The sequence below is a fragment of the Microcaecilia unicolor genome, chromosome 1 (assembly GCF_901765095.1).
Source record: "Microcaecilia unicolor chromosome 1, aMicUni1.1, whole genome shotgun sequence".
In the NCBI taxonomy this organism is placed as follows: domain Eukaryota; kingdom Metazoa; phylum Chordata; class Amphibia; order Gymnophiona; family Siphonopidae; genus Microcaecilia; species Microcaecilia unicolor.
The window spans coordinates 480,125,590-480,197,678 of record NC_044031.1 but is presented as its reverse complement, the minus strand read 5'-3'; the positions used below and the strand labels follow the sequence as shown (position 1 = coordinate 480,197,678).

The 72,089-nt window shown below is 43.1% G+C and overlaps 1 protein-coding gene across 3 annotated transcripts; it reads right to left on the bottom strand.

Annotated features, from left to right (window-relative positions):
- Positions 1–21,399: 21,399 nt before the first annotated feature.
- Positions 21,400–64,686, bottom strand: LOC115477197 (E3 ubiquitin-protein ligase RNF138-like). 3 transcript variants are annotated; one of them, XM_030213894.1, is made up of 7 exons: positions 64,601–64,686; positions 50,112–50,298; positions 41,313–41,478; positions 35,927–36,042; positions 33,009–33,114; positions 24,727–24,831; positions 21,400–22,183 (listed from the first exon to the last, which is right to left on the bottom strand). In XM_030213894.1, the coding sequence occupies exons 2-7, from the start codon at positions 50,219–50,221 to the stop codon at positions 22,115–22,117; spliced, it is 672 nt and encodes a 223-aa protein (XP_030069754.1). In that variant the 5' UTR covers positions 50,222–50,298; positions 64,601–64,686; the 3' UTR covers positions 21,400–22,114. The 3 variants fall into 3 exon arrangements, with proteins under 3 accessions (XP_030069754.1, XP_030069764.1, XP_030069747.1); XM_030213904.1 differs by lacking the exon at positions 64,601–64,686 and adding an exon at positions 63,851–63,878; XM_030213887.1 differs by lacking the exon at positions 64,601–64,686 and adding an exon at positions 50,381–50,474.
- Between the last annotated feature and the right edge of the window lie 7,403 nt (positions 64,687–72,089).

The window sequence follows — 72,089 nt, the reverse complement described above, 5'->3', positions numbered from 1 at the left end:
ATATATATGTAAAGTGACTAATTGACAAGGAATGATATGCACTTCTACTAGATAAAGACATATACATTATGCATAATAAAAATGATAAAACCTACATAATGAAGTCCAAAATTGTAAATTTACTGCAAGGAGCAATACACATGAAGTCCACACTCACTATTCCAGAAATACACCAATACATTCTTTTCCGAACTCTCATCCCCCGTAATCTCGTCACACTTAAACCTTCACTCACAGAAAATGTTATACCGAATGTTCTTTTGCTAAGGTTTTATCACCCTACCAATTTCCCGTTGTCTCTTTCCATTGTTCCATTGTTCTTTTCCTTGACCTATTCCCTAACGACACCTTGACTTTGTCTCGCTTAACTTCTCACAATGGAATCCATAACTGATTGTAACAAACTGCATTTCCATTATTTACAATGTATTGTAAGCCACACTGAGCCCGCAAATAGGTGAGAAAATGTGGGATACAAATGCAATAAAATAAAATAAATAAATAAATAAATAAATAACATGCATATAAGTGTTAGAAATATCTACAACAGTGTGCAAGATTGTATCATAAATAAAATCTGCCTGTTTTATTTTGAGTAGGTACTCTCAAAAGACACACAAATGCATCATAATGTAGACAATAATGCTGAAAACAGTATAGAAAGAAGGAGATAAAAAAAGATGGATTAAAAAATACAAAATGAAAAATATATGTCCAAGCCTTAAAATATGACTATCAGGCTTCGTTTCAAAAGAGAAGGGCGCCCATCTTTTGACACAAATTGCAAGATGGGCGTCCTTCTCACAGGGTCGCCCAAATCGGCATAATCAAAAGCCGATTTTGGGCGTCCTCAACTGCTTTCCGTCGCGGGGACGACCAAAGTTCACGGAGGCATGTCGGAGGCGTAGTGAAGGCGGGACTGGGGTGTGCCTAACACATGGGCATCCTCGACCGATAATGGAAAAAATAAGGGCGTCCCTGACAAACACTTGGACAACTTTACCTGGTCCTTTTTTTCTTACGTCCAAGTCACAAAAATGTGCCCTAAATGACCAGATGACCACCGGAGGGAATCGGGGATGACCTCCCATTACTCCCCCAGTGGTGACTAACCCCCTCCCACCCTCAAAACAATTTTTAAAAAATATTTTGTGCCAGCCTCAAATATCATACCCAGCTCCATGACAGCAGTATGCAGGTCCCTGGAGCAGTTTTAGTGGGTGCAGTTCACTTCAGGCAGGCGGACCCAGGCCCATCCCCCCTACCTGCTACACTTGTGGTGTTAAATGTGAGCCCTTCAAAACCCACCACAAACCCACTGTACTCACATGTAGGTGCCCCCCTTCATCCTCAAGGGCTATGGTAGTGGTGTACAGTTGTGGGTAGTGGATTGGGGGGGGGGGGGTTGGGGGCTCAGCACACAAGGTAAGGGAGCTATGTACCTGGGAGCAATTTGTGAAGTCCACTGCAGTGCCCCCTAGGGTGCCTGGTTGGTGTCTTGGTATGTCAGGGGTACCAGTGCACTACGAATGCTGGCTCCTCCCACGACCAAAGGGCTTGGATTTGGTCGTTTCTGAGATGGGCGTCCTCGGTTTCCATTATCGGCGAAAATCGGGGACGACCATCTCTAAGGTTGACCTAAATTTCGCGACCGTATTATCGAAACAAAAGATGGACGCCCATCTTGTTTCGATAATACGGGTTTCCCCGCATCTTCGCCGAGTCGTCCTGCGAGGACGTCCTCAGGAAAACTTGGGCACCCCTTTTGATTATGCCCCTCTTTGTTATCCATCCATTACTGTATGTGTTCTACCAAAATATGAGTACCCAAGCGATTGGCATATGAACCATCTGATACTATTAAATAGAAACAGATGGTACTCATAGTTAAAACACAAAAGTGCACATGAACACTTTCCGGAACCTGGTTCAATCCACAGTCATCACTCAGGTTGATTATTGCAACAGTGTTTTCCTTGGATGTAAATCCCAAGTCCTGAAAAGTCTCCAGACTGCCCAGAACACGGCAGCCAGACTTATATTTGGAAAGTCAAGATTTGAAAGCGCCTCACCCCTTCGAGAAAGGCTTCACTGGCTCCCCATCAAAGAGAGAATATACTTCAAGGTCCATACAATTATCCATAAGATCATATCAGGAGAATCCCCCAGTTATATGAACAACCTGATTGACCTCCCAATTAGAAACAGAACAATGTCATCGCGAACATACCTCAATCTACACCTCCCAAACTGCAAAAGTGTCAAGTACAAAACATACTATGCATCCAGTTTCTCCTTTCTGGGTAGTCAACTTTGGAATGCTCTCCCAAGATCCATCCGAGCTATTAATAAATATCTACCTTTCAGGAAAATGTTAAAGTCCCATTTTTTCAAGCAAGTTTACCCTAATGGACCAGCTTAATTCCACCAGATCACCTACGATACTCCTGCTAAGACGTCGACGCTTACTCTGACCCCAATGTTATACTCAATCCCTCATCTTCTTCCCTCCATCCTTTACCATTTCCCTCCAATTCTCCTTCCTTTTCACCTATCATATCCTTGTCTACCTTCCCTATTCTAGTTCATTACGTTCTTTTCACATGTCCTTTGTAATGCCTTTCATAATGTAAGTAGTTATGATCATCACAATTTATAATACTGTTCCTACATTTCCTTGTTTTTACTGTATTCTTTACCATGTAAGATGCTTTCTTTTACTATATAAGCCGCACTGGACTTGCTGTATGTGGGAAAGAGCGGGGTACAAATTTAATAAATAAATAAAATAAATAAATGTGCGTTAAGAACAAGGCAGACCAAACAGAGTCAAAAGAGTAACATCTGATTGCACCGCAGTGCCTATGCTGCATTAATCTGCTCGGATGTGGGAAATCAATCCAACTGAGAAAAGATACAACACGTCTTCTTTTAAACGGTATAACCTGAAGGATGAATATAAATACTGCATGCAAATCTCTCTCATGAATATTCATTGTGGATATCCCAAATACCTGACTGGCTGGGTTGCCTCCAGGATCAGGTTTGGGAACTACTGCTTTAGTCCCTTAACATTAGATTAGTAGTTATGGTCTTAATTCTGAAACTGTGTGCGTAATTTACCGCACACATTTTTCACCTGCTGTTATACAGGTGAACATTCTGTGATGACTCTCATACTGGTACAGGTGGCCAGGTTGTTTTTCAAAATTATCTTGCAGGCCTGCTGGTACAAGGGAACTGCATTCCTGCAAGTCCCCTGTGAGGTCTGAAAATGTCTCCCATAAATATTTTTAAGGTAATGGAACTAGAAAGCCACGTGCCTGCAGTGGCGTACCAAGGGGGGGCGGTCCGCCCCGGGTGCACGCCGCTGGGGGGGTGCCGCACGCCTGTTGGCCGAGTCCGCTCGTTCCCTCCCTGCTGCTCCCTCTGCGCGGAACAGGTTACTTCCTGTTCCGAGGCAGAGGAAGCAGCAGGGAACGAGCGGACTCGGAGCCGACAGGCGCCCGGCATCCCCCCAGCAGGTAAAAATGCACCCGGGGGGGGGGGGGGTCGCGCTGCACCCAGGGGTTGTGTATTTTCACCAGGGGGTGTCACGCTGCACCCAGGGGGGTGTAATTTCGCTGTGGGGGGGGGGGCACATCGGCGATCCGCCCCAGGTGTCAGCCAGCCTAGGAATGCCACTGCATACCTGTGTATTGTCTGTCAGAGTATTTCTGTCCCTGTGCGAACAGCAGTTTTCACACTGCCCGCAAAGTTTGCAGGTAGCTTTTGCCCACAGATGTTGTTCCAGTTATGAAAGGATAAGTATGTGGCTACTTTCACTTTGAAAATTGCCTAAGGAAAAAGTACCCACACATACTAGCAACTCCTTTTGATTAGCACTTTTCAAATAACTCATTTCTGCTGGTAAACACTATTCTGCCTGTGGGAATGATTTTCTAAAATTGTCCTCACGTTTTCTGTTGTAGCAACTGCATATGCAGCAGAAAATCTGCTGTGTTAAAATATAATCATAATCACTTCACAAACAAGATCAGGCCTCATACGCTGAAATATGTTGCTCAACAGCAAAACTTGGAGCTGCATGTATCAGAGGGGAAGCTACATGTAGCAGGCACAGCCCGCCCTCTGGTGTACATAACATGTACAGCAACAGCAAGCTGGAGCAAGGTTTGTATGCTGTGGTAATAAATGATTTTTTTAAATGTTTTTGTATTTATTTATTTATGTGAAGAAAAACCTCAAATAAAGCACTAATATTGACCATAAGAACATAAGAGTAGCCATACTGGGTCAGACCAATGGTCCGTCTAGCCCAGTATCCTGTTTTCCAAACAGTGGCCAAGCCAGGTCTCAAGTACCTGGCAGAAACCCAAATCTTGGCAACACTCCATACTACAAATCCCAGGACAGGCAATTGCTTACCATGTCTGTCTCAATAGCAGACTATGGACTTTTCCTCCAGGAATTTGTCCAAACCTTCTTTAAACCCAGATGCACTAACCATTTTTACCACATCTTCCGGCAAAGAGTTCCAGAGCTTAACTATTCTTTGAGTGAAAAACAATTTCCTCCTATTTGTTTTAAAAGTATTTCCATGTAACTTCCTCGAGTATCCCCAAGTTTTTGTACTTTTGGAATAAGTAAAAAATCAATTTACCTCTACTTGTTCTACACCACTCAGAATTTTGTAGACCTCAATCATATCTCCCCTCATCCATCTCTTTTCCAAGTTGAAGAGCCCTAAACTCTTTAGCCTTTTCTCAAACAAGAGGTGTTTCATCCCCTTTATCATTTTGGTCGCTTTTCTTTGAACCTTTTCTAATTACGCTATATCTTTTTTGAGATACGGCGACCAGAGCTGAACACAATACTCAAGGTGCGGACACACCATGGAGTGATACAAAGGCATTATAGTGTTTTTGGTCTTATTCACTATCCCTTTCCTAATAATTCCTAGCATCCTGTTTGCTTTTTTGGCCACCACCGCACATTGAGCAGAAGATTTCAGCATATTTTCTACAATGACACCCAGATCTTTTTCTTAAGCTCTGACCCCCATGGTGGACCCTAGCATCAGGTAACTATGATTTGGATTATTCTTTCCAATGTGCATCACCATTCAGTTCAATGTAAATGCAAGACCAAAACCAAATTGAAGTAGAGCCAGGGTCCAAGAGTTCAGACTGCCTGACTTTAAGACAATGAATGATTATAGAGATTATTGTAATGGTTCCCAAACCTGGTCCCACAACGAATATTCGGGAGAGAGATTTGCATGCACTGCCTCTACTGCATGCAAATCTACATCATGAATATTCATTGTGGATATCCTGAAAACCTGACTGGCTGTGGAGCCTCCAGGACCAGGTTTGGGAACTACTGGATTATCGAGTTAAGTGAAATTATTTTATGAATATTGTTATATAGTGTTTGCTATTATTTTATTTGGTTTGATGTAACTTTTACATCATTTATTTTATTTAAATTAGGGGTGGCATAATTTTGGGAGTATTTGGTTTTCATTTTAATACATTAACCAAACAGAGGAGAGGGATTCAATAGTGCAACACAAGCAGCATAGCAAGAGAAAAGCACGTATGTCTCTAGAATTTGTGTGAAGAAACAGCCTTTATTGTGCTTTTCTCACACTATGCATTTTAATATATTATCATGATTGTTTTGCTCATGAGAACATAGTAACATAGTAGATGATGGCAGAAAAAGACCTGCACGGTCCATCCAGTCTGCCCAACAAGATGAACTCACATGTGCTACTTTTTGTGTATACCTTACCTTGATTTGTACCTGTCTTTTCAGGGCACAGACCGTATAAGTCTGCCCAGCACTATCCCTGCCTCCCAACCACCAGTCCCGCCTCTGGCTCTGCCACCCAATCTCGGCTAAGCTCCTTAGGATCCATTCCTTCTGCACAGGATTCCTTTATGTTTATCCCACGCATATTTGAATTCCGTTACCGTTTTCATTTCCACCACCTCCCGCGGGAGGGCATTCACTACTCTCTCTGTGAAAAAATACTTCAATCAATAAATAAAAGTTAAAGAGGGACTATTAACAGCAATTAAAGGGAGCATTGAATGTTAGAATCAGCATTAGCAAGGGGAAAACAATAAAGAGACTGTTGTGTTTCATCATAGGAATCAAACAAAAAATAAAATAAAATCAAGCAGTGAAAAAATACAGACACACAGGTGCAGGTCTGGCAACATTTTTCCAGAGTGAGTATTTAAACAAATAGGCTCAGATTTGAGAGTACACTAATGACCATAGTATTCCGTAATTCTGCAGTAAAAACCTATCTTGAGAAATTGCGCAGTTCCTGGTCCTAGATATCTCCCCCTCCCACCCCATCATCTGTCTTCCATCCTCAACCCCTCTTCTGTCTCCATTTACTACTCAGTCCCCAATCCTTCCTCTTCTCCCCACCTCTTCAGTCCTTTTCTCAATCTTCCCCTTCCTTAGACTACAGTATGGTCCTTCACTTCTTTGTCTTTCCCTCACATCTTGTATCCTCTTCTTCAACCCCCCTCCCTCAGGCTTCCAGAGTGCTGACTTAAGCCCTTTCTTTTCCATTATAAATAGCCTGCCCAGCCGCAGGAGCCTTTGACAGAGAACTATAAAGTATCACTGGAAGACTTGGTTGCAGGCAGTGAAGTGGGTCCCTTGAGCTGCCAGAGACGCTACACTTAAGCCCCTTCTTTTCCATCACAAACAGGCTACGGAATATGGCTGTGGGCATGTGCTCGAAGGAGAGTGTCCTAAGGGGCAGGTCCTGCCCCTTTGAAGCCCCACCGGAGCACCTTAGGAACAAGGAGCAAGTCTTGCTGTTTCAATGGGGAAGCGCAAAGGGGTAACGAAGTTAGTCTCAGAGGCAACGGTTGTGAATGGATTTTCATCTACAGACGCCAAAGGTGGCGTCTTTGCCTCCAGTTGTGGACTCTTTTCCATCTCTAAGTGCTTTTCTTTCATCTGGGAGCCCTACCCCACCCTCACAGCCCACTTTGAGGAAAGAACAAGACGGCTCTCCATTAGAAGGTGATGTAGCCCCGCAGTTGGTGTTCATCCCTGGGAATACTGCAGATACTAATTCTGATCTTGATTTGGGACCACCCCCGCCCCCCTGGGAAGATACTTTAAAGTATTTCCTTTTCCTACAGTATTGCTAGCACTCCTATAAAGACTGGTGATATTTCTCTGAAAGATGTCTATGAACTGATTGTTAGTATGGACAAATTGTTAAAAGACAATTAGGGGCATAATCGAAAGGGGCGCCCAAGTTTTCCTGAGGATGTCCTCGCAGGACGTCCTGGCGAAGGGGTGGGGAAACCCGTATTATCAAAGCAAGATGGGTGGCCATCTTTTGTTTCAATAATACGGTCGGGGACACCCAAATCCTGACATTTAGGTCGTCCTTAGAGATGGTTGTACCTAGACTTGGTCGTTTCTGATTTTCGGCGATATTGGAAACCAAGGACGCCCATCTCAGAAACAACCAAATGCAAGCCCTTTGGTCATGGGAGGAGCCAGCATTCATAGTGCACTGGTCCCCCTCACATGCCAGGACACCAACCGGGCACCCTAGGGGGCACTGCAGTGGACTTCACAAATTGCTCCCAGGTGCATAGCTCCTTTACCTTGTGTGCTGAGCCCCTCAGCCCCACCCAAAACCTACTACCCACAACTGTACACCACTACCATAGCCCTTACGGATGAAGGGGGGCTCCTACATGTGGGTACAGTGGGTTTGTGGTGGGTTTTGGAGGGCTTACATTTAACACCACAAGTATAATAGGTAGGGGGGATGGGCCTGGGTCCGCCTGCCTGAAGTGCACTGCACACAATAAAACTGCTCCAGGGACCTGCATACTGCTGCGATGGACCTGAGTATAAAATTTGAGGCTGGCATAGAGACTGGCACAAAATATTTTTAAAGTTCTTTTTTGAGGGTGGGAGGGGGTTAGTGACCACTGGGGGAGTAAGGGGAGGTCATCCTCGATTCCCTCCGGTGGTCATCTGGTCATTTTTTACTGATGATGTAATATTTTAGTTGTATCATATTGTATTTACAGTTTGATGTAACCTGCTTTGAACTTGATGGTTACGTAGGATATAAATATGGATATTAAAATAAATTAAATTAGCATATAGATGTAAAATTTATGCTGGTTTCCTATAAGTAGTCTTATAGGATAGGCTCATGGCCGTAAAAAGCCTTTTTTTTTTCAATAGGCGTCCTTAATGGTCATGTGCTAATTTCACAATTAGCGTGCGGCCATTACTGGCTGATCCCTTACCTCCACCTATTGGTGGTAAGGGCTCACATGCAAATCTGGCAGTAATCAGGCAGCACACATCAATGACCAACGAAATGGTGTGCAGCAAGTGCAAAAATTTTGCAGGAGGGTAAATTCATGGGGCACCACAGACAGGGATGTGAAGACCTGTTTTGATGCATGCTATCTGCGCTGTAGCCCTACCACCCTTTAGTAAAAGGACCCCTAAGTGTGGTAAGTGCTAGAGCATGTTTAATGCATCTTAAAAGGGTTTACAGTGGGACACGCTCAGGCGTTCTGCGGTAATTTCCTGATCTGAGTACACAACATGTGCTCTAAAAAAATCTTTTTTATTTCATCACAGATGGGATGTGTCTGGGGCAGAGAGTGGGCGATATTGTGCTAATCAGTTAGCACACCTTCATTATTATTAGTCTTTATCACTTACAAAATAAGGGCCCCTTTTACTAAGCTGTGTAGGTGCCTACGTGCACCCAATGTGCGCCAAATTAGAGTTACCGCATGGCCCTTGTGGCAGGGGCTTAGCCAGACTGGCAGGAGGGGGGTTCAGAGCCTGAGGTGGGGGGGCACATTTTAGCCCCCCCCCCCAGTGCTGCCGACCCCCCCATCCTGCCATTGCCGGCTTTGCCCCCCTCCCGCCGCCAACCCTCTCGACTCCCCCTCCCGCCACCAACCCGCTGTCGCCTACCTTTGTTGGCGGGGGACCCCAACCCCCGCCAGCTGAGGTTCTCTTCTTCTTGTAAAAGGCTTCCTTCTATTTCTGATGTCCTGCACGTTGTACGTGCAGGACGTCAGACTCACAGAGCGAAGCCTTGCAGGACGTCAGAGACAGAAGGAAGCCTTTTGCAAGAAGAAGAGGACCTCAGCTGGTGGGGGTTGGGGTCCCCCGCCAGCAAAGGTAGGCGACAGCGGGTTGGTGGCGGGAGGGGGGTCATTGGCAGGGGGGTCCAGGGCCAAATCTACAGGGGCCCAGGCCCCACATAGCTATGCCACTGCCTTGCAGTAATTTCAATTTTGGCACGTGTCCGCTATGCGCATCTGAAAAATATTTTTTATTTTGTGGCACGTGTAACGGACACCTGCCAAGTGGCATCTGACGTGTGTAGGTCATTGCCGCCCAAATTCTTTACCGCTAGGTCTATGGCTGGCGGTAAGGTCTCAGACCCAAAATGGAAGTGCAGCAATTTTGATTTTGCTGCACGTCCATTTTCTGCATAAAAAAAAAGAGGCCTGTTTTACAGGAGCACTAAGAAATGGATCAGCGCGCACCCAAAACCCACGCCTACACTACCGCAAGCCATTTTTCAATGCGTCTTTGTAAAAGGACCCCTAAGTGTTGGTAAGTTCTCATGCACTAAGATTTTTTAATGGCTGCCCACTAATGGCAACATTATCACACGACCATTAATAGGAAAAATAAAAAACAAAATTGCCCATTTTACCACTGCGGTAAAAATGGTCTTAGCATGTGGGAAAAACCCATGTAAGGGCACGTTAAGATCACTATTTACCCCAGCTTAGTAAAAGGACCCCTAGTTTGCTGTGATGCAGAAAATAACAATTTCGTCAAAAGAAAAGTAATGTTAAGTTATGTCCAATAAAAAAGGTATCATCTTATTTTCTTTTCCATGTTTTATTTTGTTTGCTTTCTATTGATAGTCAAAAGTAAATAAACCAGTACTGTTAAGAGTAAAATGCATCCTGCTTTAAATTTATGAGATAACCTTGAACAACAGAAAAGCTCTCCAAGTCTTTCCAGTAGCCTCTTTTGCAACCTGACAATAACTTCCAGTTCATAAAATTTACATTTTAAATATTTAATGAGCTGTGATTAGACAAAAAAAAATTACCACAAGAGTGTCATCAATCTACGTGTTCATCACACTGCTGAGGCTTAGTAAATAATGCAACATCAGTTCCTTCATAGTTTGAGTGGCTGTTACTGTACATAAACAACACAGTTATAATTAAAGCCCACGCTACATCAAATATGGCACAGTGCCACAAAATGCTATAGGATATTAAAAAAATAAATTATTTCTCCAACAAACAGTAATATCTGTCTCTTTATGTGTAGTATAGTGCTGAAATGACAATTCCATTACAAAATTAAATTTATGTCAAAAGGCAACTACAAAGCCAAAATGGAGCTAATGCACTGCAAACAGAATGAGGTCAACATTCAAAAACACTTAAGTACAGCACTAGTTGCATAAGTGCATTTTTTTTTTAATTTTCCCAAACGGAAGGATGGTCAAAAACAAATTATACATAAGACACGTCAGGTTCAAAAATGGGCCAGATAGGACCAGGGATTCCAGAGACACAGCCGCCTCAAAAATGGCTGAATTTATTTTATGGGAGAAAGAGGTCCAGCCTCTGCAATACAGAAATACTGATACATGGAAACAGCAGTTAGGGAATTACTCCTCGTACACTGCCTCTCCTCTCATCTCTTCTCTACTCTCCTCATCACACAGTTTTACAGTCCAGGTATATAACCCAGTCGGGGTCTGTGTTCCTCCAAACTCCTTATTGTGAAACACAAACAAAATCCCTGGGTAAAAGGGTTCCTTTGAAACTATATACATGATCTCCAATTGGTATTAAATCCCAACATGGCTTTTTACCCAGTCAAGGTTTTAGTTCCCCAAGTGTTCAGGAAGTAACAACCCTAGAATACTCCCTTAAGGCCTTGTAGCTATCTCCTCATGCTCCTTTAAAGTAAGGCTTCAAATTAAAGTCCATATCATATACAAGGTCATCCTTCTGGCTGTGAGAGCATAGACAAACATATACATATGCACAAATACAGACTCAAGAGTAATCTGAAATAATTGATTGCATCCTTTCCTCAATATAGCTCCCCCTACTGTTACACACCTTTCGCTGCTGGGCTACCTCTTAGTGATTTAGATGTGTTTTCCATTTTCTTTGGTGGAAATTCTACTGTGAAACCTAGTGACTGGACTACACAGCATATGGAAAAAATGGGACCCCTTACATAGTTTCAAAATACTTTGCAATTGTTTAGACATTTTATTTGACCTTTGAAAATACATTAGTATAATGGGGGGGGGGAGGGGCTCTTAGTTAATTCATACTTTTGTATTCGAAGTATTCTCCTTCAACCTTTACACGTTCACAAAGTCTTCAATGCCATTGAGCTGTTGGATCAATGAATTCTGGGGTTTCATTAATCAGTGCTCAGCCGTTTTGTGAGCTCAATGCACTGGAGCTCCATCCTGTTGAAAAATAAAGTACTCAGAAAGGTCATGAATTTCAGGCAGCAGCTTCTGCTGCAGTAGGACATTTTTGGGTTATTTGGAAAAATGTTGGGGTCCCGTTTTTTTCCAGGTTGCTTTGTATGGTGACAGCTTCTGACTGCTACATAGGTGGAGAAACATGGGAATATATGCTGTGAAACCAAAAAGTCCAAAAGGGAGTAGGGAAATGGGATGGCTCTTCAGAAACAAACCAAAAGAAAAAAGCAACACTGGGCCTTCAAGAACAGGACAACAGGAGTACTTTAATAGCCAAAGACCCGACACGGGCCGTGTTTCGGCGCCAAAAAGGCGTCTGCCTCAGGGGTCAAATTGTAGATATAGCGATCGTACAGAGTTCAAGTTGTAAATGCCTTGCGCTGTTTTTGCTGATAACCAAAAAAAAAAAAAAAAAGGCGGCTGAAGGGCCCAGCTCTCAGCTGCAACATGCCATATGTTAACGGCAGAAGCAAAAAGCAGCACTAAGCAAAACAGCAAAACAGGCAAAGTGCACGGTGAGGTTTTAGTACGGGTTTATAATGAATGCCACCATTTTTTTTTTTGGTTATCAGCAAAAAAAGCGCAAGGCATTTACAACTTGAATTCTGTACGATCGCTATATCTACAATTTGACCCCTGAGGCAGGCGCCTTTTTGGCGCCGAAACAAGGCCCGTGTCGGGTCTTTGGCTAATAAAGTACTCCTGTTGTCCTATTCTTGAAGGCCCAGTGTTGCTTTTTTCTTTTGGTTTCTCTGATTGTATACTGTATTACCCTCTCTGTCTGTACTCTTCAGAAACAAACCAATGATCACAATTGTGTTATGTGTGGATTTTCTCTTCGTGCTCCCGCACATTATCACAATTGCAATCTGTTTTGTTGGCATAGCATCTTTTTAAAGACTGTTCAACTTTGATTGTCCGTTATACTTTATTCAAAGCTCTGCGACTATAAAGACTCCTGAAACAGGCATTTTTGCCGAAACACGGAACCGTGTCAAGTCTTCAAAATGCATGAATGTTCCAACAATCAATAAATATTATAATTAACTTTCGTCCTGTGCTTTGCTTCTGAAGAGCCATCCCGTTTCCCTACTTCCTTTTGGACATTTTGATTTTGCTCTCGTAGGGACTTCTGTGTTCCTCCACCTTCTGGTGGTTTTCTGTGTAATATCTGTTGTGACGCCAACAGTGGTCCCTTGTGGTTGAACTGCAAAATTCATTGATGGAAATCTGGCAGCTGTGGCATAGCCAGCAGGGCCTTTGGAGCTCAGGCCCCCTCCAAAATTGTGGCAGCCAATACACGGCTAGCAGGGGTACTCAAGCCCCACCAGCCGAAGAGTTTTGTCACTGGAGCTGCCTGAGTAGCAGAAGTCAACAGGGTGCTCTAGCTGCCAACACCGGTACTCCCAAGCATACTCAGTTCATATGTTTGAATTGTGCATGCCTGCAAGTCCTAGCATCAGAAGCTGGAGCAGCCTGTGGGAACTGAGAGGCAATGCTTGATCCCCTGTTCATCCCAAGCCCCCCCCCCCCCCCCATCAACTTCTGGCTACACCCATGAGTAACAGTGACATCTAATACTTTCATTTCATTATTCTTTCCAAAATAATGGAACATTTGGGTATCACTTCATAGAGACTGGGCAAAAACACAAAGCTAATGGAACATTTTTTATGCAAGCCTAGCCAGACTATGGGGTATATTTACTAAAGGGTGTTAAGTACTACCGTGAACTTAATGCAGGAAGGATTCCCACAAAACATGTTAAATTGATTTGCAGTCATTTCCTTGTCAGCATGCACCAATTGTGCATTTTTTTCTTTTGTAGTTTTTTCAGGAAAGGGTATGTCTTGGGCAGGGAATGGGAGTAGAAGCATAATCCAGGTGATGTGCTCACATTAGAGTGGGCTGACTGGATAAGGCAGACTTAACACAGGAGCACTTACCACTTCCTAGATTTAACCCAATGTTTTAGGTGTGTACATTGTGTTCAGTTTTACTTTTACCTATATATTTTTTTAAATTGTATTCTGTCAAGAACTAATTATACTTGGACTGGCTTATTATAAATTATTTTTTTTAAGTAAATACTACTACTACTACTACTTAGCATTTCTATAGCGCTGCCAGGGTTACGCAGCGCTGTACAAGTTTAAACATGGGGAAGGACAGTCCCTGCTCAAGAGAGCTTACAATCTAAAGGTAAAAACTATGTAGTCAGTGTAGGTATCAGGAATGGGAAGGTGGTTAGGCACCAAAAGCAAGGGAGAAGAGATGGGCCTTGAGTAAGGACTTGAAAATGGGCAGGGAGGGCGCATGGCGTATGGGCTCAGGAAATCTGTTCCAGGCATAAGGTGATGCGAGGAAGAAGGGGCGGAGGCTGGAGTTAGCGGTGGTGGAGAAGGGTACCGAAAGGAGTGATTTGTCCTGAGAGCGGAGGTTACGGGTGGGAACATATGGGGAGAGGAGGGTAGAGAGGTAATGGGGGGCTGCAGATTGAGTGCACTTGAAAGTCAACAGGAGAAGCTTGAACTGTATACGGTAGCGGATCGGGAGCCAGTGAAACGACTTGAGGAGAGGGGTGATATGAGAGTATCGGTTCACACGGTATATAAGACGTGCGGCGGAATTTTGGACAGATTGAATGGGGGATAGGTGGCTAAGCGGGAGGCCAGCGAGGAGAAGGTTGCAATAGTCAAGACAAGAGGTAACGAGCGAGTGGACGAGGGTTCGGGTGGTCTGTTCAGAGAGGAATGGGCGAATTTTGCTAATATTATAGAGGAAGAAGCAACAGGTCTTAGCTGTCTGCTGGATATGGGCAGAGAAGAAGAGGGAGGAGTCAAAAATGACTCCGAGATTGCGGGCTGAAGAGACGGGGAGGATGAGGGCATTGTCAACAGAGACAGAAAGTGGGGGAAGAGGAGAAGAGGGTTTGGGTGGAAAGACAAGGAGCTCAGTCTTTGCCATGTTCAGTTTCAGATGCCGGTTGGACATCCAGGCAGCGATGTCTAAAAGGCAGGCCGAAACTTTGACCTGGGTTTCAACTGTGATGTCGGGAGTGGAGAGGTAAAGCTGGGTATCATCAGCATAGAGATGGTACTGGATTGCTAAGGGATTTCAACCTTTTTTGGCATTTACAGTGAGTCTACCAGTACCAACACCTCTCACATCAATGCCAGGAGTCATTCAGTATTCCAATGACATCTGATGAAGGGATTCCCATTGCTCCTGTTAAATATTTTAGGTCTTTTTACCACCTCTCCAAATCTTCATATACCAGTTACCCACAATTTGTAGAGATAAAAGACCTAAGCTTCCGCTTATGAGAAAAGTAATTTATTTACTTACCAAGTATCGATACAATTAATATTTTCTCATGGGAGGATAGAACTACTGCATTCATATGCTTTCTGTATCTATCACTCCAACATACTGAACTGAAACAGCTATTTTTATACACTTGTATTTAACAATGATTTACAAGGCTTCAGCAAGTTATCTTACTCAGGATCATCTGGTCTTTTTCAAAACTATCTGGTTTCTCTCACCTGCTAAACCACATTCTCATGTTTGTTTATGCTTCCTCCTTTCCCAGGCCTGTTTGCCCATAAGGATATCATATCAGATCATAAGTTCCTGGGCCTCACGATTTATGGCCTTTGCCCTTTGACTCTACTCCAGGGTACATAACTGTGTTTATTATCTACACTCCACTAACCACTCCAGCCCAGATAGATAGAATTCCACCTGGTGCCTACATCCTGAATGAACTGGTTTATTAGAATTTTATGCTGTTTTATTTGTGTATACAAGTCAAGGTGGTGATCAAGTTAAAACAATATAGTTTGAAAGGACATCCATTAAAAACAGGAAAGAGAGCATGAGTTGTGGGGGCATGGCAAAATGGCGACATGGTCTTTGACAGTATGAGCTTGAACTCTGTCTGAACCGCGACTCTGCTGCTTTACCTTGACTTTGTCTTATAACTCTCAATGCCCCATACCTCGGACCTCCTCGCTGATTCAGCAGCGTATTGAGTGGTATGCCGTTGCTAACCCTGTGAGCACGTCAGGAGGCCCTGCTGCATTGGACGATGTGGGAGAGTCTTCCATTCTGGGGTGAAGATTTCTCTCTCCCCCTCCTAACGCCAAGTGTCCCCCGTGCCCAGCAACTGCTTCTGCCGAGCCTGTGGGGCTCAGAAGATGGAAGGCGTTTCTGTGAACCTCAATACAGTGGGAGCCGGTTTGGAGAGGAAATCGTCTGTAAGTTCCATTGAAGGGTTAGGTGATTTTCCAATGCCCTCCATGGGGGTAACCTGGGAGCAGATCTGGAAAGGCCTTTAATTATTAAGCAACACTGTGGCTGAATCAACTAAGGAGGTAAAATCTTTATTAAAATACAAGATTTTGCATCTGCTATGGATGTTAATAAATTGGATTGTGCAAACCAGTTAACAATTAGAAGAAATAAAAGATTCACAAGGTGTTAAAACAACAATAGCAAAAAGGTAAATTATTTCTTCATAAGAAGATAGAGCAAGATGAAAATTACAATAGAAGGTTAAATCTTCATCTTCTGAACTTTCCTAAGCCAACTGGAATGCTTCCTGGAGATTTATTCAGGAAACATTTAATCAAAGTTCTTCATTTTACCCCTGAAACTATATCTCTTTGGAATAAAGTTTACTTCATTTCTACTACCCCCCAAAAACCAGGAGATGGTGTACCAGAGGCTGTTCAAGTTAAAGACGGGGTCTAGGCTTAAATCATTTGTCGGCTGTACTAGAGGAATCGATATCAGATATAGTAGAGAGAGCCACTTTGATTATATCTTTTGTATCCACGCAAAATCTTAACAACATGATGAGATTCTATTTTCCAAACGCTAAGACTTTTTTTTTTTTGGCCAAAAAGCATTGCTGTATCCTGATGTTACTAAAACCACCAGACAAGTGACTAGAGAGATTGAAGCATGCAAGTGCTTAATTATAGTGGATTTTGATTTGTATTTTTTAGTCCAGAACAATTGCAGTCTTTTCTGGATGGGAAGCAAGCTCCGGGACAGAAGATTCAGGTTCAAGTTGGACAATGAAATAGATGCAGGGTTTATGAATCTATGTTAAGCCTTTACCTTTTCTATTTCCTCTAAGGATCTCTCTTTGCATTTGAAGTTCACTTCTCCCAAGTTTGTGGTCTAAGAAGGCTTATTTTCTTTTCCTTTGATTTTTTTCTTATACTATGATAACTCTCATTAGATAATTGTTTCTTTTTCTCTTTTTAGAGAAATTTTATACTCCATAACTTTTGTAAGCTGTTTTGCATGAACAAGTGGTTACCTGTTTAATGTATTCATTGAAAAGTTATAAACTAATAATAATAAAAAAAGAGAAAGCGCAAGCACACAAGGTTTACAAATCAAATCACATAAAATTCATAAATCTGCTTTGACCCAGCATAGAGAGCTAAGATTGCATGTCCAGCTGTCACCAGTGGATTTTCAGGGATAGCTAGGTATGTGCAGCATTCTGACCGGTCCAGATGTTGCTGGTGAAATGCACTCTCTCTCCCTACAACCAAACACAGCACTGATTGTATAATAGGTTTCATATGTTCACTCATTGAGGGCCACAAACAAGTTAGGTTTTCAAGATATTACTAATAAATATAAATCAGATAGATCTACATGCATGCCACCTCCATTGTGCACCTCTGTTGAATAGGCTGAGGATCACCCATTTATTAAAAGTTGTCCTGGCGGGGCACTGGTAATTGGTAACTAAGACATACAGCAGCTACTTAAAGCTAATGTTCAACAAGGGATGGTTCTCAATGGCAATCATTTCCCCAACACATTCTACCACCTCATACAATACTACCTCCTTCTTGATCTGGGACAGTGATGCCAAAAAAACACTCCATAATACCTTGCATAGAGGAGTGTCAGGGATGCTCACCTGCTACCTCAGTGGTCGAAGAGGCTAGGGGCTCCACTTGGGAGACAGGTTTCTTCTTTGAGGATAGATGCCCCAGAATAGCACCAATATCCTCCCCAAAAACAGGTCTAGTGGGTGCTGCATTTACACTTAATACAGCATGGCACTGTTGGAAAGATGACCCAGTAGCTTTCCTCTGTTGATGGCCTTCTGCTGTTGAAAGCATTCTACAAAAACCTAATCCTCAAGAACTATGAAATTTCCCTGTACCTCTCTCTCTGCCTACTTCAGGGTTGCTTCTACTAGGCCTAGAACTGAAGGAAAATAAGAAGATGAAAAGACAAGGGCTCCTTCATACTTTCTACTACCTGCTCTTCCTGAAGGTGCTATTGATGCTGCTGCAGCATCACTTCCTATCTCCTGCAGCAACTCGTTGCCAATCATATTAGGAACTAGCTTATCTAAATTCTCCTCACTGCAAACTTTCAATCAGGACATTCTTCACTTAATGATATAGCTCATTCATTATCTGCCCAAATCTACTCTATAAGTGTCTCAGGAGGAAACAGAGTTCATCTACTACTATAATCTGTTGGTTTTTAGTGATGGTCCCATACCCCTCAAGCCTATTGTTGCTGCTTCTGCCACCCTCTAATGCCTCTGTCTTCATTTGCCCTTATGTGAAGATGGGAGCAGAAAACTGCTGCTTCAGCGTTTCACTGGAACCTGTATTATTGACTGGTACTCTCCTTTTTATCATGTCTTGGTCGGTGGACTACAGAGATCTTGAGATCCAATCTCTGGTCATCACTTTTAGCAATGCTGCTAGCCCAAGGCTGCTCTAGATAAGCTCCCTTTTCTCTTTTGCTTCTCCAATTCCCATGCCTACCTCTTGCAAGCACAGACATAACAATGACAGAGAAATCAGTTTCTTACATTGTATAATATGTAGCAGTATTACTTTTAACGTACAACATGACGGTTCAAATGACTATTGCTTCCTCCTTGTCACTGCCAAATCCATCTCCACTCTGTCTGTACAAATAAGTGTTTTTTTTTCTACACCCATAAAATATCATGGTACTAAAATGAATGGAAACCAATAATCTTTAGGGGCATTCAGGCTGTATGTCTATTCACGTCCTTCACAAGAGAAGTAAACTGAACATGGACTCAGTTGGCACATTTTTCCATTCATTTCAAAATTAATGCAGATTGCTGGCTAATGTCAGGCCTGTGTGCAAAGATATAATATGGTGACATGGCTTATTTACTGGAAACTGTGCAGTATAAACACTAAGGAGGTCTTTTTACTAAGGTGAGCTAAAAATTCAGCTGGTGCCAAACACTGAGGTACCCACTATACTCCAATGGGTGTCTCAGCATTTAGCAGGAGAGAGACCACACCAAGTGTGGAGGTGCACTTGATCCCCACGAAAAAAGTCCAGTGCAAAGTAGAGAAGGAGTGGGGAAGGTAAGCTCTTTCCAAACAGAGAAAGATGTATGATTAAAAAAAGTTTATTGGTAACAACAAAAAAAGTATGACAACACAGCCGTGTTTCAGCACCGGAGCGCCTTCTTCAGGAATCTTATGATGTTGAATTCCAAACTAAACATATGGTACGATGGGACCACAGTCCTCACTATCGAGATCAAACAACTTCATTCTCTCTGTTTCTGTGACCTTGGTACGACAGTGAGGAATAAACTTTCCTTCCTCCATTTTCTTTTCTTTATATAATTAGTCTGATTATTACTAGAGCTACTGCTGTTAGATTTTGTAAGTTTGCTATTATTTTTCCACAACTTGCTACTGATATCTGATCCTGTGCTGGTGAGTAATAAGACTTTTTTCTCTAATTCCTATCCAATTTTTTGTGTTCAGAGAATAGCACCAAATGCAGCCTAGTACAGTTAATAAAGTGAGAATTAAAGATTCAGTACTATGGATTCTTCTGAAGCCGAACTGAGAAATGTCCATATACTGAGAGAGCTGTAACCCCATCAGAGATTCCATCAATTTAGAAAGAAGAGGAATTAGCAAAAAATAGGTCTAAAAATTGAAGGTAATGCAAGATCTGATCCATCAGACTTGGGAATTGGAGATAAAATAAGGTCCATATTTTCTGGGAAAACTCCAGTGGAGAAGATGGAATTGATTAGTATGGCTATTCAATAGAAAAACAACAGAGGGAGCACTCTTTAAATAAGAGGTAGAGCAACTATCAAGAGGAGACAATGATTTTGTTAATTCAAGCTTCAGAAAAATAAACCCTTTGTAAATGCTGCAGAATTTTGCCAAAGAGTTAAAATAACCTGACACTTTATTCCTTTATAATATTTGAATAATTACAAGGAGCCCAACACATTTGGGGAAACCACTTTATTAATACAAATTTAAAACATGCAAGACAATAAGATAAGCAAAATACATTTTTAAAACATGTCATTCTATTATGTCTCTTGGTCAGTTCTTGCCTGATAGTCTTACAACTACACTTTGCTACTACACTTTGCTGCAAGTTACATACCATATTTTGCACGCTTTAGTGCAAATGCACTAGAGTTTTGACAACTGGTCACCACACACAGATCTTCTTGTTTACTATAAATCATAAAATTCAACTTTGCAATAAAGTGCCCTTCCTTTCTACCAAATATTGCAATAAGGTGTTTTATAAAGGGAACCACTGCAGTTTAGATAGGCTGACATATGCAAACCAAGCAGTCCATGGGTTAATCAACTATTACAAAGTGGAAAATTTAGCTGGTGTCCACCAGCCTTTTTAAAAAATGCTTTCATAGCTATGTTGTTATTTCACATGCCCCACTTCAAGTTAATAAAGTGCCACTTTTAACTTTTAAAAAGAACAGTTAATACCCTCCTCACTTCTCTAGCTGCAGTTCCATTTCTGTACCCAAACTAAAGATGTAGATCTTCAGTTAATCCTATAAAGAGATTTTAAAGAACATCAGAGGGAATTCAATATTAATTTAGTAATTTGTGTAACCAATATCTTGTGATCCAAGTCGTCATCGGTCCATTGTTACAATTCTTTTAGCAGTATCTCTCTGAAACATTATGGAAGTCTTTCAATTACTATATTTAAATCAAGCAGAACTATCTTTGGCTAGGCCTGTCACCTGACTATATAATGAAGTAAATGTTGAAGCCATCATTAATTGAACGAGGAAGCTTTGTGAGAGCTGAGACATTGGTGTGTGACCAGGGAGATGTTTATCAATTTGATACTCTTGAAAGATTAAGCATTTATCTTATGTATTTTAGGAGACTTTCCCGATGCAGTTTTCAAAACTATGCGCCTTGTCAGCAGTTATCTGTCTCCTGTTTTCAAGTTTGAGAAGAATGTGTGCTTTAATCTAAAGAATTAAAATGAATAATGCTCAAAAGACTGAGAAGGACTTAGACCCCCCCCCCCCCCCCCCCCAAAAAAAAAAAAAAAAAAAAAAATTTTATAACAATGTTTTGGAAAGAACACAAAGAATTATAAAAATTGGATGACAACTTGGGTTGCAAGATATCAGTTACACAAATTACTAAACCAATATTGATTCCCTGTGATGGTCCATTAAAATCTCTTTATAGGATTAACTGAGGACCTGGATCTTTAGTTTGGGTTCCATTTCTGTAAGCATAAAAGTAGTCATTCTGCTAAGTTGAGGACTACTGTGTTGATGCTGACATTACTCGCATCAGTAAGAATGGTATCATGGCTAGAAAGAAATCCTCACCCTGTAGTCCAAAAGAAGAAAAGCAACCTGCAGATTTGCAGCTGGTTGGTAAACTAAAAACCTGTATCATGGGGGTATTTTTGTATTATTTTGGCAAATTTTACATATGGTCCTCCTTTTCTACTCACATTACTGTAAGGATTTTTCCCCACTGACAAAAAAAAAAAAAAAAAAATGAGGGGGAACACTCATGTATCTGACCATCTGTTTTACAAGAACTAAACCACACTAGGGAAAATAAATGGTAAAATGGATTTGGGAATGGGTTCTATGCCATCCCAACGCACTATTCCTCACCCAATCCCTCAGAGAAAGGGAACCAAAGCATTTCATCCCAAAATGGAAGCCTTGCAGTGTCAAGCCTTTGGAACCACACATCTGAATTTACAGTTGCTTGGCAGTCTAAGTAGGAAACACTTTTCCATTCTCAAAAAGTTAGTTAAACTCGCCTCATATCCTGTATACTTTGCAAAATAAGACCTCACAAGCGTACTAGAAAAGCAGTTCCACAGAGAATACATTGTCCCATTCCTGGCCTCTTATCAGATATTGAGGACTGACCACCATATCAATTATTTGGTTTACTAAGAATGGCAAGAGTCATTTTTTACTCAGTTTTCTAAATACTATAGCTTAAATGTGCTAAAACTAAACTGTAAGGACACTGCTGGTGGATTTTGCCATAACAAGTCAAGCTACAGAAACCTGCTCCCACTCACTGCACAAAATTTTGAAAAACCTTTTCTTGACATTCTCCAATAAAATGGAAAGTGAATGTGAAGACCCCCATGCTGCCTTTGTCATCAGTCTCACATTTCCTCTTAATGATGAGCAGGTCACCCTGGCATTCAGATGCCGTCTTCATAGGATTCTAGTATGGCAATTAGGTATTGCATATCTTCATCCAGAGGAGGACTCTGCAGGCATTTTATTGAAAAATAATGAATTGAATAAGCCTTCTGCTCTTCAGCCAGTTACACAGTACTATTATCTTGTTCCTTTATACTCTCCTGTCATTCTATAATCTTGCACACCCAATTTTATGTTTAGCACACAAATACCTACAGCTATGCGCACAACTTAACAGGTTGTCTGGTAATTAGCACTAAACCAATTATTGGTCAATTCTTGCCAGCAACAATTTACAATGGAGGTGCATAACTCTTAGAAGTCTCTTTATCATGTGCTGTGGCCACCTTTAGCATTCCAGTAAAACGGCCGCAGGTGTTTTTTGTAATGGCCATGCACTAATTTCCCCATTAGCATGAGAGCCTATTTAGGAGGCAAGGGCTCTCAAGTTAACTGGACAATGCATGGTAATGTGCCCATGCTACCCAATTAGAACAGGCATACCTACTCTCTGCCCATGGGCACACCTCCCAAGCTGGAAAATAAAAAAAATAATAAATTTCCAGTGTGGATTAGTGTGCGCTGGGTGAGAAACTACCATGGTAGTGACTTTTTCATGCACAGTAGGCCTGTGTTAGGCCCCGGGCGTAGCCAGACTTCGGCAGGAGAGGGGGGGCCAGAGCCAGAGGTGAGGGGGCACATTTTAGCTCCCCCCCCCCCCCCGCCATTACCAACCCCCCCCTCCCCCCGGCCACCTTTGACGACCCTCCCCTCCCGCCGCAGGCTATCTTTGCTGGCGGGGGACCCCAATCCCCGCCAGCCGAGGTCCTCTTCTTCCTCCAAAGACTTCGTTCTGTTTCTGACGTCAGACTCACAGAAACAGAACAAAGCCTTGCAGATCAGCCAGTGCAGGACGTCAGAAACAGAACAAAGCCTTTGGAGGAAGAAGAGGACCTCCTCGGCTGGTGGGGATTGGGGTCCCCTGCCAGCAACGGTAGCCCACGGCAGGGGAGGGTGGGCGGTAGGGGTCGAGAGGGTCACCAGCAGGGGGGTCCAGGGCCAAATCTACGGGGGCCCAGACTCCCCCTGGCCCCACGTAGCTACGCCACTTGTTAGATCTACTGCACCTTAGTAAGAAGGTCCCTTAGTGAGCAAGTTTTATGGTGCTTAAAATACCAGGAAGTGTGGACATGGGAGTCCTATAACTGACTGCATTTAGGCACAAGCATTTACACCAGCCTTTGACATGGCATAAATGATCACGCTTAGGCACAGAAACACAGACTTATATGCACAACATCAAATTAGCAAATAGCATCCTGGTGTCTTACTTTAGGCAACCTGTAGAGAATTACCCCCCTCTGTCTTGGGGCAAATGTTCCGATAGAATGGACATCTTCCCCATTTACACAGATCTGGGTTAAAAGTGAATAGCCTCTTACAGCGATTTGAAAAGTCTGTCTCCCCTCCCCCCCATTTCACCTATTATTGCTTATAAGTCACACTGAATGGTTTCAGCTCTAAATAAAACATAATTAGACAATAGAAATCTAAGACAGACAGTACTATCATATCAACCAAGTGAAGAAGTAGCTGCCCCTAAATCTAATAACTGGTTGCACCTCCTTTAGCAGCAATAGTTACATATATTCCCTATAATTTGAAGTCTCTCTCACATATGGTTATTAAGGAATCTTGGCCTATCCCCACCTCTCAGGCAAGAGAGAGGTCAAGCAAATTCTCACAAGCATTCCTGAAAACTAAACAGGCTAGGGCCTTGGTTTTCACTCCCAGTCCTCAAGGGCCTCCAACATGTCAGGTTTTCAGTAGGGATAGGTTTTGCCTATACCTCTATTGTACGCAGGTCTCAGCACCCCAACATAACCACCCTGACAAAAAAGCCCTTGACAAATTAGCCCCTCCCACAAAATAGCCGTGCCATATTCTGGGCAGCTTGATCGGGCCCTTTTGTCAAGGGCTATTATGTCGGAAGCTTTTTTTGTTGGGGCCATTTTGACCGGGTACCGCAAGTCATACATATTCATTAGGACTGTCTTGAAAACCTAACCAACGGCGCAGACCAAAATGTCTAGGGGGTGTGCATTTGTCTGGAATGATATGAAACTATCAACATTTCCCAAATTATTCCCATATCTTTTGGACAAAATGACAAAAATTGTTGGTTTTTTTAATGCATCATTAATAGAAAATGAATGCACGGCACTAATGATACTGCTCCTATAAAAGGCAAACAGAAAGACACAAACAAAAAGAAAAAGTTCCGTAAACACAGGAAACAATACCAAACATTTGAGCTGCACACCCCTAGTTGTAATGAAGAGGAGAACCATCATGAGAACGGAAGCAGTTTTTAAATGTGTGCAGCCTGCTTGTAAAACTCCTCTTCCGCAGACCTTTTCAGTCATGCCTTTGTAACGTTCGTTGAAGGAAGTTTACATTGCATGCCATGTTGTTTCTCCCCTACATACATGATTGTAGAGTCTATAGCTTAGCATCTGTCAACATAAGCGCAGTGTGGATCTGTTTTTTGTATAATCTATGGACAAAAACAGCAGTTTTACCATAGAAAATAAAGAGAAAAAATATTTACCATAGTGTCAAAGAGAAACTTATGCCTTGCATTCAGATGGCCAACCACATTGCTACAAACGTAAGTAGGATCACCCCCAGGCAAAGATGCACAAATAGGACAGACCTAAAATAATAAATTGAAATAAAATGGCAAAAGGTGTAAGAAAAATGTGAATACTACAGAATCCGTAGCATATTTACAGAATTAATTTTCATCCAAAGTCCCAATGGTTTACAATTTAATAGTTCATAAATTTGAATGGTTACCTTTTTTATTATTATTATTTTGGAAGGAATGCCTTGACAGTGGATTTCAGGCACTCCAAGAGTAAGAGCTTCTGTGGGGGGTGGGGGGAAATATCACACAATATTACTAGTTTACAAACTAAGGGACTTGTTCACTAAGGCACGTAAGCATTTTTAACGCGCCTACAATTAGCACACGCGCTAACCATGTAGGCGCCTATAGGGACACTGTAGGAGCGTATACGGTTGACGTGCGTACATGGTTAATGCACGTTAAAGATGATAACGCGCCTATAACGCGACTTAGTAAACAGGGCCCTAAGAGTGGAGGAGTAGTCTAACGGTTAGATCAGTGGGTTGAAAGCCAGGGAAACTAATTACTCCCACTATGGCTTTCTTATGGCCATGGGAAGTCACTTATCCCTCCACTGTCAGGAACAAACTTTACCCCCCCCCCCCCACCCCCCGCGCTGCAATGCTGGAACAGCCCAAGCAAAGTGAACGGGCTGTGTCCATATTAGCGCATGGCGTCCGCTAGTGTGGCTTAGTAAACAGAGGGGTTAGATTGTAAACTCTCCAGAGACAAATATATCTACTGTATCTGAATATTAATTCACCTTAAGCTACAACTGAAAGGATGCAAGCCAAAATAAAAAGCTGTGTAGACCAACAATACAGATAGATCTAATGGCTTGTCAAAGTCACACCATAAATATCACTTCCACTCTCTACTGCAACATTACTCCCCCATCCACTAGCACACTGATGCCATCCAATGAAAAAGAACCGCTATAAAAAGAGCTTGTATATCTAAGTCTTGCCGCTTTATCAAGGATTAACCCCTTATGTAAAAAAAAAAAAAAAAAAATCAAATAAGATAAAATATAAAACTATAGGGGACAATTTTGGATCTACACATTACAAACTGTTAGCCCCAACAGACTTAATGCAAAATTACAATAGGCTACCTTAATTTAATCCTTGGCTCCTAATTGGTGGGTTTCTTTATCAGCTGATTTTAAACGTAGATTGTAAAAAGACACCATGTTTGATGACTACAACATCTCAGCATACAATGTTTTGGCATTAAGGTAATGACAACATATCATTTAAGATGCTATTTAAATACTTGAATTTTGATTTGATGTTTTTACACATGGGGGGGGGGGGGGGGGAGGTTGATCCTTGATAAAGCCATGAGTCAGCGAAAGATAATTCATGTCGGACACTAACGACCTTCTATAGCAGACAAATCAAGCTTAGTAATAGCGTATTTTGATTTCTGAATTTATCAGTATTGAAAGTATGGAGTATTCTCTACCTAATGTAGAATAGAGGTTTTCATGATTTGGGAGAATTCAGGGTGATTAAAAAAAAACATATCACCTGACCCCCATACCAAGGTCCGCCAAAAAGACTTTCAGAAGACTTAGATATACAAGCTTTTCATAGCGGTGGTTTGTCTTCTAGCTTGTGGAAAAATTACTACTACTGTCATTTCATTTGATCCCATCAAAGAAAGCATGTTATTAGTTCAGGTTACATAAAATTGTGTTCTGGAACTCCAGAAATGAATTATTCCTAACTAACCTTTATAAGAGGTAACGCATTATTACACATCTGCTGTTCCCTCATTCCTAAATGCATTAGCACTCCTTTTCATGCAACCAACATACGACAGAGAACATTGATACTTGGAGTGTAGCTTACATTGACAGACACAGAGGGGAGACAAAAAGGGAAGATGGATGGTGGACAGAAGAAATGTCAACACAAGAGATCCCAGAAAAAGCTAGAAAAAAAAAAAAGCAGAAGAAAAAAACCAGGACCAAAGCAGTGATCAGAAAGCTCTTCAGCTGGGAGAAAAGAGTGGAGTGGAATGCGTGAATCGCTTGTTTACTCTTTCCAAAAATACTAGGACTAGGGGGCACGCAATGAAGCTACAAAGTAGTAAATTTAAAACAAAAAGATGATATTTCTTCACTCAATGCGTAATTAAACTCTGGAATTCGTTGCCAGAGAATGTGGTAAAAGCAGTTAGCTGAGCAGGGTTTAAAAAAAGGTTTGGATAGATTCCTAAAAGTCCATAAGCCATTATTAAAATGGGAAAATCCACTGCTTATTTCTAGGATACGCAACAAAATGTATTGTACTGTTCTGGGATCTTCCCAGGTACTTGTGACCTGGATTGGCCACTGTTGGAAACAGGATACTGGGCTTGATGGACCTTCAGTCTGTCCTAGTATGGCAACACAGGTACGTAGAAAAATATTTTTCCTTCTCTAAATGTATTAATTGCAATATGTCAGCTTCGGAAAAAAAAGTGTGCATCCAATGTCTTGCATTTCAGTTTCTATTACTATGACAGGTTTTCTATGTAGGTCTATAGTATGTGCTGTTTGCTGGATTTGTTTACTGGAGCTCTGAAGGTGTCCCCCAACCTCCCACCTGGTCCACACTACATTAAAAGATTACGCCACTGGATAAAGACAATTCCTTAGTACCAACTTTACATACAAATGCATGAGAGCCAGTATCATTGGATAGAGAGGCCATACAAAGGGGAGTGCTCCAAGGATGCAGCTGGCCCAGCTACTTGGGGAAGCAAACTTTTGTCTTGTCTTAAGTTGCACAGAGTATGCCTATCTACTACTACTACTACTTAACATTTCTAGAGCGCTACTAGGGTTACGCAACGCTGTACAAATTAACAATAAGGACGGTCCCTGCTCGGAAGAGCTTACAATCTAAAGGACAAAATGTCAAGTTGGGGTAGATAAGTTTTCTGAGAAGAGGTGTAGTGATTAGGTGCCGAAGACGACATTGAAGAGGTGGGCTTTGAGCATTGATTTGAAGATGGGTAGGGAGGGGGCACGGCGTATTGCCTCAGGGAGTTTGTTCCAGGCATGGGGTGAGGCGAGACAGAAGGGACGGAGCCTGGAGTTGGAGGTGGTGGAGAAGGGTACTGAAAGGAGGGATTTGTCTTGAGAGCGGAGATTACGGGTAGGGACGTAAGGGGAGAAGAGGGTAGAGAGGTACGGAGGGGCCGCAGATCGAGTGCATTTGTAGGTGAGTAAGAGAAGCTTGAACTGTATGCAGTATCTGATTGGGAGCCAGTGAAGTGACTTGAGGAGAGGGGTGATATGAGTATATCGGTTAAGGCGGAAGATAAGACGTGCGGCAGAGTTCTGGATGGACTGAAGGGGGAGTAGATGGCTACGTGGGAGGCCGGTCAGGAGTAGGTTGCAGTAGTCGAGGCGAGAGGTAATGAGAGAGTGGATGAGAGTTCGGGTGGTGTGCTCGGAGAGGAAGGGGCGAATTTTGCTGATGTTATAGAGGAAGAAGCGACAGGTCTTGGCTATCTGCTGGATGTGCGCAGAAAAGGAGAGGGAGGAGTCGAAGATAACACCGAGGTTGCGGGCAGATCTACATGCTCTCTGACCCCCACCTCAATTACTCTCCCCGTTAGCCCATCTCTATCCAACTTACTCCCATCTTCCTTCAGCCATCCCCCCCGCCCCCCCCCCCCCCACACACACTCCTCCCCTTTATGCATTTTCTCTCTGACCCCTATCCTAGCTAGTTTCAAACCCCATCAGAATTTCACCAGCCAGCCTCTACCATTTCATCACCCACCTCAGTGGATAGGGGTGAGAAATGACTTATGAGCAGCTACTCCTTACCCCGGCTTTTCCCTAACCTTGGCTGGAGTATACTCAAGAAGGCAGGGGAGAAAAGCAGGTCGATTAGAGAGACAGAGTTTTGTCCACTAGCCCCCACATTTGATATCAAACACTGAAAAAAAATGAACATACAAACTGAAAAAGTGCAAGGTATGGGAGTAGCCTCTATACTACCTGTCCAGCCCTTCTATTGAGCCTTCTTTGCATATTTCCCCCGTCACGCTAGTTGGCTCTTAAATATTTGGATGTAATCTTTTGACTCCACACTTCCTTTCTAGTCGCACATCTCTTCAGTTGTCTATTCCTGTTTCTACTTCCTGCATCTTATCTACTCTAAAACACCCTTATCTGGATGATGTGAGTTGTGTTGCCATACTTTATGTGCTGGTTGCCACAAAATTAGACTATCGCAGCATTGTTTATTCTAGGCTTCCAGCCATTGCATCAAAAAGAACACCTCTATCCATACTCTGGCCCACGACCATCGATTTGATCAAGTCACTTACTTGAAGCAATATCCTTGGCTGCCCATTCCGTTCCACATTCAACCCAAGGTCCTTTATTCTGGCTCTCCTCCTTATTGCTTACCATCCACCTTGTGCACTCTATTTCTCATTTGGTAATCACCTTTCTGTTCCACTGTGCTAGATTGGAAACTACCTGCCATTTTGTCTTTTCTCTCTGGATGAAATTTGGTTTGCTCAATTTGTTTCCCCAGTTCTGTGATCTCCTAAAGACTTGGTTCTCCTTTCCCAAAAGGTGCCATGATCTCATCTGTGTTGGCTGCTGGCAAACTGAAGGATCCCCTCTCCATCCTCTTGATGGTAAATTTGGTAGTGCTGTCTATCCTCTTTTAGTATTCATGTTTCCTGCCCCTGGATTCTTCTCTCTTTCCTTTCCTATTTTGAGTTTAGTTCCTTTCAAATTTCTCAACTTTTTTTTTTTTTTTAGTTTGTGCACTGTTTTGATCCCTGTTCCGAGAGCCTAACATAAACAAAGATATCAGAGGCACCCAAATATCCACAGCCAAATTTGGGTGCGATCCAGAGATGCACTAACAACTTAACTGATTAGTGAGCCAATTATCAATTGACACTAAGCTAATAAGCACCTGACATTAATTAGCACCAATTAAGGGTTGCACACCATTCTATAATCCTGGACATCCAAATTCCATAGCGTGCAATCCAAAATGAGGCAGGGCCATGGGAAGGGCGCTCTCAAAGATGTAAAGGAGTGGCCTAGTGCAGCGGGCTTTGATCGTGTTCGATTTCCACTGCAGCTCCTTGTGACCTTGGGCAAGTCACTTAACCCTCCATTGCCCCAGGTACAGAAACTTAGATTTTGAGCCCTCTAGGGACAAAGTACTTGCATATAGGAGTTTCTATATATGGCGCAAAAAAAAAAAAAGTTGGTGCAAAAACCGGTGCCAACTTAAGCGTATTCTAGAAGTGGCACCTAGATTATAGAGTATGCTAAGTTGATATCTCAGTGCCTAAAAACTATGCACATACATTTACACCAAAAACGTGGCGTAAATCCCGGCATGTAGATTTACACGGACTGGGCCATATTCTATAGCTACACGCATAATTTAGAAATGGACATTTCCCTGCCCATAACCATGCCCCTTTTTGCCTGCATGCGTTAAAAAGTTCTATGCACTTCGTTACAGAATACGCTTAGCAAGTTGTGTGCCTAAATTCTAATTGTCAATTAGTGCTCATTAGCTTGTTAAGTTATGTGCATCGCAGGACACTGGAAGCCTTTAGCATCAAGAGTTGCACTCTGCACTCTTAATTTTCTGTCAATAACTTAGTCCAGGCTTGGTTTTGTTCTGAAATCAAAGTCAACAAAAAACAAAAGCACAATGGCAACGTATCCAAAACAAAAATGCATAAAAAAGTGCCTTCACCCTCCTAGGTCGCTCCCGAATTCTGGGAAACCCCTGTCCTCTGATCCACATTAGCACCTTGTGGAATGAGATACTCTGGGCCCAGTTAGCTTATGCCCAGAGTGAAGCCCCCCCCCCCCCCTTGAATTTTTAACTGTCTTGCACCAACATGTGGCCCGAGACAGTGATGCAGCCCTGCTTATGCAGAGCAGCACAGAACATCTACCTTCTACGCACCACCACAAGTACAGTCAGACCCCTTTCAGCACTGTATACCTCCAGCAATACCCAGGATCATACAGCCCAACCCTTGCATAACATTGCACCAGGATCCCTGTTAACATCCCAACTAAATCCATCTGATGCTAGTTTCCTCTGCTACCACAGTTGCACATCTTCAGCCATAATAGCTTGACGTGGATGGTTCCGGCATTACTCGTAAACCTTGGTGTGTGAGCTGGTGATATGACCTCACTTCCCAGTTTTTTCCCCCAACCACACCTGTGGCCAAAGTTCAGAACCATACAGTCTAAGGAGATCTCTAAGCTGCAGTAGCGTTTTTAAGCTCATGGTAGAAATCAGCTGGAAGTAAATGCTGAGACGCCCATACGAATAATGGGCGTCTCAGAATTTACCACCAGCTTATTTCTACTACGAGTTAAACACACTACCTTGGCTTAATTAAAAAAAAAACAAAAACAAAAAAAAACACACACACACACCACAGCAACTCTAAACAACTCGATGCTATACCCCTGATTTTTCAGGTCCTGCAGGAACACCAGAGCAAGGGGGAATAGAGGAGACAACCAGTGAGAGCATGAAGGTACACAAGGGATGCAAAAAAGATGAACTGGAGAAAGACTAGATGCTGTGTGCAGGGTTTCTATAGAATACATTCTCTTTACCTTGCCACATAACTCTTAGACCTACTTTTTTGTAAAATATTAAAAACCACCACTCTCCCCATTTATATGTGGTGGAATACTGTTTTACCACAAATATGAAAAAATTATTTAAAAAAAAAAAAAAAAAAAAAAGTCTTCCAGCTAAATATAAAACAAATTGTAAAATGGTTAAAGCTTGACTTTTACTCATCTTCTCCATACTCCTAATCTCATAATATTACTAATAAAGCCAGTGAGAAGTGTTTTTCTTTTCTCTCTCTCTCTCCTGTCCTTTACATGAATTTTGCAATTTGCTGTTGTAGTTACGCTGAATTGTCTTCTGTTATTCTATTTTTAAATTTAATAAAAAATACTATGACCAGATTAAAAAAATAAAGCCAGTAATCAATGCTCATGTTTATATATTATTCTTTTTACCAAGTTATAATTGAAATTTATTGCTGACGGACCATTTTTCTTTATGATTGTTATAACTCCGTGTTTGATTAAAGAATTGAATCACACTGCAGCATCTCCCGTCTCCTCCAAACTCTTCTGCTCTGTTCCACTCCCAATCCCTGTCCCCAGCATGATCCAGCATCTTTCCCTCCAACCAGGATTCAACATTACCTCCTACATGTCAGCCTACCTTAAAAATGGCCTTCTGTTGGTCCCCCAGCTGCGGTGCACATGTTGCCTGCAGTCTGTTCCAAAGCTTTCCCTCTGGCCTGTTCTGCTTCCTCCAATATCACTTCTGTTTTTTGAATGGGTGGGATGGGTCAGAGGGAAAGCTTCGGACTTGGATGCAAGCAGCCACTGCCAAGGACCAACAGAAGATCACCTTGAAGAAAGGCTTGGGGGGATTGTAAGCTCTTTGAGCAGGGACTGTCCTTCTATGTTTGAATTGTACAGCGCTGCGTAACCCTAGTAGTGCTTTAGAAATGGTTGTTGTTGTTGGGGGGGAGGGGGGAGGTAAAGGAGAATTGAGTGGGGGCAGGTGCCAAATCCTGAACGGGGGGGGGGGGGGGGGGAGAGAGATGGCGTGAGCGGCAGACCCTCAAGCAGAACTGGAGTGAGATTACCAGTGGAAGCTATTGTCAAAGCAGTAAGATCCAGCAACCACAAAAAAAACAAAAAAAAACAACTTTGTGTTGCTTACCACCAAGTTTTTGTTCCTACTTATGGGGGGGGGGGGGGGGGGGGGGGGAGAAAGAGAGATAGAGAGAGATAGAAAGCGATTTGACCGCCTTTCTGCGGTTACAAAGTGCATTACATATTATATACAGGTACTTATTTTGTATCTGGGGCAAATGGAGATTCAAGTCATTTGCTCGGAGTCAGAAGGAGCTGCAATGGAAATCACACTTGAATATTGTTGATCATGTGATTAAAAGTTTGCTAGCAAAACGTGACATACATACACACATATACATACCCACACACAGAGACACTTATAAACTTGAATAAAACAATTTTAAAAATACAACACATCTAAAATGAGCTTATTTCCATCACCTTGTTTTTAAAATAAAAAAAATAAAACAAAACATTTTAACTTAGAAATGGAGGAGGAATATGCCCCAGCAATTACCTTTGCAACAATCTCAGTGGAATGTCTGCGGTTGACGTGCTCCACTAAACCTCTCCTGTGATAGTCACGTTCGTCACACATGGGACACTGATACGTGGGAGGATCTCTGAAAACCCAAAACAGAACACAGCATGAACCAAAACAAAAGGCTTCCCCAAATCCATAGGACTGCAAGGAGAAATAAAGCGCCTTCTGCTTTCTTTTTTAATTAGCAGTGGAAGTAGACGCCTCTGAATTTCAACATTTTGAACTCACAGTTATACTCTGGGAACATTTGCATATGCTGTGCTAAGGGGCATCATTTTTATATATGTCACTAACTCCAGCAGGCAGCTCATGTTCGGTTTGTAAAGAGTTGGAGCACCCAGTATCTGAGCGATTGTTTGAAAGGAAATTCATCCAAGGGGAGCAGGTTCTCGTCAGAGGGAAGGAACGTGCACATGCTAAGTGAATAAGGGAGAGGACTAGGAAAAGTAAGTGTTCTGTGGCAGTGATGTAGCTGCCTGGGGCCCCCCAAATTTCCTCTGGGCCCCTGGGTTTGCTGTCGGGAGTCCCCAACCTCTAGCAGCTGAAACGTTGTCCAGCGCTGGTCTCCGGTGCCACTGCATTGCCTGCCCTGCTCTGTCATCCCCTCACGTCCGGCACGCTCTGTCCTTTTAGTGAAACTCAACATGCTCAATTTCACTAAAAGGCGTGCGTAATATGCGAGGGAAAGACAGAGCAGGGCAGGCAGCACGGCAGAGACCGGCACTGGACAACGCTTCAGCTGGCGGGGGTTAGGGAAGCAGAACAAAATGTGCCCCCCCCCCCCCGCCTCTGGCCCCCTCCCATTGCAGTCTGGCTACGCCCCCGGGGGTTCTAGGGTATGAATCAATCTATGGTCTACCCCACAACCTGGACACAACCCTTACACACACGTTTATTTTTTCTAAAATGCTTGATCCTGCTGCATGTTTAGGAAAAATATATAGACGAGTATTTCCCTGCTATCTTATGATTATTTTTATTAGAACAGGTTCACGTTCAGCAGGGCTTCTGTAAAATGGGTCATAATTCTGAACATATTAATTTGGGGTCTAGGCCAGATGTGGAACATCCAATCATGTTTTCTGTCCCTTGACGTTAACAGGGCCATGGAGCTAAATTTTGATTCCTAAATTCATTACTGCTGCCCTCTCTGGCTGCTAGAGCCGAATCCGCCCCCCTTCTCTTCCCACCAATACAGCAAATTCTTTCTGCCCCACCCAGCCTTGAAGGATGACTGCTATCCGCCTCTTCTTATCACATAGCCAAGGCTACCCAATTATCCAGCCAAATTCTATGAACCACAATCCTGCACTGTGCAGAATTCCCCCAGGAATAGCCAAACAGGTCCTAGTCAAACTTAGTGGGGTTAAATGAATTGTGATAGAGGAAGGGCGGGTGGGTTGGACCAATTTAACCCTAGGATACAGTGAGCATCAGTTTTACCAGGACCAACAACTTATCTGAACATCCTCTTATCCCACTTCAAACTGGGAAACTGACTTTGGCACCCCTTATGGAATATTTTAAAGATTTAGAGCAGAATTGAAAAACAAAGTCTACTCTGAAGTTCCTGTTTTCTGACAAACTCATTTTTTTCTTGCAAAACAAGATGAAGTCATGTCTCCGATGTATTTTGTGCAAAAGAGAAGTGGAGCATGTTCGAGGTTCAAGAGATAAGCCATCTGGTCAATGGCTTGTTTACTTGAAACCAAGAACATGTGACTACATTCTGTAAGGAGGTTGGAGGGTCTAAGCAGCTCAGGAGGAGGTATGGGGCCAGACTACATTCCCCACAAGGCCCTGAGAGAAGGGATCGGGGTGGTAGGTCCCAAAACCCAGTATGGCCCCCACGTGGAAGGGAGGGGGAAAGGACTGGAGAGAGCAGCTGCTATGGCTGGCGTGGGCCAGAAGGGGGAGCAGGGATGACAAAGCTCAATACCCTTGGGTTAGAAATCAGTACAAGATTCCTTCCACCTGGGAGGGGGAGGAGGTCTCCAACCAACAGCCTAGCAGAGAGGCAGAGTTAATGGAGTGTTTGGAGGAAGGAGAGGCTGGAGAGACCAACACACCAGGTTTGGAGGAGCCAGTTGACATGGGGCAGAGTTGCAGGGACTGAAGGCAGTGGGTGGTCACAGGAGTCAATTAGCTGTGTTTTGGGCGGTGTACTGCCATTCTGCAACCACCCAAGTGGAAAGACTTAAAACTGAAACCCAGGCTGTTGAACTGGGGGAGAACTTGGATTTAAAGGGAAGTTTTTTTCTTGTTGCTTTATTTTGGAAACTGAATGGGACTTTAACCCCTTGAACTGAGATTTTGTGGAGGAGGGGAAATAAACTGTTTGGAACTAAAAGCTGTGTTGTCTGGAAGGACTTTGTTTGTGGACTGCTAAAGGGAGCCTACCACCCCTGAAGGTTTGCTACCGGGATTACAGTTATTACAATTCTCTTGCACATCTTTTGTAATTTTCCATGGCTCTGAAAAAAAACCTAATAAAAAGGGGAGCTTTGAACAGTGAAGTCAGAGGCTCACCCATGGGTGGATGCACTGCGTAGAACCAGACTCGCTGAAAAAAGGGCTACACTCAGCTGATGTAAAAAGCCTGGATGTAGTAATTAATGACCAGTGATGTAATGATTGTTTCTTTTTAAACTAGAGATAGGTATTGTTTCCTTATTAGTTATATAGCTTAATCATTGTGTATATATGACAATAATGACATACACTCTCCGCTTTGAGGTGAATCCATCTGTAATAAAAAAAGTCTCATTTACCCAATATGAATACAAAAGAATCGGCCATAATTTATTCTCTGAGCAGTCTGTAGTAATAAAAGTAAGCAGGCTGTACTTTCAGAGCAATGCACACCCAGAACACACTAGTAACTAACTCACCGGTTACTTGTTAAAAGTGGGAAGTATGAAGGATTTGGGTTCTGAGGCTCACAGCAATATTCTTTTTGATAGTCATAGCAGGACCGGTAATGAAGCGTCATCTGAGAGAACTGAACCTGTAATCCAAACCCCCAAATTCAGATCCCAAAAGAAGAGATCACAGGAGAAGACAAATTTTTAAGGTCATTTCTGATGGGGGGGGGGGGGGGGGGGGAGAAGGAGAGTATGTATAAGATTTCATTAAGAAATGTCCAGCATGCAAATTTCCCACAAGCAAAAACATATACAGTACTGTTTTCCTGCAGCTGCTAGGGAAAGTGTTACCCTCAGGCTTGGGAGCTAATTTTCAAAGGGAAATTTGAGTACTGCAATCGTCGAATTAAACATATTGGTTTCTTCACCAATAAGATTTTTGTTTGTTTGGAATAAGTGCATTACTGTTACTTTCACTTTTGTCAACTTTATGAGAAAGCATCTGCAGGCAATTGCTGCCTGCACCCCAACCCTGTGGAAAATGAGCCAGCAGATCAGTATAATATCCAAAATATTTTTATTAAAGATACCGTATATAAGACAGTTGCCCAACTGTCTTATATACGGTACCTTTAATAAAATATTTTGGATATTATACTGATCTGCTGGCTCATTTTCCACGTTGGATTTTGCAGATCGTTTGCCTTGCTGTTTTCTGGGACCCCCAACCCTGTGGGACAGTAAAGTGAACACAGAAGTGAAAAGGTGACGGCCTCAACAACTCACAGAAGCTCTGTAAGTTTAGATACTGTTACCGTATAATCTGAGCAAATTTCTGAGGCTTCATGCCTAAGTAATCTACCAAAAAGAGGTCCCAAGCTTGTCAAAATAAAATGTGTCATTTACCAGAAGTTAATTCACTCAGGAACATTTTTTTCATAGATCAATTTGGAGCTATTTAAAAATGTGTGTGTATATAATGGGCTACATCTTTGACACAGAAGAAAAAGGTTCTTTAAGTGAAATACAGGCAATACATTTCAAAGCATTTAAACTAGAAGGTGGGGGTACTAAGCGGAAGCAGAGGAACTCCAGAAGTCGTCCCCACAAAAAAAAAAAAGGGACAGCAGTAAAGAATTAAAATAAACCATCTTAGCTACTCGCCTATCAGCAAGAAAGTAGATGGGGAGATTAGGCAGGATAGACAATGAGGCGTATTTTCTAAACGCTTTTTTTTTTTTTTTTTTTGTTACATTTGTACCCCACGCTTTCCCACTCATGGCAGGCTCAATGCGGCTTACATGGGGCAATGGAGGGTTAAGTGACTTGCCCAGAGTCACAAGGAGCTGCCTGTGCCTGAAGTGGGAATCGAACTCAGTTCCTCAGTTCCCCAGGACCAAAGTCCACCACCCTAACCACTAGCCCACTCCTCCACGCCACTTTGAAAACAAGCGCCAATATGTAACTGGAAAGCTATGAGAACAAATGTTCGCAGTCTATGCAACCAGTTCATGATCTGCAAGCCCTGAAGTTACAACCATACTTGGATATCGATTGTATCACAGAGACGTGGTTCAATGACTCCCATGAATGGGATGCAAACATACCGGGCTATGCCCGATTTAGGAAAAAAGATAGATGGTCAGAAAGGTGGAGGGTATCTTTGTATGTGAAAACCAATATTAAAGCAAGGGACCTGGGGAAAAGGAATATAGCTACTCTTAGAAGGAGATGATGGAAACTCCATGCACACAGGTTTTTATCTACAGACCTTCAACACAGAGAATCTGGACAATGATTTGGTCATAGGTATGCAACAATTGGGAATGAAGGAAGAAGTGCTGTTGCTAGATAAACTGCCAGATGCAGATTGGAGGGTCTCATCTGTGGAATCAGAAAGAAGTAGTTGGATCGTGAGATTGAAAGATGCTATGAACCGCTATGTGGAGAGTGTTGAGGAAAAAGCAGATGTACTTAAATACTCCTGTTTTCACCAATGAAAATCCTGGAGTAGGACCTCAAACAGCTTATAAAAAAGTATATAGGAAAATGAAGTTGATATTGCACCATTCACAAGAGAAAGTGTTTACGAATTTGAAGAAAAAAAAAAAAAAAAAAAACTAAAAATGGACAAAGCCATAGAGCTGGATGGAATCCAGAGTCTTGAGGAAACTCAGAGAGGTTCTGATGTGTCCACTTAAAATATGTTTAATAAATTCTTGGAGCTGGAGGAGGTTCTATGGGATTGGAGAAGAGTGGGTATGGTCCCTTGTCACAAAAGAGAAGATAGAAAAGTGGTAAACTATAGGACAGCAAGCCTTACTTCAGTGGTTGGAAAGGTAATGGAGGTGCTACTCAAGGATAGGGAGTTTCCCAGAATCCAACAGGTTACAAGATCCAAAGCAACATGGTTTCACCAAAGGAAAATTAGGCCGAACAGATCTGATCAATTTCTACAAATCACCACAGAATTGGATAGTGGACATGTGCTAGATGTAGTCTACTTAGATTTCAGTAAGGGCTTTGACAGTCCCTCATAAAGGGGTTCATAAATAAACTCACCGGGCTAAAGTTAGGATAAGTGGTGAACTGGATTGGGAATGGGTTGACTGACAGAAAGCAGAGGGCGGTGATAAATGGAGTTTACTCAAAGGCTAGAAAAGCAAGTAGTGGAGTGCCTCAGGGATCAGTACTGAGGCAGGTTCTATTCAACATAAATGTTGCGAGCAACATTGCAAAGGATTAGAAGGAAAAAATTTTGCCTTTTTATGGACGATATCAAGATTTGCAACAGAGTTGATTCCCCGGAGGGAGTGGACAACACAGGGTGTAGAAATCCAAAAGAGCAGTATGCTCTAGGAGGATGAGAAACTGACACACATGATCAGGAGACCTTGGGGGTGATAATATACGAGGATCTGAAGACAGCAAAACAATGTGACAAGCTGATGGCTGTTGCTGACGAATGCTAGGCTGCACAGAGAGGTATAACCAGGTGGATTTGATGCTCCTGTACACATTGTGAGACTTGGAGCTTGAGAGGAAGGTGACAAATCATATGAGACGAGACTGGAGGACTTCAATATATAGATGAGTGAGAGAGAGAATGAGAATGATAAATAGTAGTAGAAAGGTATTAACATACATACAAACCTCTTGCAGAGACATAGGGGGCGGTAGAACTAGAGAACATGAATTGAAGTTGCAAAGAGATAGACTTGGGAGTTATGTCAGGAAATACTTTTTCATAGAGAGTTGTGGACACCCAGAACACAGATAGTAGAGTAAAAAATAGTGAACGAGTTCAAAAGTGCATGGGATAGACACAGGGGATGCCTAAATAGAAGAGGATGGAAACATGTCTGTTGAGGTATTATGTATGTCGGGCAACTGTAGTGGGAACCAAGGCTGATTCTAGACTTCTACAGTCTGTATCCCACAAAGGTGAATGATTACAATTTTGCTAACAGCAAAACAATAGTGAAATAACCAAACATAAACTAAATACAATAAATGAGGTAAACTTGAAAACAACAAACAAACCTAACAGAACTACCAGGAAACAGTAGCAAAAATAAAACAAAATTTAACACCACTGGAATTCAAATACCAGAGATATAATACATCAGTATAATACTAATGATACTCCTAATAAGCATGCATTAGAACATTCAGCTAACAGAGATATGATGCTAACATTTTCTACAATAAGGCTTACCATATAGCTGAGTGACCAAAAGCAGATATATGATGGGAACAAGATGCATGGTACAGTCAGTTGGGATGAATAGCTAAACCCAAAGATTTCTTTGTATAGTTAAGAAAGAGATAAGGAACTCATCTAAGTTTCAGTGTGTGTAGCAAGCTAGTCCAGGTGCAGAATGATCTTGTTTGGCATAGCAGAGACTTGACAACCAGTGTTTTAAGTATGGGTGGCTGGGGCCTGCACACAAAGTGGCAGGTGAAGCTCTATCTAGCTGGGCAGACTGAATGGACTGTGCAGATCCATATCTGCTGGTCATTTACTGTATAAAAAAAGGGTTCCAAACAATAAGGCGATGATATTCAAGGGCTTGTGCAGTTAGCTTTTGAAGCAACAGGATAACTCGAAAGGCACATATGCCCCCCAATTCTATAACCAGACGCTTAAATTTAAAGCATTGTTTGCACATCAGTGCTTGCAGAGGGCTCGGCAATATTCTACAATTTAGCACAAGGAGACATGTATAGGGGAGGGACAACATTTGCATATGAAAATAAACTTGTGTCATATTTAAGCATGCCCACTTATTCAAGCCATAGACCTGGCCAAAGTAGATGCATTTAATATAGGCGTGTCAATGCTAACTTATGCATGTAAAATGTTCTTATAGAATAAGCTCACAGCCCAAATGAAGTGGGCACCTAGATTGTGGCACCAGTTATAGAATTGCCCCCTTAAGGCGGCACACTTGTTTGCAGGTTGAGATCTTGGACAAAAGTTGCACTATTTTAGTTCCTGCAACAGAAAAATGAATGCAAGGAAGAACTTATAAATATAGAAATTTGCTCAAAAAGAACAAATGAACTCTCTCTGGTGGATGCTAAACATTGAAACACCAGCCAAAACGCTATAGTTGTTACTGTACAAGTTTTAACTTGAACACTTTTATGTTGTGTTTGGGGGGTGGGGGGGAAGGGGGTAAGGAAGGAGGAAAGGAGATTTTCCTTTTTCAATATTCCAGGAATATCAAAAAACTAAAATCTGACCCTTTGCCTTTTCCCCTGAAATGAAAAGCCAACATGTTTTATGATTACACATAACCAGATGATGACGGCATGAGGACCACAAGGCCCATCTTGCCCACTTTCATGCCTGGTGGGATGCAAAGACCCCTGCTGATCTTCAATTCTCACTTCTTTCTAAACTAACCCCCCCTGTTTATACAGCCTCACTAGCGGCTAACACAGCCCATTCAAAGTGAATGGGATGTGTTGGCATTACTGCGGTTTTGTAAACAGGGGCCTATGTATCCCTTGGTTTCTTTTGCCATTTTGTTTTGCCTCCACTGGGAGGCCATTCTATGCGCCAACCATTTTGTCCAGCAAAAGTATCCCCTTGTAGAATAATGAAGCCCCCAATGATCACTCATTCCCCTGCAAGACGTTTACTTCAAGAGAGACATTCATATATTATATCACCCACCCCATCTCCTCTTCCTCTAAGGCTGTGATTCTCAAGAGGTTGAGACATACCCAAGCACTCAGGTTGTCAGGATACCCAAAAAGTATATGTATGAGATAGCAAATCCAAATTTATTGTGGATATCCTGAAAATCGGACTACCTGGGCGTGTTCCAAGGACTGTGGCTTTCAATGCAAACTATCATTGCAGTAATCTCTTTGGACTAACCACTAATTACATACACCTCACCTGCTTTCCACAGCATTTGCAGTTGCCAGAAAACTTCCTCATATCATTTTGAACATCAGTGGCCCTTTGAGGCGTACATCTCTCCATCTTAGAGATCTGTCCCCGACACATAGGACAATGTGGTCCACTTGTTTTCATTGCTGTCATGAAGCACTTCCTGCAAAATCTACAAATACATTGCTTACATACTGAAATTAGAAGTTTACTGCGGATTACCTAAAAGAAAAATCTGACATTTCTGGGATGTCAACATTTTCAGTAAAGAAGTATAAATTAAATTTTGTTATAAAAGGGGTCCTTTTACTAAGCTACATTAGGCACCAACACATGTCTAACGCAGCAAAATAAAAAAAGTCTAACTCAGGATTCACAGTTGTGTTCAGTCTTGGGATGTGTGCATTCTAATCACATGCTAATTATTTTTTTTTTTTTTTGGGGGGGGGGAAGGGGGTGTCGGGGAGGAGAGTGGTCAGTCCTACACTAACTAGTTAGCACCTCTACATTATCGTGTGTCAACTGGTTACCACATGGATAATGCAGGAGCCCTTACTGCCTACCAAAGGTGGTGGTAAGTGCTCCCGTGGTAATATTTTTTAAAAATGACCACATACTATTGACGTTAGCTCACAGCCATTAATAAAAAAAAAAATTTTTTTTAAATTGGAGGTTTTATGGCCATGGTAAAAATGGCCTTAGCAAACAGGAAAGAGCCGCGTAAGGGTATGCTAAGGCCAATTTTTAACCACAGTTTAGTGAAAGGACCCCAAAGACACTAAGCACTTGGATATTTGGAATATATATAAAAAGATTTTAGTTTCCAATGAAAGTTCATAATTGGGTTCAGATTATGTTGGTAATTGGAAGGCTATGCTGCCTAATAAGAAAAAGGTAGCAGTGAAAAATGTTTACACTCTTTATTTAAAGAGAAGTAGCTCACCTCTATTCTCCAGAACAAAAAAACAAAAAATCCTTGTCCATGAAGATCCAGTTATTGTTTTGACATGTAAATTGCAGCAATCCCATAAAGCTTAAAAAAAATATATCAATGTACAGAGATTAAAATGCATCTGAGCTTCTATTAGCAACCAATGAAGTTTGAGCAGAAGGGGCGTTACCTGATAAGTACATAAGTAATGCCATACTGGGAAAAGACCAAGGGTCCATCGAGCCCAGCATCTTGTCCACGACAGCGGCCAATCCAGGCCAAGGGCATCTGGCAAGCTTCCCAAACGTACAAACATTCTATACATGTTATTCCTGGAATTTTGGATTTTTCCAAGTCCGTTTAGTAGCGGATCAAGCTGTCTTGTATTTCATATTTATCTAGCTGCTGTATTTTGTAAAGTTTGAAGATGTTTTATTAGCATAATAGTGCAACCTGCATATACAATAATCTAGTTTAAATAAGGGCAAGTACTAATGTTTATAATGATCGAAGTTCAGTATTTCTTAGATCCTAGAACTTAAGGTTTGAAAAGTAAAAATCTGCAATGGTTAAAAGTCTTGCCGGTTAGATTTTCTGGTAGTAACCCCCCCCCCCCCCCCCCCACCCCTCAACATTTTTTTTTTAAACGAAAAGATCGCTGCCCAATCTAACATTCTTGGATTGAAATTGTGTTTTTGCTATGAGATAAAAAGCTATCATCCACATATGTATTTATGAGCGAGGTAAGGCTGTTCCCAAGAGTACTCAAATCAGTATATAAAAAACCTAGGGGGATCTTTTACTAATGCGGAAACAGGAAATGAGGGCGGCACCAGAGTAGAGAGAAGGGAAGGCTGAAGCACCGAGCCTGCTCGCCTTTCACTGCTGCCGCCAGGACCCTGAGGTAAGAGGACTTAAATTCTGGGCAGCACGCAGGAAGGCGAGGACGGAGAACTGCTGTGGGAGAAGAGGTCGGGTTGGGGTCGGACTGGCACTCGGATGAGATGGGGGCTGAAAAGGGGCAGGTAGTGTTTGGGGCGAGTTACTGGACATGGATGGGAGGGGAAGGAGGAGAAATTGTTGGACACGAAGAGAGGGCAGGGGAGAGAGGAGAACTGCTGGATATGAATGGAGGGGGGAGAGGAGGGGGGAATGCAGCACTTGTAAAAAAAAAATATATATATATTCAGCCCAATCGTTTTGAAAAGTTGGTCCTATGCCCCCAGTTAGGGATGTGACCTGGGTAGGCACTCCATAGGACATCACTGTCCTGCACTGCCTGGGGTCATGTACTTTCTGCGGTTGTGCCAATTGGAGTTGCGGCCAGAAAAGACTGGCAAATGCTGCCTTATAGCGTCAGCATCTAGATCTGGATATTACCATACTACAATCCGTTAGTATGCACAGCTTTCCAGATGTGTACCTTTTTTCTGCCCCGTCTCTATACAATTAATCTTTTACCCAAGGGCTTTTTGCCTTATCCTAATTTAAAGCTCTCCTCAATAGATCAGAGACAGTTTGTGACAGAAGACACTTTTCTTTAATAAGTGGATGACATCCCTGCTTAGTAGGGAAATGGTTAAAATAAAATGAATAAAGAGAGAAAAGATTAAATTTTTTTTTTAAGTCAAAAAGTTGAGCTTTTAGTTTGGATTTGAACAGGGCTATAGGGAGCGTGATGCATCGATTCAGGAAGTCTATTCCAGGAGTATAAGCACAGCAAAATAGAAAGAGGAGAGTTCAGAGTTGACAGTAGAGGACAACGGCACAGACGAGAATACCTTACCAAGGAGGAGTATAGGGACAGATCAGAGGAGCCACAGAATGAACACACCTGTAGGTTATCAAAAGAAGTTTGAAATCTACATGGGCATGGCTAGGTAGCCAGTAACATGACGTGGAAAGAGGGGCTATTGTAGAGTAGCGACAGATAAGTCATGTAACGGAATTTTGAATTAATTGAGGGAGGAGAAAGTGATCAGTAGGAAACCTTTGAGGAGCAGGTTGCAGTAGTCTAAAGTGGGAGGTGATTGTGGATAAAGTATTTTGATAGTACATTTCTGAAAGTAATGCATGGTTTTGGTGATGCTATAAAGGAAAAAAAAAAAAAAGGTTTGGGCAGTATATTACATATGGGAGAGAGGGAGACAAGGTGCCCAGGAATGACAGCATTATCGAGACAGACAGAGAAAGATATTGATTTAAGGGAAACGTAAGAAACTCTGTCTTATCCTACTGCTATCTGAAACTTAACATGGCCATTTCCGCTCCCATCCCCCACAGTGATCTACAAGATTTAAAGGAGCCCTTCCAACAAAATACCTTTGTTGAATACAGTTATTTCTAGATCCTTACACCACTTTCATTCTAACTGTTAAATGTGCAGAAATTAAAGTCCTTTTATCATCATTTACTCTATAAAGAGTCCTCCCATCTATCTCCACTCTCCTCCTCCTTTCCAGTTTCTTAGGGTTCCCCTTCCTCTCTTCATGTTCATTCCCCTGTCTTCTCTTTCTCTGCTACCCAATGCTAACTGATCTCCCATCCACCCCAATTTTGCCCTCCTTCCTAAAAGCAGCTTAATATTCTCTTCCTCTGACCTGTCCCTCAACTGCCTCTCCTTCCCCCATATCACCTTTCCCATCCGCTTCAACCCAAGTCTGTTGGACTATGCATGATCCTTTCCCTTTTTCTCTAATTCCCATCGCACTGTGGCCTTGACCTGCCCTCCTCCCTCTTCAAGGTAGCAGCACAGCAGAACTTAGACCCTGCTGAGGTGAGGTTCTCTCACAGTACAAGCTGTGGGATTTGACGCATACCACAAGACTGACAGCAAACAGTGGAAGGATAACGGACCACTGAGTGCTGTTCAACCACTGGATAAGATGAGCACGATGAAGGTGGTGGCAGCTAGAGCTGCAATAAGGAAATCATAGCAGGATTAACCCTTTGATGGGCCCTAGGCAAACAAGCACGATGGATCCCGCCCCTTCATTGCAAAATACATTTTAAGAACTCCCACATACAGAGACCAGTGTGGTTCCAACTGAAGCGGAAGAGTGGCAGTAAGAAGCACTGCTCACCGATGCCTACCGACAGGACAACAATGCACAGGAGGTTGGAAGAATTACCAGATCTCTGCAGTCAGCTCCTCCCTTCTGCCTCCCTTTCCGTTTCCAGTAACTTATGGCAAAGCATTGCCGTGGGAACCATTGAATTAGCACATCTGAGAGGACCCATCTAAAAACATTTTGGTCCTAGGCACACGCCAAGTGCAACTATCCCTTACTCCTGCCCTGCTATCAATACAACATTTTTGCAAAGAAGAGGGGTGTGGCAAAGGAGGAGCAATATTTTTATTTTATTTTTGGGGGGGGGGGGGGGAGGGGGAGGAGAGTGCACTGCACTTGTCACCTCATACACCTACAATCCCAAGAGTGGAGGAGTGGCCTAGTGGTTAAAGCACTGGTCTTGCAATCCAGAGGTGGCTGGTTCAAATCCCACTGCTGGTCCTTGTGATCTTGGGCAAGTCAGTCACTTAACCCTCCATTGCCTCAGGTACAAACTTAGATTGGATATTTCTCTGTCCCAGGAGGGCTCACAGAGTACCTGAATGTAACTCACCTTCAGCTACTACTGAAAAAGGTGCGAGCAATAACTAAATAATAAGATTTTCCACTATAAAACAAACACACCAAGGCATTATTTTAAAGTTGGTTAGTAAAGCCTCCAGGGCTTCTTTTACAAAGCCGCACTACCCATTCCTGCACGGTAAACAAGAGGAAGCCCATTCAATTCCCATGGGCTTCCTCTCATTTACCACACAGGAATCACTAGCGTGGCATTGAAAGAGAGGCTCTAAGGTGTACTTTTACTAAAGGGTTGGTGTGCAGCGACGGGCTTCCCGCGTGCCAAGCCAAAACTTCTGCCAGGCAACTGCAGGAGTCCAGCGGTAGTTCCCACCCCCAGCAAGCGCCATTTCCAGAACTACAAAAATATATTTTGTAATTTTGTAGCACTGAGGCTTACCTGGTGGTAATCAGTACTGCCAGGTTAGCGCGGGAGCCCTTACTGTCACCTAAATAGGTGGCGGTAAGGGCTCCCCTGGATATGGCCACACAGCAAGTGGTTTACTGCTTTTCAGAAAAAAAACACTCCAGCCTTTTACCCACTTGGGGGCATGCAATCAAGATACAGTAAATTTAATAACATTTTCTTCACTCAACATGCAATTAAACTCTGGAATTCGAAGCCAGAGAATGTGATAAAGACGGTTAGCTTAGTGGGGTTTAAAAAAGGTCTGGACGGCTTCCTAAAGGAAAAGTCCATAGACCATTACTAAATTGACTTGGAGAAAATTCACTGCTATTTCTGGGATAAGCAGCATAAAACGTATTGAACTTTTTTGAGATCTTGCCAGGTATTTGTGACCTGGATTGGCTACTGTTGGAAACAGGATGCTGGGCTTGATGGACCTTTGGTCTGTCCAAGTGTGGCAATACTTATGTACTTATGCGGTACAAGGGGGCATTGGAGCATGTCAAAAGCACGTGCCAACACCATCGCAGGCCCCCTTTCTGCAGTTTTGTGAAAAGGACCTCAAGTTTGTTCCTAAAGCAAAAGGAGGGTGAAATGACTTCCCAAGGTCATAAGCATGGGCGTAGTCCCCCCAAAAAAAACACAGGGCTGGCGCAACGTTGCAGGCAGCTCTTCCCGCCCTCAGCTCCTGGACAGGCTTCCTCTTAGTTCCTTCCTGCCCCCCTCACGCGCATTTAAGCCTTTTAGTTTCCTCGCAGTGAGGAAAATAAAAAGGTTAAAACACACATGGGGGGGGGGCAGGGAGAGTTGCTGGACATGGATGGAGTGAGGAGAGGGCAGGGAAGAGAGAGGAGAAATGCTGGACATGGATGGAGGGGAGGGATGACAGAGGAAGTAGATGCACATGGATGGAGGGGAGGGGAGGGGAGTGAGGAGAAATGCTGGATATGGATGGAGGAGAAACCGATGAATTTAAGGGCTGGATTGGAACACTTTGAGGGCAGATACCGAAACTGGAGGAAGGATAGGGACAGGGCTACAGATGGTAGACAGGACGCATAAGGACACAGGAGGATGGTGGACACGGTGAGTGAAAAAATATCAAATGGAAAGGAGACACTGCATACAACAGAAGACCAAAGCGAATAGAAAAACTAAATGATCAGGAAACAAAGGTAGAAAAAAGTATTTTATTCAGAATTTATTAATTGGAATATGTCAGTTTTTGGAAATGTGCATCAGTGATATTTTGCATGTAAGTTTCAATTTTTCTGGTATTGCTGCATGCCGAGTCTTACTTCTTGAGGTAACTTTCCAGTTCTGTATTTTGCCTTCATATTTTTTTTTTTTTTTATTTCTAGTTCCTTGTGTCATCTGTTGTGTCATGTGTGATCAAGGTGCAGTATTCTGCTAGCGTGTAGTATTTACAGCCCTTTTTTTTTGTTTCACTAGGTTGTGTACTGGTGTTTTAGAGCCCGGTGTAATTACAATGCTGCCTTTCCACGCATAAGGTTGTAGCTTGTCCTGTCCTTGGAATTAGTGCTGTTATGGTTTGGTAAGGTTATGGAGTGTGTTTTTGCACAAGTTTGTGTATAATGTTTTGCAGTGGAGAAATTGTGTGTTGGCCTTACGGAGGTGGCACCAAAACATCAGAAAGGGTTTTAGAGCCTAAATCATGACACACTACCTCTTGAAGGATCTACATATAGAGCTTATGCATTTCTAAGGTCTACACTGGCATGGTATGGGAAAGGGGGTGGGGAAATACTACTGGAGAGGAAGAGGGAGTGCTGGGTAAGGAGAAAGGAAGGGCTCGCTTGATATCTCATACATATTCATTATGGTTATTCCCAAAAAGCTTTCTCTCCATATTAGCATATTCATTTGCATATATATGCAAATGAATGTTAATATGCCCCACCCCTTCCTTTGCCCCCCCCCACCCCAAATGAAACAGTCAAACTACGCCCATGGTCATAAGGGTGGGTGAGTGTGATGAACTGTTACTTTTTTTTTTTTTGGGGGGGGGGGGGGGGGGTGCACAGAATCTTGAAGACTCAGGCCCAGGTGCATCAACCATACGTAAAAAAATCTAAAACGTAAAAGTCCTTACCGAAGTTGAAAAAACGAAGAATGCAGTAAAAAAACAAGTCCCACATATTCGGTTCGGTATTCGAAAGTCGAATGCATTAAAAAAGTGTAATCCCCGTCGTTAATCTGCCCGTAAAGCATGCGCAGAGCAACCAAGCGTTATGATGGCTGCTCTGTGCATGCCAAAAAATGTCAAAGAAACTGAGAATCAGGAGGGGGCAAAGGCGCTCGTCAGGAGCGTCCTGTATGGACGGCCTTGCCCCCCCCCCCCCCGAGATCGCCGCTGCTCCCCGCTTCCGCCTGTATTAAATAAAAAATCAAAACAAAAATCAAAGTTTAGCAGCCCCGGTCCCCCTCCCTTCCTCTCTCTCTTTTGCCTTCTCCCACAGCTCTGTCTCCCGCCATCCTCCGCCCCCGAGGTCGTCACTGCCGATCCCCCCCTCCACCTTACCGGGCCGCGCAGCACCTCTCACCTCTGTGTGAAGGCTCTGCACGGGCAAGAACAGCTGATCGGCGATCAGTGATGCCTCCTCAGACGTCCCTCCATTCTTCCTGGGCCCGCCATCCTACGTCAGAGGAGGGACGTCAGAGGAGGCATCACTGATCGCCGATCAGCTGTTCTTGCCCGTGCAGCGTGGGCCCGGTGGCGAGGTGACGACCTCGTGGGGAGGGGCGGCTGCTAAACTTTTGATTTTTGTTTTAATACAGGCGGAAGCGGGGAGCAGCGGCGACCTCTGGGGGGGGGGGGGGCAAGGCCGTCCATACAGGACGCTCCTGACGAGCGCCTTTGCCCCCTCCCGATCCTTTTTCGATTTTTGTTTTGCTTTTCTATTAATGCAGGGAGAAGCCTATGAAGTACTGCATCCACCTTGTCGTTCTTTATTGGTAGCGTTTTTATTTAATCTCACTTAAACACGCCAGCTTGGATTTTTTATCGTGCAGGGGGAAGCGGGGAGATGACAGCTCAGCCCTTAAGGACAGGTCTGACCTCACATTAAATTTATCACGGTAAATCATTCATTGCAATCGTTGGTATGGTTAGTGCATCCCGAATTGTCCACATAACAATGGTAGTTACTCGTTTGCATTCCGTTTTCGTTAGCTGCTAGCGTCGTCGGAAAATGGCCTTTAATGCATGCTACGGTTGAAAATTTCTTCGTTAAAGGGTCGTTAAGGTTTAGTGCATCTGGGCCACAGTTCTTTCCTTATCCTTGTAGAGGGGCAACTATTTCAAATAATTTTCTTAATCAGTTTGCAGTGTTGCAGCCAGGGTACATTGCACATTTCCATTCCAGCTGTTGCTAAGACAGTAGGTTCCAAGTGGAAGAATCTTCCCTAGTTGTTATCCTGCTGTTTTAACCACAGGGATCACAAATCAGCTATCCATGGGCAAAAATGTAAGCGCAGTAAGAGAAAAAAAAAAAAAAAAAAAGACATACAAAACAGCAGTTCTAATGCGAAAAACAAAAACACTGATCGATAAACTTGCAAACCAGGGATCAAAACAGAGTTCAGCTGCAAGCCCCGTTATTTCACGCACTCCGTGCGGCCTTGCATTGTCCCTTAAGGCAAAAATGTAATTCTTAAATAAATGACAGACTAGACAAAAACAAACTTGGTCTGGCTTTTTCCCTGTACAGCTTACCAGCAAACAGGTCAAACAAACCAAAAATAAAAATGAACGCAATTTCTCTTCTTCCTTAAACAAAGGCTTTTTTTTTTTTAATGCATAGGAAATTACTTACACATGCTTACAGGTCGTTCTCACAGGGGCTGTAAAGACGTCCCGACAGATGGAACAATAAAACTCTTCATCCAGAGGAGACGCCCTGAAAACAGACGATGCTGCAGCCATGTTGTCTGCTCACCACTAAATGCAGCTCCGAGTCCTACAAATGTACACTTCTGTCTATCCTGCACTTGGGAAAGTACCTGGAAGAAAAAAAATACGTTGGGGAACGTCACCTTCGCAGGTACTAATGATCCAGTAGCTGTTCCTAAACAACAAACTTACTCCGACGTTACTACTACGAAACTTTCAGTATTACTTCCACTTTCACTTCACAGAGTCCTCCTCCTGGGGAAAGGCGGAGCTCTTCTATAGTGTCATTTCTACAGAAAAAGAACATTTGAGATGGGTGGGGGGGAAGTATATCCTTCTAAATAGCTTTTGTGTTTGGTATTTTATCCACACCAAGCTTTGAGATCATGTCCAAGTGAACATAGGGACTGATAGTGGTATTTTTGGACCCAAACAAACATCCACGTACGCAGGCATCCTGGATGGAAAGTCACGGGATAGGAGCTAATGCCCTCTTTTGGATTAAGAGCTGGTTAAAAGATAGAAAACAGAGAGTAAGGTTAAATGGTCAGTATTCTCAATTCCACAATCAAAGTGGTTTTACATATTATATACTGGTACTTTGTACCTGGGGGGGGGGGGGGGGGGGGGGGCAGGGCCACCAAGAGACTGAGTGCCCCTCCCCCAGCCCTCGAAGAGGACTTTGGTGCAGATCTCCAGCCAGAGCTCCAATAAAGCAACGGGGCCAGGGTTTGGCAAGGCCCCTAGTTATTCTCTTAACATCAATGCAAACTGCAGCAGAGAGGTCTTTCGCTGGCACGAGATGAAAACGGTTAACGGAATTCAAAAATGCGTGGGATAAACATAAAGGAATCCTGTTCAGAAGGAAGGGATCCTCAGGAGCTTAGCGGAGACTGGGTGGCAGCACCAGTGGTTGGGAGGCAGGGCTAGTACTGGGCAGACTTCTACGGTCTGTGCCCTGAAAATGATAGATACAAATCAAGCGCATCAACTCAAACTGATCTCTACTTATTGGTTCTTGATGTGGTGATGTCTCATCCAAAAGGAGGAAGCGCCTAAAAAAAAAAAAAAAAAAAAAAGATTACTCCATTATCACTTAATCAACCTTAAGGAGCCCCATTCATTCATCACATGCTAAAAAAACCTCCCGTTATTCTTTACTATAAGATAATTCTTTTTCATGTAAGTTGCACTTAATTCAACTTAAACCAGACATAGTAATAGGAAAAACTCTCTCTGCAGCTGCTCAGTCTGGTTTAAGTTGAATTAAGTGCAACTTACATGAAAAAGAATTATCTTATAGTAAAGAATAACGGGAGGTTTTTCAGCCTGTGATGAATGAATGGGGCTCCCCAAGGTTGATTAACTGATTGACAAAGGAGTACCCTAGTATTTTTTGAGGCTTTTCCTCCTTTTGGATGAGACATCACCACATCAAGAACCAGAGATCAGTTTGAGTGGATGTGTTTGGTTAACAGTGTGATACTCTACTATCTCTGTGTTGATATATAGATACAAATCAAGGTCAGGTATACATATAAAAGTAGCGCTTATGAGTTTATCTTGTTGGGCAGACTGGATGGACCATACAGGTCTTTTTCTGCTGTCACCTACTATGTATAGACTCTGACCCTGAGGAACCAGGAGCTGCTGGAGTGTTCACAGGAAGACAAGAAAAGGGGTCCTGTTCAACTCACTTGCAGAAAACTAGAGGGAGGACCCCCCCCAGACATTGTGGGGTGGAGGAGTAGGATAATGGTTAGTGCAGCGGCCTGGGACCTGGGTTCCCCATTCATGATACACTGACTACACAGTTTGTAACCTTTATATTGTAAGCTCTCTTGAGCAGGGACTGTCCTTCCCCATGTTTTAACTTGTACAGCGCTGCGTAACCCTAGTAGCGCTATAGAAATGCTAAGTAGTAGTAGTAGTTCTGCTCCCACTGCAGCTTCTTGCAAATCTGGGCAAGTCACTTAACCCTTCATTGCCCAGTTACAAAAACTACCTATATATAAATATGTAAACTGCTTTGAATGTAACCACAGAAAGGCAGTATAGCAAGTCTGAAGGATTGCAAAAATTTATTGGGATTTATTAATTAAGTTTAAAGTAAACCCTTCACACTTTCAAGGACTTTTGAGCTGTGCAGACTGCCCTATTGACTGCGAGGAGCATGCCAAGTGTGGATTACATGCTAGCAGTCCTCTTAACTTCGCTAGTCCTGGTTCTGCTCTCAACCATATATTGGAGTCAGTGACAGTCATGGATGGGCTCAAGCCCACCTAGCAGCATCACACCCTTCCTGCTCCTGATGGAGATCCCCAAGCCCCACCAGCTGTGGGGCTCCTCAAAGGCATCCTGAACTTTCTTCCCTACAGTTCAGCAGCTTTAGTGAGTTGTCTGCTGCCTGCTCAGTTTTGATGGAATCCCTGTGGACCAGTACGTTACGATTTTCGGTCCAGTGTGCCAAGAAAGCAGATAGAAAGGGATTATTTGAAAAGAAAGGGAGAACAAAATTGAGACTCATTCTGTCTCAGATTGGCCCCCAGTATGATTGCACCTTAGTATTGTCTGTTTTGGTTGCCCCATCTCAAAAAAAGGAAGTTTAAAAGGTTCAGAAAAGGGTAATAAAGATGAAGGGAGATTATGAAGAAAGGCTGAAGTTCTCTTCAGTTTGGAAGACAGACAAATAAGAGGGGTGGAATGGTTAAATAGGGAAATAGTTCTTCTGAAAGCTATTAAACAAAGAGGACACTCTAGGAAAACTAGTGTCCAACAAACTGAAACCCCATCATAGAAAGATTGCACACTGTAGAGTAACATGCTGGCTTCAGGAATATTACATAAAAAAAAGTGCCTGCAGAAACTTACACCTGTAACCCTGGTCCTCTCCACACAGTCCTGGATGCAGACTAAGCTCTTCGGGTCAGCACCCAGACCAGGGCACACAAAGTAATGTCTCTAATGAGCTGGGTGCAGGCCAAGGCCAGGGCTAAATCCCAGTAGACCTTGGGGTTCAAGCCACCACCACAGTCCCAGGAAAAAAAAAATGCACCCTCACTCTAGAAGTTTAAAAAAAAAAAAAAAAAAAAAACACTTGAACTTTTACTGTCAGAACTTCAGGCTTTAAAACAGGAACTTTTAGCAACAAGTCAATTTAACAATATCCACTCTTTATTCCTCAGAGGGAGGAGGGTGAGTAAATCCTTTTCAGTGTCTATTCAGTTCTCAACCCTCTTGAGCCCATCCCACCCACCAGGACAATCCAGGACTGTGGCTTGTCTGTTCCCTTGCCTTACAGACATCCCACTGGGTTATCCCCAGCTGCTGGCTGTTTCCAGGACTGGACCTCCCTGTCCATCCATCTTCACCCACCTCCGGCCCAAACAGACATACAGTTATAATTAACTCACTTATACAGGTTAACACAAAGATACTAGATGACAAAGGAACAGAATCTAGGATGTAACAATAATTAGACAAAGTTATCCTGATCTAGAATAGCAATATACATCTCATCTTAGTTGCTTTCCTAACAAGTATTTATGGAACCACCATGTCTTTAAATCTTTCTTAAAAGTAACAGAACTGGGTAAGCAGCTTAACATAAGATGGCATAGCAGGCCAAAAAATAGCAGATTTATTTACATGTTTGCTTACCACTTTTTTTGAGGCGATTCCCCGAGGATTAGGGAAGGAAAAACAATAATGGATTTACAAAAATTATATCAAGATAATGAATCCGGATAACATACCCAAAAAAAAAAAAAGCATATAAGGAATCAGACCACAAATGATCTTATATAATAAGCATCCCAGTTAAAAGAGCATTCTAGCTTCTACTGGAAGTCAGTGCAGTTTAATGAAAAATGGAGTACTATGGTCAGTTCTCAGAGAAAAAAATAATACTACCATATTTTGAATAGTTTGGATTTTTTCTAATAATCTCCCTGTGTTATACTCGGGGGGGGGGGAGGGGGGGGGAGAAATTCTCTAACCTCCAAAGCCTTCTTACTTCAACCTCTGCAATTCCACCAGAGATTACCCTATCTCAGCATCCCTTGCTTATTGTGCTGGGTAGGATGCCCCCTCACTCCATAGGTCCTGATGGGGGTTCAGGCATCCGCAGACCTTGTGCACAAAATGGCAGATTTTCTACCACACCACTCCCCCCCCACCAGTGACAGTCTGTCGTTACAGTATCATTTCCCATCTCACATTAATATACCGCATACTGATTGGCTGGGTATACCCCTCCCTCTACCCCCCCCCCCCTCAGCCAATAACCACTCTCCTTTCAACCTCTGGTTTGGAGGAGGAGGGGTGTCATTTTCTTCTCCAAGGAAAGGGATGGACTTGATATCAGTGGCTTAGCTATGTGGGACCATGGGGTTCTGGGGGCCCCCAAAAATTTCCTCTGGGCCCCTAGTTTTGCTGGTGGGGGTACCCAATCCCTGCCAGGTGAAGCTTTGTCCAGCACCACCACATTGCCTGTCCTGCTCCCTCCTCACATCCTGCACGCTCCTTTTAGTGAAATTGAGAATGCTAAAAAGGAGCGTGCAGGACGTGAGGAGGAAGAAGGAGCAGGGCAGGCAACGCAGCCGTGCTGGAGACTGGCACTGGAGAAGGCTTCAGCTGGCAGGGGTTGGGGACCCCTGCCATCCATGTTATTTGCTGCTGCAGCAGTGGGTGGGGAGCGGCAGGACAGCGAGGTGGTAGACCAAAATGTGCCCCTCCCACCTCAGGCTCTGGCCCCCTCCCACCGTGAGGTCTGGCTATGCCCCTGCTTGATATACCACCTTTCTGTGGTTACAATCAACGCAGTTTACATATTATATACAAGTATGTATTTTGTACCTGGGACAATGGTGGGTTAAGCAGAGCTGCCAAGGGGTCCCAATTTTTGAGAGGGAGATTTTAGTACATGCCCCCAGCCCCACCTCACTATGCATTGGCTCCACCCTTTGACATACCTCAATCCCACAGCCATTTCAGAAAATATTTTAATAGCCTAATACCCTTTTCAATTAGCTTTCAGAGGCCAAACATCTCCTGCCTCAGGCCAGGACAGTATAATGCTGTTACGGTATCCTCTCCTGACCTGAGGAAGGAAGTGCTGGTCTCTGAAGGCTAATCAAAAGTGTTTTAAAAATCAGTGAAGGTATCACCTTATTTTCTATTTTGTGTTTATTTGCATTTATTAATCTTCCTTAAAACACAGCTACCACATTGCTTTATCCTAAATTAAAAATAAAATTATTTTCTGTACCTTTGTTGGCTGGCCATTTACTTTTTCTAATTGTGTTGGTCCCAGTCTCTTGATTCTGCATTCCTTTGTCTTCTCTTAACTGTCTTGCCAGGGTTTCCTGTCCATTTGTCATTTTCTCTCCTTTTTCTTTGTTGTTTTCTTCAATTTATTTTTCTGCCTTACTCTGTCCAGATTTAATTCATTCTTACTATCCATTCTTTAAAATTTCCCTCTTACTTCATCTACCTATGGCTTTTCATCTTTTCCTCACTTTTGTTCTCCCCCATGCCCCTTCTTAGTAGTCTCACTAACTTTATCCTCTCCCCCCTTTCCACCCAGCATCTCCCTTCTTTCTCTCCCCATCCTTCCAGTGTCTCCCCGTCTCTCTGCATCCTTCCTTCCAGCGTCTCCTCTTTTTCTCCATAACCTTCCATCCGGCACCTTCCTTCTTCCTCTCCTACCCTTCCATCCAGTGTCATTCCTCTCTCTCCATCCTTCCACCCATTACCCTCTCCCAATCCTTCTAGACAGTTCTCTCTCGACCCTTTTCCATTCAGCATGTCCTCTCTCTCCCCATCCTTCCAGTGTCTTTCCTCTTTTCCTCCCTTCCATCTAGCATTTCTCCATCTGACAGCTAGGGCCTCCCCCAGTAGCTTCTCTCGCCCCATCTTTCCACTCATCTCTCTCTCTCTCTGTACCCCTCTTCCATCCAGCATCTTCCCTCTGGCTCTCCCCTGCTCTTTTCCATTCTCTCTCTCTTCCAGCATCCTCACTCCCCTACCTTTTCCAGCCACATTTCTCTCTCCCTCCAGGCCTCTTTACAGCAGTGCTGACAACAAAAAAAAACAAGCGCGGGGCCACAGCAGCCTTCAGGCATGCGCGTCGGCTCTGCCAGTCCTCTGCCCCCAGAACGGGAAATTGGCGTCAGCAGGGGCAGAGGATGGCAGAGCCGATAGTGCATACTTGAAGGCTGCTGTGGCCCCACGCTTGTTTTTGTTTTTATGCCGGCTGTAGAGAAGCAGCGGCTCCTTTGTTCCTGCTGTTCAACAGAACTGGTGGCGGAATTCAGTGGGAGACTTTCCCGCTTTGGCGGGAGTGCAGGAGATGACCCGCTGAATGCGGGAGACTTGGCAGGTATGGTTAAGTGACTTGTCAAAAGTCACAAGAGCTGCAGTGGGAATTCAACCCAGTTCACCAGGATCAAAGCCCGCTGCACTAACCATTAGGCTACTCCTCCACTTTGAGAACAAGGCCAGTTTAAAACAAAGACACATTAAGTGGATCTATTCACCTGTTTGTGAATTAAATGAACACTACTGAAACTTCTCCATTTTTCTAAGGAAGGAAAAGACAGAATGGTCTCCAGAAGAGCAGCAGAAAAATAAATGTAGGAGCAAACACTGCATAGGGAAAATCCCTCATGCTCAACCACTCATATGTGGCGTGTTTGATGGCATCACTGGTTACCAAGTAGGAATGTGTGCTGGTGACCTCAGAAATCCTGTCTGTCCAAGGGAAATAAGAGTATTTAATTGGTACATACCTTAAAAGTAAGGAGGGAGGGAGAAACTAAACCTGGAGGGGGGGGGGGGGGGGGAAGAGTTTCAGAAATATAAGGGAGAACACAGATTCATACCTTGTCTGTGGGCTTTAGCCTCCCGGTCCTGACCTTTGTGCAAGGGAGAGCCCTCCAGTCTGATGCCATGAATTTCTAAGACACAACATTTATCTGCAGCAGTGTTTACATTCCAGGGCTGCTGGGGGGGGGGGGGGGGGGCAAAATTCCCCAGGCCTCCAAGGGGGGGGGGGGGGGTCAGCCAAGCTACTTGGGTGGCAGCCCTGATACATTCAGCTGTACAATTTAAAAATAAGAGTTCCAGAAGTGTCACCCAGACCTCTGACCTGTACCGTGTGGGTGGTGTGTGGAAGCGGGATATCCACTTCACCCTTTTTGCTAATGGCTGAAGGAGAAAAGTGTGTAATCTGTACTTTACCAACAAGGTGGTGTTTGTTAATTCCTATAGCTGCTTGATTTGCCTGTGTTATCTTTGAGGTTGGGAGAAGAAATATCTGCAGCACCCAAACAGTCTCAAACATAGCTCCCACTTCCTAGGACCAGGCAACTGCCAGTATAATGCCACCGTGATCACTACGACTGAAAGTGTCTCTCTTACTACGAGACTTGAATATGCATACCCTGGAGAGAGGAGGTCAAGGGGAGATATGGTACAGATGTTTTGCATGAAAGACAAATGAACAAGCCATTTATTATATACAGTCAACAGCTCGTCTATAGAGTTGGAGAAACTCTGCTGTAATACTGCTCTGCCAATATTATCCCTGCAATAAAGTACTGAAAGACATTAAGTAAAAGCTTATTCTTTGTTCAGAACACATTCAGCTGTGTGGTCTGAATTTATTGAGAGAAAAATTAGCAGTAATTTAATATGAAGACAAACTCAGCCTCTTGGAACCTTTTCCAATCCCGGCCATGCTCGGAGATAAATAAGTTATATACACATCAGATTCATAGGCAACTGCCTAGGAGCAACCCGACTACCAAAGCCCAGCCTCTGCTACAGAAATAAATCCTCCAAGCAGGAGGAAAAATGGGCAGAATAAGGGAAGAGGAAAGATGGGTCTAGCTCACCAAGGAAGCAGCTACAGAAATAAAGGGCAAAAAAAAAAAAAGTAGCCTTCACAATATGCACATGAAAGCAAGAGTGTTGTACGTGTGCTTGATGCAAAACAGAAAACACAAATGAGAAGGAAAGTGTAATATGATTATACAAATATTAAAATACTGAGGCCCCAATGCTCAAAACTGCTGCGCTGTTCCAAGTAGCACTGTAAAAATATTGCCGGAGCAGCACAGAACGCCCTAATGCTCAACGCCAATGAGATGCAACTATAGAGGCACTCACTGTGTTGTACATTAGGGAGTTCAGAGGAAGGATTGTGCTTGATGTGTGCGCAGAAGTGTTCTGTGGTAAGCTCCTGTGCTCATGCTCCTCGTAAGACCAGAACATGAAGCATACATTGGCATCTTGTTTTCTGCCGGCTAAATATAAGCCTAATTTTTTTCTTTTTAAGCTTGGACACATATTTAGATGCTGGAAACAGATGCCAATGTCTGCTTTCACTGGCTTTTTTTTTTTTTAGCATAGACATTTTAAATTTAAATGCAGAAAACAGACACCAATGTGTGCTTTTGCTGGTCTGCTGTTGCTCACTACCAGTTCTTAAGGGCTTGCACGGGCTTCCTTCTGCTTCCAAAAGCAATCAAAACTGCAGAGTTTGCAGAAAATCATGAGAAATCCTCTTCCAAAGCAGGGCCACCGAGAGACTGGTCCGGGCCCCCTGGGGCCCCGCCGCCCCCCCCCCCTCCATCCACCACCGGGCTTGGCCCCCCTGAATTCAAATAGCGCCGCACCTTGACCTCGCTCCATGTGAAAGAAGCGCAGCTGCAGATCGCCTCCCTTCGGGCCTTCCCACCCTGTCCCAAGCCCAGGGAATTTTGTACCCCCCTGCCCCCCCCTTCGGCGGAACTGTTCCCAAGAGAAGACAGTAGGACAAGTAGGCTCTATCCAAACACCAGGGAGACATACGAGTTTCCAAATCTTTATTGAGGAACAATCAAACACAATTCCTTTGACACTAAAATTGGAACTCCTTGCTGGACTCCGCTTATACTGCATCTCCTGAGATTTTTATATATAAGTACATAAGTATTGCCATACTGGGAAAGACCAAAGGTCCATCGAGCCCAGTATCCTGTTTCCAACAGTGGCCAATCCAGGTCACAAATACCTGGCAAGATCCCAAAAATGTACAAAACATTTTATACTGCTTATCCCAGAAATAGTGGATTTTCCCCAAGTCCATTTAATAACGGTGTAGGGACGTTCCCTTTAGGAAGCCATCCAAACCTTTTTTTAAACTCCACTAAGCTAACCGCCTTTACCACATTCTCTGGCAATGAATGCCAGAGTTTAATTACACATTGAGTGAAGAAACATTTTCTCCGATTCGTTTTAAATTTACTACATTGTAGCTTCATCGCATGCCCCCTAGTCCTAGTATTTTTGGAAAGCGTAAACAGACGCTTCACATCTACCCGTTCAACTCCACTCATTATTTTATAGACCTCTATCATATCTCCCCTCAGCTGCCTTTTCGCCAAGCTGAAGAGCCCTAGCTGCTTTAGCCTTTCCTCATAGGGGAGATATGGTACAGATGGTTTTCCTTGAAAGTCAAATTAACAAACCTTTTCCAAAAAACACGGAGACTACAGAACTAGAGTATATGAAATGAATCTGCAAGGAGAGAAACTTCAAAACATCAGGAAAGTCTGTGAAAAAGTAAGGTTGCTGGTTGCCCGGAATGCTTTTCCATGGGAAGTGGTGTGGGCAAAAACTGTGACAAATGTTTAAAAAGATATGGGATAGGCAGAGGATCCCTATGTGGCAAAAGGACATTTAGGTGTGTTGGAATTGTGCAGCATGGGTGCCTTCATAAATCCTTATAGCCTCTACCAAAAGCAAATATTTTTCTCCTTTTACTAACATCAATGGTTGTCAGGCAAAATACTACAGGGCACTTGGACAAACTGGCTGTAGTTTTTCCAGAAAGTAGTAGTCTTCAGAAAGGAATTCCTGCGAGTATAAAACCCTGTTTCATATCCGAGTAACTGTTTTTGGCTCTTTTGCCTGTCTAGGCCTCTGACCATTAACACTAGGGAAGAGCCCTTCAAACATAAAGCCTTAACCATATAGATTCCAAATAGCCTTTATACTATGCTACCCTAGTTGGTATATCAAGGGCAAGAGAGTTATCGAGGAGATATATAGGAGATAGAAGCAGCTTGGGTACCTGCCCTGGATGTTTGAGAACAGGGAATCCTCTACATCCCTTCTGTGATACAAAGAAGAAAGGAAAGACTAGGCTGTAAGATGACCTGGACCATTTCAGCCACTGGTGGTCCAGAGCATCCACTGGGCTGATAGAAGTTACCATCTAAATCTACAGAGGTCCTGAGGAGCAAATATCATCTTATACAAGCTGGCATTGAAAGATCTACATCAGTGCCTAGGAGTCCCCGAGTGTCAATAACAGCTGTTAAATGAAATGCGTGTGTTTACTCTCACCACCCACTAGGTTTGTCAACATTTTGAAGAGAAAAACCCATCACATGCTCCACCCTCAAAAATAACTGGGGTGACAGCAGCTGTTTAGGCTTTTTGCAACTGAAGGTCATATTGGGAGGTGGGAAGCGGGGGAGTGAGAGGATTGAGCTACTGTCCCCTTCTTACATATCTGTATTTGCAGTGGGAATCAAACCCAGTTCAATTCCCACTGCAGCTCCTTGCAACTCTGAGCAAGTCACTTAACCCTCCATTGTTCTAGTTACAAAAAATAAACAAAAAAAAACAGATTGTGAACCCACTAGGGACAGAGACAGTACCTGTATATAATAAATGTAAACCGCTTTGATTATACCACAGAAAGTTGGTACATCAAATCTATGACCCTGGACCCTGACATTTGCTCAACCATATGGTGTTAAAATCCAAACATTCTACATACACAGCATTGCCCCTCCCCCACCCGGCTTCTCACCCAACAGTGGGTACAGAGCAGAGCTAGGACATTTCCTCAAAGCTTACCGTATTAAAGAAAAGGATTCTGATTGTAGTCTTCTCATAGCAGCAACATAAACCTGCTCAGTACCAGGCATACTGAGAAATAGAAACCTCTACAAGAAAAGCCACATAGAACTTGCAGCAAATCTACAGTACTAACTGCTAGAACTTGAAAAAGGACCCTACCAAGAAAAGGCAGCACCATAAATATTGCAACAAGCCCTATGTATATCATTTAGAAAAACTGAGCAAGACAGGCTACTATACATTCTTACATACAACGTCCATGCCCAACAGGATATCCAGCCTCAATCATACATACAGAGCATGGATTTTTCTTAACTTGGTAAGGGTTTAAGTAACCGCGGCGCAAAGTGAATGAAATATGCAAATAAAAGTTAAACCAACAACATGAAGAAGCCAGATGCTACAATGCAGTGCAACACAAAAGAATGAAAGATGGATTTCCCTGTGTACTGTGCAACATATAAAGACAGCAGATGTCAGGGCCAGCATTAAGGGTGGGGTGGAAAAAGGTATTACTACCAGGCCAATTTTCCTGGGTCCCAAGGACAGAGAGACAAACTCTCAAAACTGCCATGGGGCTTTAAAAGTCCCCTCCCAAATTTTGAGTCTCCCGTCATGTCTAACACTGGCTCTGGCAAATGTACATATTCTAAAATAAATAAATACTTTTAAACAAGAACATTCCATTCACTAGATACAAAATAAAAATTATTTTCTATTTGTGTGTTCTGCCCACTTTATTTTTCTAAATGTGTTGGTCCCAGGTTCTGGTTTCCTTTTCATCTTATTTATTGTCTGAAAGTTGCTATGTTTCCGAGTCTATCAGACAGGCGGCTCTCTTTAGAATTAAGCTCATAGAGAACAAAACAAACAAAAAGAGTCATAACCCCTCAAATTCAATCACTCAAACAAATATAAGCTCTTTGGGGAAAGGACCTCTAATGTGAGGCACCTCATGTGACCATAGCACCCATTTTAAAAAGTCAGAGGCTTTGTCTTCTATAAGCAATCCACCAAACTGAAAACTAGGACAGACATTTCCAACCTTTTTGGTTGTATAGAGGTTAATCGTTCAGGGATCCCTGTTCATCCACACCACTCTTCCTGGCCCCCTTCCCCTCAGTATCAAGCTGGTCCTGGGTAGGTGGGCCATTGGTCTACCCCAGTATGGCTATTCATATGCTCCCCAGCCCTTCTGCTTCTGGCCTCAATGGCTCCTTCCGATAACATACCCACAACCACTTTTGCTTCATTCTTCCCCTGCCCCATGCTGCTATTACTATCCCACCTAAAGAGGAGCCTGTTTATTTTGTTTGCATGGATTATAGTGACATGAAAACACTTTTTTGTTCTTTTCCGTGTCCTGTATCACTACTAGACCTCCACAGTCCTGTACACAAACCTATGAGACAGTACATTTTTTGTTACATTTGTACCCCGCGCTTTCCCACTCACGGCAGGCTCAATGCGGCTTACATATTGTATACAGGTACTTATTTGTACCTGGAGCAATGGAGGGTTAAGTGACTTGCCCAGAGTCACAAGGAGCTGCCTGTGCCTGAAGTGGGAATCAAACTCAGTTCCTCAGGAACTAAGTCCACCACCCTAACTAACTGAGCTTACAATCTATTCAAGAGTTGAGTTAAAATAGGGCCAGAGACAGAACCAAAGCGCTAATCTCTTCCCTTGAGTTCTGCAGACTTATTCCTGTGCATAAAGTTTTGCACACTTCTGTATGCTATTAACTAAAGACTACCATATAGTAGGAAATTGGGCCTTCCTACTTGTCTCTCTGTATTTGTACAAAATCGATTTTCAAACATCTTTAAGAGAGAGATATAAAAATAATTAAAATACCTTCTCCCAGATTCAAATATTTTCCATGGATCTTGCTAATTTTAGAGTGTGTTTTAAATGTCTTGGTCAGTTCTCAGAGGCTTCAAGGCAGTCTTGCTTGTCTACACTCTTATCCAGGGTATGTGTTGTGCCCTGCACAGGACAACCGGGGGGGGGGGGATTCCCCTGGGCCTGACTCTCTCCTGATTCTGACAGGATCCGGGTGATCGCATCCCGACAGGAGCAGGAGAAAGAAAACTCTGACGTTGGGCCCCCATTAGAGGCTGGGGAGGAGCAAACAAAGGGCTTTTGGGCCTCTGATTTGGCTGGTGGGGCTCCCCAAGCACCACCAGCAGAGGCCTTCCTTCAGCACTGCTCTCCACCACATTGGCTGCCCTGTAGCTGCTTTTCCCCTCATGTCACACATAGACTTGGTGACCACCCACCAGCCAAGGTATGTGGGGCAAAATATGCCCTCCTACTTTGGGCTCCAGCCCCCCCACCCCTCAATTTTTGTGGTCTGGCTATGCAATGGTCCAGGGGGACCAGCAACAGAAGTCCTAGGTGGGGGACCCTAGCAGCAGCCCAGTCTCTCAGCAGCCCTGACCCTGCACATTATTCCTCAGTCTTGTGCTCTATCAGGTATACACAGGCCATAAAAACAAAAGGCAAAACTACAAATATATATTTTTTAAAAAGTAGGTAGCCATATTTTATTCTGGCCCTTCAAATTATGTTGAGAACTATTTTCTTCTGATTCTCAAAAACACAGGAGCAAAGAAGCAGTCTCAGTTAAATGAAGTAAAACCAGATCACAACACATACTACTCAAAACTGAACAAACTTGCTGTGTTGAAAGTAAAGAATAGTTAAGAAATTAGAGTTTCTCTCTGCCAACTGAAGTCTTACCCTTCAGAATTCCTTCTGCCCACTTAAATTGTGAATTTAAAATGCTAAATCTTTATTCAGTGTTATCTAAAACTCGTCTGCAAGTATTTAAAAATAAATTACCTCCAGCCCCAGCTTCAGACCATCCTCCACACCATTATTAGCATCAGCTTAAAAAAACCCAATTCATTACACATGTGTGACCCTGTGAGGTTAATTAGAAGGGACATGCTGGAATGTGGAATTTCAACCTTTTTATTGTCAATCTTTTTAACCCTCTCCCCTTCCCCATTGTGTGGTCAAAGGAATTTTGTAGGGACTTTTACAATAACATGTTTTGATCAAACTGCTATCAAGTTAGTTTGAAGAATAAGATTTTAGGTCAGCCTTCATTTCTGACAACCTTATCCTTTTTCATGATGGGACTTGCAGCACTGATTTCAGTGGTTAGAATCAGGGACTACAAATACCATAGTGCTTTGGGATGTAAGTTCAAACCAAGGACTGGCCAAATAGTCTCCCATCTGGAACTGGTTTCCAATGCAATTCTGAATCACAATAACATTGATACCCAGGATTGACAGTCTCAAAGACAGAAAATTTTCAGATAGTTTGTCCAGGGTATAAAGTTAGAAAGATGTATGTGTTGAATTGCTTTGCAAGTGAAAGGAGCAACATAAAATGATATTTTCCTTCAAAAGGATATAGACAGAGTATAGAAAACATGAGGACAATTTTCAAAGGAAGGTGCCCTGATAACTAAAGAATTACCTGTATAAAGTTCCTTGGATGAAACCTGCCCTCCACTCAGTGGCTAAGAGTATGTGTATAGCAGGGGTTCCAAAACCTTTCCTGGGGGCTCCCAGTCAGTCAGGCTTTCAGGATACCCACAATGAATATGTATGAGATCGATTTGCATTCCAAGGAGGCAATGTGTATGCAAATTGATCTCATGAATATTCATGATGGATATCCTGAAAACCTGACTGGCTGGGGTTCCCCCAGGACATATTTGGGAACCGCTGGTCCATAGCACTATTTCCCAAGTAGATCCTGGCGTACTCCCTTGCCATTCAGGTTTTCAGGATATCCACAATGAATATTCATGACTTGATTTGCATGCACTGCCTCCATTATGTGCAAATTTCTTCATGTATATTCATTGTAGATATCCTGAAAGCCTGACTGGCAAGGGGGTACCCCTGGACCGACTTGGGAAACACTGGTCTATAGCAGCCATTCTCAACCCAGTCCTCAAAGTACATCGGGTTTTCAGGATATCCACAATAAATATGCATGAGCTAAATTTGCATGCTCTGACTCCTTGATATGCAAACCTGTCTCATGCATTTTCATTGTGGATATCGAGAAAACTTCACTGGCTGGGTGTGCCCCAAGGACTGGGTTGAGAACCACTGCTATAGGTTAAGACTGCCAACTGAATCCAGTCCTTGGTTTACCCCATCGCATGCAGGAACTTCTAGTTTTGAGTAGAGAGCTGAACGGGGTTAGTGGGACTCCTGCAGGGATCCCCTCCAGGTCCGCAGGATTGATGGACGCAGGTCCTGCGGTGTTCCTGCAGAAGTATAGTGCCAGGCCAGCCTACCTATCCTTTCCTTGTGCCATAGAAATTATAATAGCACTAAAAAAATTAAGGGATATGGTTGATATTATTGAAATCCCCATAAGCACTGAGAGGGGAAGTTATCAACATGAGCTACTGGTAAATTGGGTTATTTTTCACAAGTCAGATTATTTTAGCACAGGGGACAGGCTGGGAAGGAGGAGATTACTTGCGAAAATAGGCGGGGATGGAGGAGATCCCAGTGGGGACGGGTTAGATTCCAGTGGGGATGGGTGAAATTTCTGTCCCCGTGCAACCCTGTAGTTCTGAGGGTTTTTTTTGTTGTTGTTGTTGTTACATTTGTACCCCATGCTTTCCCACTCATGGCAGGCTCATTGTGGCTTACATGGGGCAATGGAGGGTTAAGTGACTTGCCCAGAGTCACAAGGAGCTGCCTGTGACTGAAGTGGGAATTTAAACGTCTTATATTCCGCCAGAACCGATTTACTCATATCACCCCTCTCCTCAAGTCACTTCACTGGCTTCCGATCAGATACCGCATACAATTCAAGCTTCTCCTCCTTACCTACAAATGCACCCGGTCTGCGGCTCCTCACTACCTCTCTACCCTCATCTCCCCCTATGTTCCTGCCCATAACCTCCGCTCAGAGGACAAATCCCTCCTTTCAGTTCCCTTCTCCACCACTGCCAATTCCAGGCTCCGCTCATTCTGCCTTGCCTCACCCTATGCCTGGAACAATCTTCCTCAACCCCTACGCCAAGCCCCCTCCCTACCCATCTTCAAATCTCTGCTTAAAACTCACCTCTTCAATGCTGCTTTCGGCACGTAACCTTTCGAGAAATATAGTATGCCCTATCAGACTGACTCTACACTTGTCTTTTGACTGTACACTTGTCTTTAGATTGTACACCTGTCTTTTAGATTGTAAGCTCCTTGAGCAGGGACTGTCCTTCCATGTTAAATTGTACAGCGCTGCGTAACCCTAGTAGCGCTTTAGAAATGTTAAGTAGTAGTAGTAACTCAGTTCCTCAGATCCCCAGGACCAAAGTCCACCACCCTTACCACTAGACCACTCCTCCCCATTGCATTCCCTAAGAAAAGCAAAACTACAACTCCCAGCATGCACTGAAGTAAATTCAGGACTGGATCAACCTTGTCCTATGAATCTGGATCCACTTGACAGCCTTACTAGGTGCAAGGGGAGACAAAGTACATAGGAAGGCGTGCTCAATTGTCTTCCTATTTGTGAGGTTACCTTACCTGGCCTTTCTTCTTTTTTTGACTTGCTTCTCATGAAAACAATGATCTAGATCAGTGCACTGGCACTGAGGATAATGAATGGAAGGAGGAGCTTAAAGAGTATAAGAGTGAAAACCTTCTTACTAAGGAGTAAGAATTGACATCTGTGTAATAACTTAGTCATTGTTTTATGTTTACCTATAAAATTAATATATATATACAGTGCAATCCGCTTAAGTGCAAGGGTCTGGGACCAAAGAAATACATGCAGTTAACCGGAGCGTGCACTTAACCGTTGTGACCCAAAGAAGCTTGACATCTGATAAACATATGTACAGTACTGTTTATTATACATACAGTATACAGTCTCTGTTAACTGACGTTAGGCTTACTTGAAGTAATCTGTCATAGTCCTCTGTACACTATTGGGTCTGTGAGTTCCATAGACTAGGTCTGCCAGACGGTAAAAACTGTCATAGCACTGACATCCAGTGGCCTCCAGATAGGCCCACATGGTATTGAGACTCTCCAGCGCTCTTGCAAAAGTGACAGGAGGTTGTTGAATTTCGTCAGCATGTGCCTCGCTGCTCATTTCATCATCTGTTTCATCATCAGCCATTGCCTGCGTGTAGGAGCATATCTGCACATCGGTGCTGTCGTCAGCTGTTTGTAGATCATAATCAAGAGCTACGTAGTGATGAAACTCCTCTTCAATAACACCGGCTGGGATGTCAATAGCCTGTTCATCTGACGCGTTTACAACAGCTGCATCTGTTTCGTCCCTCTCCACATCCCTAACAAAGCTTGCCCGCTTGTAGCAGTTCACAATGGTTGCCTGTGTAACATGATTCCAGGCTTCTTTCTGCATATGTAGGGAATCCAACAGTGATAGATTATGAGCCAGTTCAACAGCACGTTTATCCTTGCCAGTCTGGTCATCCATAATGCTCATCAGACGACGTAGCACAAGAGCCCGATAATGTTGTTTGAAATTGGCTATTATGCCCTGATCTATAGGTTGGATCAGAGAGGTAGTGTTTGGTGGCAGGAAGACCACCTTGACATTAGACAGCCTGACATCATCACTGTGTGCAGCACAATTATAACAAAGCAACAAAATCTGACGCTTTTGTGCCTGCATTCTAGTGTCTAACTTCTTTAGCCACTGCTTCCAAATTTCCCCAGTCATCCATGAATTTGCGTTAGCCTCATATGACACAGGAAGTCGCTTAACATTCTTGAAGCAACGGGGCTGTTTGCTCTTTCCAATGACAAGTGGTTCCAACTTCTCACTCCCATCCATATTGCAGCAAAGGAGGATCGTCAGTCGGTCCTTCAACGTTTTTCCTCCTGTAGTTTCGGCTTGTTTGAATGCAAGTGTTCCATCAGGAACCGCTCGACAGTAGAGACCATTTTCGTCAGCATTGAAAATGTCACAAGGTGCAAACTCGTTCAAGATGGTAGGAACAACTGAAACAACCCAATTTTATTTATTTATTTATTTATTTATTTATTTATTTATTTATTTATTTATTGCATTTGTATCCCACATTAGCCCACCTATTTGCAGGCTCAATGTGGCTCACATAGTTTTGTTAACATTGTCATTGCAGGGTGACAGTTACATTTAATATTGTGCAGAGGTTAAATAAGGGTAGAAAGAGGAAGGAAAGGATTGAATTTTCAGCAACAAAGTCATCAGCGTCTTGTTTTTCACCATGCTGTTTCTTGAATTTTATGTTGTTCCTCTCCTTCCATCTTTCCAACCATCCAACAGTGGCTTTGAATTCAGTCAGTCCAAGACTTTCTCCTACCTGGTTAGTTTTCTCCATAAGCAGTGGACCACTGACAGGAAACTGTCTGCTCCTGACTCGAGAAAACCAACGAAGAAGAGCAAAGAAAATGTTCCACTCAATGTGGAAACTTAAAAGGGTCAAACCTTTCTTCCCAAGGGAAATATTCCGTAACCTGGTACAATCGATGGTGCTAAGCCATCTAGATTATTGCAATGCCATCTATGCCGGATGCAAAGAACAAGTCATTAAAAAGCTTCAGACAGCTCAAAACACAGCAGCCAGATTCATATTTGGGAAAACGAAATACGAAAGCGCCAAACCCCTAAGAGAAAAACTACACTGGCTCCCTTTAAAAGAACGAATTGCGTTCAAAGTTTGCACCCTGGTCCACAAAATCGTTCACGGGGAAGCTCCGACCTATATGTCAGACCTCATAGACGTGCCTACTAGGAACGCAAAAAGATCATCACGAACATTCCTTAATCTCCACTACCCCAGTTGTAAAGGACTAAAATATAAATCCACATACGCATCCAGCTTCTCCTACGTATGCAGGCAACGGAACGCATTACCAAAAGCCATAAAATCAACACAAGACCTAACAATCTTCCGTAGACTACTGAAAATGGACCTGTTCAAGAAGGCTTACCACAACATTCCATCCTATATACAAAATAATTAGACCTTATACGAACTAGACAAAACCAAACTCTTGCCGCTTGACTGTTTAACCTCAATGCTATTAAAGAAAGCTATACAATACGCACTACCAATCTATTCCCTAAGCTGAAAATGACATCTCTATAGTCGATGACCTAACTTATGTTAAAATTCACTTGATCACTTAGAAACCTCTATGCAATGCTATAATGCATTCCTCTGTACCATGTATGTATGCACCTTAATGCAAAACCATTTGTATGCAATACCACAATATACTCTTCTTTACCAAGTATGTATGCACCTAAATGTAATACCATTTGAAATCCTGTACCCGGAAGTGGCGATCGCCATCATGGCATAATGTAAGCCACATTGAGCCTGCAAATAGGTGGGAAAATGTGGGATACAAATGCTACAAATAAATAAATAAATAGTCTACCTCCTCAGCTTTTCCCGCCCGTTTTCGTTTCCAGTGTGGATTTGTATTGTTTTGCCATTCTTCCAGAAGCTGGTCTTTCTGCTTCAAGACACGTGAAATTTGACTGGGATTGACACCATATTCTTTAGCAATAGATGCTTGACTTTGTTTTCTAATTTTTTAAGAACTTCTATTCGTTCAGCCAGTGTTAAAGTCTTACAGTTGCGCGACGATGATGACTCCAGTGTACACTCTAACAACATTCTTTCGCTTATTCTGCCTGTGGCAGTTAAAGGGGCTGTAAATTTGAAATATCGGTTGTCACGCGCCAATCGGCTTCCATATTCCATGCGCACGCTTATGCAGAGTCTTTCCTGCAGAGGAGCGGTCTTAAACCATGCATATAAGCGAATCTTGCATTTATCAGTGATGCACTAAACCGAAGTTTGTCCCCATAGAAATTGATGGCGCCAAAAACGGGACCGAAGTACGGCATGCAGTTAAACACAGCATGCGCTTATCCGACCTATGGATCAGGGCATAATAGCCAATTTCAAACAGCATTTTCGGGCTCTTGTGCTACATCGTCTGATGAGCATTATGGATGACCAGACTGGCAAGGATAAACGTGCTGTTGAACTGGCTCGTAATCTATCACTGTTGGATTCCCTACATATGCAGAAAGAAGCCATACAAACAGCTGATGACAGCACTGATGTTGAGATATGCGCCTATACACAGGCAACAACGGCTGATGATGAAACAGATGAAATGAGCAGCGAGGCACATGCTGATGAAATTCAACAACCTCCTCCTGTCACTTTTGCAAGAGCGCTGGAGAGTCTCAACACCGTGCGGGACTATCTGGAGGCCACTGGATGTCAGTGCTATGACAGTTTTTACCATCTGGCAGACGTAGTCTATGGAACTCACAGACCCAATAGTGTACAGAGGACTATAACTGGTTACTTCAAGTAAACCTAACGTCAGTTAACGGAGACTGTATACTGTAGGTATAATAAACAGTACTGTACATATGTTTATCAGATGTCAAGCTTCTTTGGGTCACAACGGTTAAGTGCACGCTCCGGTTAACTGCATGCATTTCTTTGGTCCCAGATCCTTGCACTTAAGCGGATTTCACTGTACTTCTATAGAAAATTGTTTGAGAGCTATTACTACCTGTACAACTGACTGTGCGTATATTTCATTATTTGTTCTTGTAGGAAATTGTATATAGGTCAGACTAGCAGACAGTTAAAGATACTCCTACTTAAGCACAAAAATATTATAATAACTAAGAAATTATCATCACTGCTAGTGGCACATTGTATACAACAGTGCCATAGTTTTAAATCACTGCACTGTCTGGCATTGCAATAAATCCCCCCCCCCCCCCCCCCCCAGCAAAGAGGGGGAGACTGCCACAAGATTTTGCTTCAGCAGGAACAAAAGTGGATTTTCTGTTTAAAAAGACTTGAGTGTGAAGGTTTAATTGATAAAATTGAGTGGTGCCATTTTTATTGATTTTGCTCTATTATCGTTCAAAACATTTTTTGATTGGCAGTAAGGTTTGGATGGCACCCGATGTCATTACATCCAAAGGGGAGCAGGAAGCAGGGTGATGAACATGACAGCCAAACAGGCAGCAAGCAAGAGAGTGATCCAGGTACAGGCATAGTCAGGAGGCAGGCAGCAGACATGAGAAGCTGAATCTCTTCCTTATGTAAAATTCCTACTTGCATCTGCAATGGCTGAGTGACATGGGTAATAGAGTAGGGTAGAGTCAGTCCCTGAATGGAGGTCACTTGTAACATAGGTTTACAGGCCATTGAGGGAGTTCCAAGCTAGACTAGGAGACTGGCATCAATAAAATTCCCTCCGGCCCCTGAATCGATCAAAGCCATGGTGCTAATACAAATTTCCTTCCAGCGCAGGAAAATAGAGACAGAGACAAGATTATCCGGAAGAAGTGAGAATCGACCCAGGGCTACCCCCTTCAGAGGCCCTGGGTCAACGCATTTCCCGGTTTATTCGTGCAATATCTCAGGAAATGGCCAGCCTGCCCACAATAGAGGCAGAGTTGATTGTCCCGACGGTGAGCCCTTTCCTTCTCAGAGAGAGTCCAGAAGTGGTGCCAGTAGCTCCTTTAGGAGAAGAAGGACGTGACACCCGAGGAGATGGTATCTGTGATTGACGCTGAGCAGAACATTCCTGTGTCCTCTCTTGAAACCGAACATCGATACGGATGCAGAGAGTAATCAGGGCATCCAATGTGGTCAGAAGTTCCCGGCCTGCCAACTCATCTTTGATTCGGCCCGTTAACCCCTGCCAGAAGATGGCCGTGAGGGCCTCCTGGTTAGAAAGCGTACGGCCTATGCCCCTACAGAGCAATTGCCTTGTTGAATCTGTAGAAGTTCTCCAGCTGCCGAGGAGGGACATCCAGGCACGTCGAAAACTAACCTAAAGTGACGAAGAAATTCCCCAAGATCAGTGAGTATAGGATCCCGCTGCTCCCAGAGAGGAGAGGCCCAAGCCAGGGCTGGTCTGGAAAGCAG

Bases quoted from the DNA above. Each gene is read 5' to 3' on its own strand.
- LOC115477197 (XM_030213894.1), bottom strand. From the start codon at position 50,221: ATGGCTGCAGCATCGTCTGTTTTCAGGGCGTCTCCTCTGGATGAAGAG. The intron at 36,043-41,312 runs GTGAGGTGTATG...TTTGGATTACAG, and splicing joins GCAAATGCTGTGGAAAGCAG to GTTCAGTTCTCTCAGATGAC. The intron at 22,184-24,726 runs GTAAATATTTTT...AAATGCCTGCAG, and splicing joins AGTTTCTCTTTGACACTATG to AGTCCTCCTCTGGATGAAGA.